The sequence below is a fragment of the Chionomys nivalis genome, chromosome X, assembly GCF_950005125.1.
Source record: "Chionomys nivalis chromosome X, mChiNiv1.1, whole genome shotgun sequence".
In the NCBI taxonomy this organism is placed as follows: domain Eukaryota; kingdom Metazoa; phylum Chordata; class Mammalia; order Rodentia; family Cricetidae; genus Chionomys; species Chionomys nivalis.
Genome location: NC_080112.1, coordinates 45014692 through 45086780, shown reverse-complemented (window position 1 = coordinate 45086780; position 72089 = coordinate 45014692). Strand labels below are relative to the sequence as shown.

Sequence of the window (72089 nt, the reverse complement as noted above, 5' to 3'; positions counted from 1 at the left end):
TTCATGCAATCCCCATCAAGGTCCCATCAAAATTCTTCACAGATCTTGAGAGGACAATAATCAACTTTATATGGAAAAACAAAAAACCCAGCATAGCCTAAACAATCTTATACAATAAAGGAACCTCTGGAGGCATTACCATCCCTGACTTCAAATTCTATTACAGAGCTACAGTAATGAAAACAGCGTGGTATTGGCATAAAAACACAGAAGTCAACCAATGGAATCATATAGAAGACCAGGATTTTAACCCACAAACCTATGAACACCTCATTTTCGATAAAGGAGCTAAAAGTATACAATGGAAGAAAGAGAGCATCTTCAACAAATGGTGCTGGCACAACTGGATGTCAACCTGTAGAAGAATGAAAATAGACCCATATCTATCACCATGCACAACACTCAAGTCCAAATGGATCAAAGACCTCAATATCAATCTGAACACACTGAACCTGATAGAAGAGAAAATGGGAAGTACCCTACAAAATATGGGCAAAGGAGATCGCTTCCTATGTATAACCCCAGCAGCATAGACATTAAGGGCAACATTGAATAAATGGGACCTCCTGAAACTGAGAAGCTTCTGTAAAGCAAAGGACACTGTCACTAAGACAAAAAGGCGGCCTACTGACTGGGAGAAGATCTTCACCAACCCCACAACAGACAAAGGTCTGATCTCCAAAATATATAAAGAACTCAAGAAACTAGACGTTAAAATGATAATTAACCCAATTAAAAAATGGGGCACTGAACTGAACAGAGAATTCTCAACAGAAGAAGTTCAAATGGCCAAAAGACACTTAAGGTCATGCTCAACCTCCTTAGCAATAAGGGAAATGCAAATTAAAATAACTTCGAGATACCATCTTACACCTGTCAGAATGGCTAAAATCAAAAACACCAAGGATAGCCTTTGCTGGAGAGGTTGTGGAGTAAGGGGTACACTCATCCATTGCTGGTGGGAATGCAAACTTGTGCAACCACTTTGGAAATCAGTGTGGTGGTTTCTCAGGAAATTTGGGATCAACCTACCCCTGGACCCAGCAATACCACTCTTGGGAATATACTCAAGAGATGCCCTATCATACTACAAAAGCATTTGTTCAACTATGTTCATAGCAGCATTATTTGTAATAGCCAAAACCTGGAAACAGCCTAGATGTCCTTCAGTGGAAGAATGGATGAAGAAAGTGTGGAATATATACATATTAGAGTACTACTCTGTGGTAAAAAACAATGACTTCTCGAATTTTGCATGCAAATGGATGGAAATAGAAAATACTATCCTGAGTGAGGTAACCCAGACCCAAAAAGAAGATTATAGGATGTACTCACTCATAATTCGTTTCTAGCCATGGATAGGGGCCACTGAGTCTATAATTTGTGATCCTAAAGAAGCTAAATAAGAGGGTGAGCCCAAGGAAAAACATATAGTTATCCTCCTGGCTATGGGAAGTAGACAAGATTGCCGGGCAAAAAATTGGAATCTTGGGAGGGGGGTGGGATGGGGGTGAGGGGAGATGGGGAGAGAAAAGTGTGAAGGAGAGGATGAGGGGGACTTGGGGAAACGGGATGATTGGGGATATAGGAAGGTTGGATAGGGGAGCAGGGAAACTCATATCTTAGTTAAGGGAACCACCTAAGGGTTGGCAAGAGACTTGAACTTGGAGTGGCTACCAGGTTCCCAGGGCAATGTCCCCACTTAGTTCCTTGGGCACCTGAGGATAGGGAACCTGAAATGAACCTATCCTATAGCCATACTGATGAATATCTTGCATATCACCATAGAACCTTCATCTAGCGATGGATGGAGATAGAGACAGAGACCCACACTGGAGCACCGGACTGAGCTCCCAAGGTCCTAATGAGGAGCAGAAGGAGGGAGAACATGAACAAAGAAGTCAGGACCACGAGGGGTGCACCCACCCACTGAGACAGTGGGGCCGATCTATTGGGAGCTCACCAAGGCCAGCTGGACTGTGACTGAAAAAGCATGGGATAAAACCGGACTCTCTGAACATGGCGGACAATGAGAGCTGACGAGAGGCCAAGGGCAATGGCACAGGGTTTTGATCCTACTTCATGTTCTGGCTTTGTGGGAGCCTAGACAGTTTGGATGTTCACCTTCTTAGACCTGGATGGAGGGGGGAGGACCTTGGACTTTGCACAGGGCAGGGAACCCTGACTGCTCTTGGGACTGGAGAGGGAGGAGAAGAGGAGTGGGGGGAGAGGGAGGGGGGTGGGAGGAGGGGGAGGGAAATGGGAGGTGGGGAGGAGGCGGAAAACTTTTTTTCAATAAAAAAAAAGACAATTGAAATGCCACTACAGTGTGATACAGTGTGCCCATTGTTACCCACGCAGGCTAGATCACTGAACATACTATAGTGTTAATCTGTAGTCAACTGCTCATCTCAACTAATTAAACTTAATCCAGAAAACAGAATGATACTGATATTGTTTAAAGTTTTAATTTGTCAAGTTTGGGCATATACTAGAAACAGAAACAACTGAATGTATAGCTACATATTTATGCATTTGGATGGACTTTTAAAATGGACACCATTGCAATATAAGATCTTCAAGCATGACTATTTCTCATGTAGAATTCGGGGTCATATGGCCTGAATGGACTTCATCCAAGAGGACTTAGCTATAAGCCCACCAAAAGGATACCATTAAAACACAATTTCACCTGGAACATTTGAGTTACTGGTTTCAAGGGCAGCAAAGCATCAAAAAAAAAACAGTAGAAGACTCACAGGGATTACCGATTTCTGAGCTTGTGCAAGACTCGTGCCTTGTGTCAAAGAAAATTCCAAGGGCCTTGAACTGATAAGTAACAGAGCCCAGAGCCTGACTCCCACATTCCTCTAAAATGCCTTCTAACACTCACTGCTCCAACAACGTGGGTTGCTTTGGACGTTTTAGTGTTACTGTTTAACATTCTCCTAATGCCAACATTGCTGTTAGAAAAATGAAACTATAATTTTGCTGAGTCAGTCAACTAACTGATTGCCCTCTATTATGTAAAGAACTCAAGCAGCTGGCATGTTCCATGGAAGCTGCACCTGTGGAGGGCCAACACCAGTGAACTCGTTTAGAAAAGAAAAGCAATCAGTGGGGAAATGGGAGGCAGGGAGGAGGCAGAAATTTTTTCAACAAAAAAAAATATAGATAAATAAATATAATAAAATAAAAACGAAAGAAAGAAAGATTAAAAAAAAAGATGCTGGACTATCAGAATCCAGATGGAGGTTCCTGGTTAGCAAAACTGTATTCTTTTTATTCTGTCCATCAGCAGTAAGGTGACAATTGCCAACAGGTCTTGAAACATTGGTGGCCTACGCTATGCCTCCTGTTAGAAGTTAGGGAGGTATAAACTCAAAGTGATCTCAAACCTCTCCTGTACCATTGTTTCAGGGCACATACATGCTGAAGAGGGTTTTGTTGTTTCCCGGACAGTAGGAGTCAGACTTGGTCCAGCACTGTCTAGCTGGCACCTGGCTCCACCCCAGGACTTGCCTTGGGGTCAAGGCCAATTTCTGACCCTTCATTGATTAATATATCTACAGAGATATCAGTACAGTCATCCTTTACTTAGCGAGCTTCTCGGGATCTCGAGAGGAAGCCACTCACTCTGTTTTAGGAAATCTCCACAGCCTAGTTTGTTTGTTTGAGATAGTATCTCATCCTGTAACCCTCTGACTCAAGATGCTTCTTCATCAACCAACCCCCCAAGGGCTTAGGTTGTAGGGACAGGCCACCATGACCAGGTACATAGGCGATTTTACAGCTTTAGCTTGCTAGTTCATAACATGGACTCTTATAGAATGGTCCTCACTCAGTGGATGCATGGTCCACAAGTACAAGGCCATCACAGCCACTAAATGTGGACAGGGACACACACTGGTAACAAAGACTCACATGCCCCAAAGAGATAGGACTCACAGGCTCTCTGGCTGTCAGCAGACTCAAGCCAATCTTCCATCAGAATGTTCCACACAGACTCTAACTACTTTGGTACCCTGTTGTCATTGTGCCTATTTGTTGATACAATTACTTGGATATCTTTCCTTAGGTTTTTACTTGAGATTCTGAAGACTTTTCAGGTAGATAACTTGTATTTTACTTTAAGATAATCCCGGACAAATTGCTACATTGTGCCAGAAAAACAAAAGCATAAACAAATTTGTTTCTAATGTCGTCTGGTCTCCATCCTGAATTCTCAGGAGCCCTTGGTAATAGTAATGTCGTGTGTGAGCATTGTGCTCTGAAATAAGGAAAGAGGCTCCCGCGCTCAACACATCCGTTTGTGAAGATTTAGACGGAGGCTGTGACTTAGTTGTCTATTTCCAATACAACTGCTTGTTGCTCATGGACAGGAGACTTTCCTAAGTAACAGCAAAAGAACATCTTGCCCAAGACATGAACTTTTCAATAAGTTTCTTAATGTACTCTTTATGAAATGCATTAGTTAAAAGAGTTGAATTTGATTTTGCTGTTGACCCAGCGCCAGATACTGCAGGCCCTGTGCAAACAGCAGCCAGATGCTGTGTTCCAGGCTCTGCCTGTGCACTTTTATCTGATGAATAGCATGGAGGGCTAAGACGCATGTGTGGCAGCTGTGGTCATCTGCTCTGCTCTTCCAGAATACAAGCTTCCAGGCAGTTTTGCTGTCTTCAGCGTAGCTCCCCACTTGCAGAGTTCTCGATAAGATACACGTTTTACTTTTTTTCCAAACTTAATGTGAGTTTGAAAGTCTGCACATTGCACTCAGGATTAACTGTTCTGTACAGGACCCTGATGAACCTTGTCTGCTGGAAGACAGGACACCTCCTCTCTCACAGCTGAAAGCAGTGCGCTCTTTTCATTCAAAGACAGTGGCTATCTCCTGGCTTGCTTCTAGACTGCTGGCTCTCTGTCGGAGTGTGCCCAGAAACCTCCCCTGGAGCCTTCACAGGCACAGATTATCCTTGACAAAGAGCAATTTAGGGAGAAAAGGATTCATTTGGTTCACATGCCCACATCACCATCCCATCACTGAGAGAATCCAAGGCAGAAACTTGAGCAAGGCAGGAGGAATCTGAAGGCAGGAATTGAAGCAGAGGCCATGGAGGGGAGCTTATTTACAGGCTTGCTCTTTATGGCTTGCTCGAGTTGCTTTCTTAGACTTCCCAATATCTCCAGTGCCGACGGGGCATTACTCACAGTGGACTGGGCCCACCCACATCAATCATCAATAAAGAAAACACCCCGCAGACTTGCCTATAGACAATCCGATGGGTGTACTTTTCTCTATGGAGGTTCCTTTTCTCTGCTGATTCCAGTTTGGGTCAAGCTGACTACACACTATCCAGTACCAGTGATTTAATAGCAGGAGCACCAGAGAAACCAAGAGAGCCCTGGAGCTAGCCCTCCCCTGGGTGTCATGTGCGTGTAGACTTTAAGGTCCTGCCTTTATGCCTCTTCAAGGCACTTTAGATTGCTCTCTTCAATTTAAATAGCAGCTTCTCCCAGGCTGCCAGGCTTCTGACATACAATAAATCCCCTAAAGGCATAAAGAACCATGCAGGGTATATCAAATCAATATCGGTGTGGATTTTAGGAAGCTTGAATCTACAGTCATGGTGCCCAAAAGACTTGCAGCTTGCTTTTCTTCTGGACGTTCCCATGAGGTGCAAATGTCTTAAACAGAAAGATGAGGAGATGTCACATAGTTTTGAACATATGGGGTGTTTTTCTATTTTGCATGCAGTGAAAATGCTGTGAGACATATATATCTATATATGTGTGTATATAAGCATATATGTACTCTCTCTCTCTCTTTCTCTCTCACACACACAGAGACCCACACACCACTCAAATGCACATATATATTTAAAAAGAGGACATAAGGCAATGTATATGCTTTTTTTTATTCCCTTGGGTTGTATCTCTAAGATTTCCGCTCCATCTAAACAAGGATGGACCTGCTGCGTTGTGATACACGGCCATCATCTGAGTGGCATTCTGCCCAGGGTGTTAGCTAAGGATGTGTGGATTTATATTTTAGTTGTTAACATGTTGTAATAATGAGCGGCGGGGCTGCGTCCCCGGCACCCGGCCGCCCGCATGGCTAGCTTATGCCCCGAAATAATTACACGGAAACTGTATTCTTTTAATCACTGCCTGCCCCATTAGTTCCAGTCTCTTATTGGCTAGCTCTTACATATTGATCTAACCCATTTCTAATATTCTGTGTAGTACCACGAGCTGGCTTCCCAGGAAAGATCTTAACCTGCGTCTGTCTGGAGTAGGAGAATCATGGCGACTCCTGACTCGGCTTCTTTCTCCCAGCCTTCTGTTCTGTTTACTCCACCCACCTAAGGGCTGGCCTATAAATGGGCCAAGGCAGTTTCTTTATTAAATGAAAGTAACGCCTCCATCATTAACACACATGAAGATATAAGATGGAACCATCTTCAAATATTAACAGGACAGTTTCTCCTCCACTTTAGTAGAGAGACTCAGACATCTTAAGCTGTAGTTTATTTAGAAACACTATGCAAGCTTTAATAGAAATGCGCACATACAAACTGAAGATTTGTGTGTGCATGTGTGCTCGTGTGTGTGTTCATACCTGTGCATATGCGTATATGTGTATACATTAATGTAGAGGACATTGGTCAACTGTAGGTGCTATTCCCCAGAATCTACCTGTTTCATTTCTAAAGATAGGCTCTCTCATTGGGAGTCACAAACTGTACTATATCAGCTGATCATTAGGGTTCTGGGATTTGCTCATCCCCAGCTCCACCTTGCTATAACTACAGGCACAGACCACTATGTCCAATGTCTAAGAGTTCTAGAGACTGAACTTGGGCTTCATGCCTGCACTTTAATGACAACTGTTTTTCCACTCCCTGTGTTATGGACTTTTATGCAAATGGGTTGGGAGTTGGTGCAGGCTGCAAAATGACCCCCTTCCTGCAAATTGTGGCATCTTGGGGTCTTCCTCTGTCATCTCATTGAGTTCACATTGACAAGCAAGCAAAAGCAAAGGTCTCTCAGGTGCCTCTCTGGCAGCATAACCATCCAATCAGAGCTCACCTGAGAAGGTGAAAAGAATGATGGATCTGATGAGGGAACTATTGGAGACCGTGGAATGGGGTAAGTCATTAAGAGTGATGATAAGAAGGGGCACTACTCCTTTGTGTTTGGGGAAAATGTTCAGTGAATACCTGCTGGGTCCATTTGATTTCTGATGTCCTTTGAATCTATATGTAATTCACATTCCTTCTCTTTGGTTCCTTCTTCCTGTTTGCTTTTGGTTGCCTATTTGCTTTTGAATGGAAGAAAGAGAGAGAAAGAGTGTAGATTTAGGTGGGTAGAGACGTGGGGAGAATCTGAGAGGAGTTGAGGAAAAGAAATCATGATCAGAATAGATTGCATTAAACATCTATCTTTAAATTTTTTTCTAAAAAAAGGAATAAAAAAAGAGTTACAGCAAGCTAAATCTGAGAGGAAATGGAACCTAGAATTGAAACCAAGGTGGAGATGGGAAGAAAGAGTCCCAGGAAGTAGGCAGATGGTGTGGGAGGTCCTTCTGTCTATGTGTTGCTTTTATTGGTCAATGAATAAAGAACTGGCTTGGCCTATAGCATGGGAGGAGGAAGGCAGAGTTAGAGGAATGCCATAGAGCTGCCACCAGAGATACACGTGCTGAAACTTTGCTGGTAGGCCACAACCTCGTGGTGATGCACAGATTAATAGAAATGGGTTAAATTAATAGGCAAGACCTAGCCAATAAGAAACTAGAGCTAATGGGCCAAGCAGTGATTTAATTAATATAGTATCTGTGTGATTATTTGGGGGCTAAGCTAGCCAGGGGGCGTGGAAGAACAAGCAACTCCTCCTCCTACAGAGATATGCAAGCTAGCATGCGTGGCTATGGTGGTGAGACAGTGTGAGTCTGATCTTGGGTTCAGTATGCTCAGTGTTAGGGCCTGGGCAGCCTACTGTGAGATGTGTGGAGCACACAGCAATTCCTGAGCCCAGAATGCTCTAAATTCTCAGTTCCTATGTATGAGAAGAAATGGCAAAGGAGGTTAGAACCCAGCATCAAGATATAGTGTGGATGAATACAAACAGAAGCTATCATGATGCTGCCCCAGTCCCTCTTCGGCAGCATGCTCGTTGGGCACATGCACTTCTTTACCAGATACATACAAAGCATCCATTTGGTGGGACCCTTAAAGCCAAGTGCTATTAAATATGAACTATTACCCCTGTTCTTTTTTTGGTTGTGTTTTGTTTGTTTGTTTTTCTTTTGTTCTGTTTTTGAGACAGGGTTTCTTTATTTTATTTATTTATTTATTTATTTATTTATTAAAGATTTCTGCCTTCTTTCCGCCACCACCTCCCATTTCCCTCCCCCTCCCCCATCAAGTCCCCCTCCCTCATCATCCCTAAGAGTAATCTGGGTTCCCTGCCCTGTGGGAAGTCCAAGGACCACCTTTGTAGCTTTGGTTCCTGTCCTGGAACTAGCTCTTGTAGACCAGGCTGGCCTCCAACTCACAGAGATCTGCCTGCCTCTGCCTCCTGAGTGCTGGGATTAAAGATGTGTGCCAGCACTGCCTGGCTACTACCCTTGTCTTACAGCAAAATATTTTCAAAAAGGAAAAGCAGAGGTAAATCCCTGTTGATCTCTGTGATCGACAGAGTGATTATCTCATGCACGGCAAGGCAATTTAGCTGGGGCAGACACCCCATAGATCAGCCTGCCTTCAACCTGACCCTGCAGAGACATAACAAAGCTCTCTGTGCTGACATGTACAGGCACAAACATGCCCAGGAAGGCATGGGTTTGCCTAAAACTACATTACACATGGGACACTAAGTGCTGGGATTCCAGTGTTTCCTTTGAAACAATCATATTCTTTCAAATAATAGTTGAAATAGTTCAACAATAATTTAAAAGTTTGGAACAGGTAAATATGTTCTGTCTGGTTTTCCTAAAGTTAAAAACATTTATAAAACAGTAAAAAGAAATAGTCTCATGTGTTAAATAGTTACCCCACCTGACCCCACCTGACTTCTCTGGCTGGTGCTTCTCTTATTGAATATCTAAAAAAAAAAAAAAAAAAGGATGTATTAAATTTTATCGGCACATTTGATCCAGCCACCCCTGCTATCTGTTTGAATCTCTACTAGGCACCAATGGGCTTACAGAGACAAGATGCTGTCCACCAACCCAAGCAAGTTCAAAAGTCTTCATTCCCAGAATACTTAATGAGAATACTTAAAATTCCATCTACTCAGAGAGCAGGAGACTCACAAATGTCTTATCTCCAAATGGAAAACGGAGAAGGGTAGACATATGGTCAGTCCCTTAGATCAATGCCCAGTAGCAAAAGCCCCTTTTGTAGGTGTATCTAAAAGGAGAGAGTGTGTCCTATAGCAGATCCCACAAGCAGCAATGGTCTCAGCCCTCACTGGGCTTTCTGATTCAGCTCGCTGTCACTCAAACAGAAGCAGTACACAGCCGCTCATATGTCCCAGCTCGCTTCCCTGGGTATCCACTCCAGAGATCTGCATGACAATGGTATATTTGTACTGGACTCTCAGCTAATGGAATTAACCACTTGGGAGTCTTTTTCAGTCATTCTTTATGCCTTTTGGAAGTAAAACTGTCATTTAAATTATCATTTGGGTTGACAGATATTGGTGAATGTCTCCAAGGAGACTTGTTCTGCATAGCCCATTTTGGAGAATGTCCCATGTGCCCCCTCATTACAGTTCAGACTAATTCAGAAGATTGAATCCCATCTTTGTGGTGTGAGTGCTGGGAGTTTATCGTGTTTCCTAGAATCTGTCTCTTCATCTGTAGATTTCTTACTATACAAAAATTAAGTGAATTATTACAGGTTGAACTTCTTGCACCCAAGCAGTCCATTTCTGTCCTTTAGTCTTCAAACCTAGGAAACAGGAAAAAATACAACCCGTGTGGATTGGAGAATGCCACGTTAATAGTTGTTCTATATTTACACATATATAGGGAGCTGTGGGCAAGGGCACCTGCAGGGGAGAATGGACACCTCAGAAATGGATTTACAGGAGGTGATGTATGAACTCCCTTGAAGACTGGCTCTTCTTGAGGGACATCAAAGGCCATCTTGTATTCTTGTCTCTAACTCTCTTAGCTGTGCAGGAACTGGCTTTGGACCAAGAAAAATTCCTTACAGCTCACGAAAGAAAGTACAATACTTTAAACCTAAAGGTCCAACCCATATATTTTTCTAAATTTTCAAGAACTTTTATTTTAAATGCTTATTTTCCTGTTGTTTGCATAATATACAACAATTTTGAGGGTGCTAAAAATTTCCTATATACGAAGACATGTATATAGGTGGACAGCCCCAGTACCATGCTCTGAGTGTGCCTTCCTGTTAGACACTTTGAAGTAAAACCAGGTTGTTCTTCTTCAGTGGGCACCACAAATGCAGAACGGCCTGTCTGCCATCCAGCCCTTCATCTTTTTAGGTGCCATATCTGTGAATTCAGGCAACTGCACAGAGTAAATATTTAGGGGAAATTGCATATGGTTTAGATATGTCAGCTTTCCTTACCGTTCATCATTATTTCCTAAACAGTGCAGCACAACAGTGCATCATGAATTCTAAACAACCCAGAGTAGGATTTAGACATCTAAGAGGCGACTCACAGGTTTTGATTTTCTCCCTCATTTTGCACTAATAAGCTTCATCATTGTAATTGGTAAGTTTTCTCTTAAACCCACCTTTGCCCCCAAGAAATAGCAGTAAAACACATTTTTTTTTTCAGGAAAATAAGCTCCTAGAATGCTAAAATTACTACACATTAAACCGTAGGAAAATATATTAAGCAAATACTCAGGAGTGCCTGGCTTACAACCAGAAAGCATGGAAATTAAACCTTTAGGGGTACACACAACGATGCCCTTCGGTTTCTTTGTTTGAGCCTGGCCTGAAAGGGTAGTTCTTCACTCTTGGCTTCTGGGGGCAGAACTTGGCTGTGTCCTGCACACACTTACCCCCCCCCCCCCCCGCAACACAGACACTGCATTGACCTACCTTGCTCAAAAAGGACAAATCGAGGTGACAGATCAGCTAGTGCGATGGGCTCAGAGGCTGGCGAGATTCTGTTACAAGGACCACACAGGCCACACATTTCTTTGGAACAGCTTGTCCTTGTTACCCTTTCCTTCCCACCTGCAAGAACCTGATTTCTGGTTGGAAGCTGGGCAAAACTCAGTTCTAGGGTAGGAGAGGCTGGGAGTCTGGCTTCTTGGGGAAAGTGGCAACCAGTCCTTCCTGCCCTTCCCTGCCTGTTCTGGGACTGTCAGACTTCTATAAACCTTCTCAAATAAACTCACCAGCAAGGCAGAAGGGAGGGGGTGAGCCCGCGTCAGTGTCGCACTGGCTCTGGTCAGCCTGTAGGGGGTGGAAGCGCTCCACTGCGGCCCCGCAGATGCCTGCTTGCAGGGTCAGACCTCACGCTGAATAGTCCTTTATCACGGAACTTTCTAAGGATCCAGCCTTTAAGAAAGGGATCAAATCAGCATGCATTTTGACAGTGTAAGCTGCAGTCTTCAAGTCAAAGCCCTGAGCTGAGCGAGAGCTCAGAGAAGGGGGGAGCCCTTCCTCAACTGTGAAATACTGCCCGAATTCCCCAGCGCTGAATGGGCAGGATCATTCCAGTAGATTCCAAGAGCCGTGGCTCCCCACCACGCATGCACTAGCCGGATGCTTTGTGCAAGTGGCGGAAACATAGCAAGAGGCTGCTTCTGTGGAAAAGAACTGCTTCAAGGCTCGGGAACACTGGGCTGCCCTGTTTATCATCGGGTCTTAGACAGGGACTGGGTTTTGTGAGTCCCTGTTTAAAAAGACAAGTGTGTTCTCCATGGCGAAAACCCTCCAGAAGATCCACAGTTACCTTCCATCCTAACAAGCCAGCTCCAATGCTACAAGGCCATTTGGAGGCCACTCTGGTATCCACGGTGGACTCTTGGGAGCCTGGGAGCTTGCGGGGTCAGAGTTCGGTCCACCTACTGCAAGCGGTCAGTGATGCATGGCTGGCGCCCGCATAAAAAACCACTGGCGTGCGGGACACCTCTGCTCCTTCGGGATCCTCCCTTCAGAGGCCTTTACTCAGCACATTTGAAGAGCGGGTGCTTGGATAAGAGCACTTAAGAAAATGAAGGAAGGCTTTATCTACTCTTGTCTCAAATAACCAGGCAGAGAGGATTATGGTTAGAGAGGAGGGGAAAATAGACGGGAAATCGTTTGTGGTGACAGAAATGGGAACTTAAGCAAAGACCCTTGACGTATGCTTCTATCAGATCCTCAAATTAACTGTGAAAGAAAGAAAGGAAGGAAGGAAGGAAGGAAGGAAGGAAGGAAGGAAGGAAGGAAGAAAGAAAGAAAGAAAGAAAGAAAGAAAGAAAGAAAGAAAGAAAGAAAGAAAGAAAGAAAGAAAGAAAGAAGGAAAATACCACCATTTAAGAGCGGCCTTTCCACACAGGCAGCCTAAGGGAGGGGCACCCAGTCTTAGAGAATGCTGCTGTCTTTGAGGCTGGAACTTGAGGCGAGGGGGAAGAGTTCTCTGGCACTGGAGAAGTATGGTGTGCTGTAAATCCGACTTGGAACGGGGGTTTTCATGAAGTTCATGTAAAAACTGCGAACTTTTATTTTCTCTTCCAGTTGTGTAATTTTGTCAATTGGTTCTCACACACAGAGCTGATACAGAAGAAAAGTATGGATTCTATACTATATACTTCTAAGCCCTCATTGACATAGATAGGGCTCTTTTGCCCGTATGCCCACCCTCATGCTAGCAAAGTGTCCAGAGCACAGGTTGACACTGAGAGCCCATGCCCTACCTGGGAACTTTCTTTATATTTCTCATAATCTAGGGAGCATTGATCCTCTGGGGACTCTGTACATCATACTGACATTCTTCTTTTTTTTTTTTTTTTTTTTGGTTTTTTCTCGAAAACTAAAATAAATGACTACAAACACAATGTTCGAGAATGCTCTTGTACAATCAAAAGACAAGATCTAAGAATTCTATGGGATAGATGGAACTGAGAACAAACTAAAGACATTATAAATTTATTAGATGAGTTTTAACACAACATTTTCTTTTCTTTTCTTTTTTTTTTCGAGACAGGGCTTCTCTGTGGTTTTGGAGCCTGTCCTGGAACTAGCTCTTGTAGACCAGGCTGGTCTCGAACTCACAGAGATCCACCTGCCTCTGCCTCCTGAGGGCTGGGATTAAGGGCGTGCGCCACCACCGCCCGGCTGACATTCTTGTCTCAAACTAATGGTTTGTTTTATTATCTGGGAAGTGTCTCCGTTGAACTGTTATTTTAACCCCACTGTGACCATCGAGCTGCATTCCGTCCACTCAAGTAGTTCTCCCATCCATCAGGGCTGGGCTTGCCTCTGTTTGAAGAAGCCAGCAGACACAAAACCCCAGAGATCATTGGTTCAGGATTGACCCTGGAATGAGAGATACTGTATGCATCTTCCTGCAAACCTTTCCTAATTCAACGTCTTTTCAATTCAGTGTTTAAATGCATTTCTGTCCCTGTTTGAAGCCTTCACTGACAGGGATAACAGGAAAGCTTCTAGAATGGATTCTCTTGGGTACTGAAATGAACTAAACATTGTTATGTCTTTTGATTTGCTTTCCTTCAACAAGGTCACATTTCTTAAACTTCCCCAAACATGGGGGACCAAGCATTCAGATGTCCAGGACTACCAGAGACATTTCTCATTCAAACCATCACAACTGTACAAAACCATTAAACAAATTCAAAACAGAAAGCAAAAGATATAGAAGGAAGAAGAAAGACAATGAGAATCACACAGCTTTGGAAACAGAGTGGGGAGAACAACCCGATCAAAGTGGGCTAACATTGCTAACACCCCCTGCAACTGCTGTTAGTCCTAATGCCCTCACTGAGTAGATACATTGCCTCTGTTTTCATGTTTTTACCAATGAGGAAAGATGTAAGCTTGTTGCCAGCTTATCACAGAAACAAATGGAAACCCTAGACTCTGTTGATAAATCTGTGTGCTTGCTGGAAATGGACAGATGTGACAGTTTGTCCCCGGTACATGACAGGGCTCAGAAAAGGAGCTGAGAGGTTGCCCTGGGTCTGTGTATGCGTCTCCATATGTGCTGGCCAGAGAAGAATGAAAGGAACATATGATGGGGCAGCACAGGAAAGCACTCAGCATTCACACTGCTTAAGCTGCAAGAATAAATGGAAAAAGATAAGGTCATGGACCATCTCTTGCTTATTCCACGTATGCCCAAATAGTGATCTTTGCATTTCCACATGACTTTGCAATAGTATGTGTGTGGGGATGGGGGTGTAGTATGTGGTGGATTTGGTGTGTGTGTGTGGTGTGTTTGGTATGTGTGTGCATGATGTGTGGTATGTGTGGGGTCTGTGTGGTATGTCATATGTGTGTATGTGTGTGATGTGTGGTATGTGTATATATGTGTATGTGTATGGTGTGTGTAGTCTGTATGTGTGTGTATGGTATCTGGTATGTATGTGTGTACAAAATGTGTATGTTTTGTGTGTATGTGTAGTGTGTATGTGTATGTAATGTATGTATGTGTGGTATGTATTTATGTGTGTGGTGTGTATATGTGTTGATGTGTGGAGTGTGTATATGTATGAGTGCTGTGTACATGTGGGGTGCGTGTGTTTGTTTTAGTATATCTGTGATTGGGTGTGTCCTGTATATGTGTATGTTTGTATGTTGATGTGTAGGGCAAGTATGTGAGGTGTGTGTTTTTATGTGTGTATTGTGTATATGTTTGTTGATATGCGAAGTGTATATGTGTGTGAGTGGTGTGTGTGCATGTGTGTGTATGTGTGGTGTGTGTGTATGTGCTTGTTTTAGTGTCTCTGTGTTTGGGTGTGTTGTGTGTATGTGTATGTTTGTATTGCGGTGTATGTGTGTATGTTGATGTGTAGGGCATGTATGTGATGTGTGAGTATGTGGTATGTGTGTGTGTGTGTGTGTGTGTAACAAAACAGTCTGGTGATAATTTGTTTGTACAAATAAAGTTTGCCTGAGGATCAGAGAGCAGAGCTAGGCACTAGCTAACCATAGAGGTCTGAAGGTCTGCATAGACAGACAGGAACTGATATGGCTGGGTGAAGAGAGGAAGGGATAAGGCAGGAGGAGAAGGAGCTCAGTCTCTTTTCAGATGGGAAGTTGAGAGGTAAAGTGACTGTGGTTTGGCTCCTTCGTCTCTCTGATTTCTCAGTATTGTCCCCAATGTCTGACCCCAATGTCTGACTCTGGGCTTTTGTTATTAAGAGCTGTTAATGTGTTAGAACTTGGTCTCCAGCCCTGTCCCACGCTGAGCTCTGTGAGGCCTTGATTTTGCTGTATGACTAACGGAAATGAAAAGGGGGACATAACCACAAACACAAAGGAAATTCAGAGAATCATTAGATCTTACTACAAAGGCCTGTATGCCACAAAACTGGAAAATGTAAAAGAAATGGATACTTTTTTAGATAAATACCATATACCAAAGTTAAACCAGGACCAGGTGAACAATCTAAATAGACCTGTTGCTCGCAAAGAATTAGAAGCGGTTATCAAAAACCTTCCTACCAAAAAAAGCCCAGGACCAGATGGTTTCAATGCAGAATTCTACCAGAACTTCCAAGAAAAGCTAATACCTATACTTCTTAATGTATCTCACAATATAGAAACAGAAGAGTCATTGCCAAATTCCTTTTATGAAGCTACAGTTGCCCTGATACCAAAACCACACAAAGACCCAACCAAGAAAGAGAATTACAGGCCAATCTCACTCATGAACATCGATGCGAAAATCCTCAATAAAATACTGGCAAACCGAATCCAAGAACACATTAGAAAAATTATCCATTATGATCAAGGCTTCATCCCAGAGATGCAGGGCTGGTTCAACATATGAAAATCTATCAATGTAATCCATCATATAAATAAACTGAAAGAAAAAAAAAACCTTATGATCATTTCATTAGATGCTGAAAAAGCATTCGACAAAATTCAAGATCCCTTTATGATAAAGGTCTTGGAGAGATTAGGGATACAAGTGTTGTACCTAAATATAATAAAACCTATTTATAGCAAGCCGACAGCTAACATCAAATTAAATGGAGAGAAACTCAAAGCCATCCCACTAAAATCAGGAACACGACAAGGATGTCCACTCTCTTCATACCTCTTCAATATAGTGCTTGAAGTTTTAGCAAGCTTGAAGTTTGGGCTGTGATCAAACACTGCGACCAAGGCAGCTTACATAAGGGAGAGCTTATTTGAACTTCAAGGTTTAGAAGAAAACTCCATACTGGAGGAGACACGGCTTAGAGATGGCATCTTCCATCCCATGTGGGAGCAGGAAGTAGAGCAAGGATATAGAGTGTTAAAGCCCACCTCCAGCGACATACCTCCTCCAGCCAGGTCCTACCTCCTGAAGGTCCTATAACCTCCCTAAACACTGTCACCAGCCAGGGAACAAGTGTGCAAACATGTGAGCCTCTGGGGAACATTCTGTCCCCAAACTTCTACAGATGGTTAGTGATCTTTAAATAGAAGAAAATGTAAGGAAAGCCAGTTATCAGCATTAATTATGCTGATTAATGTCACCCTAACTTCACACATGGAGAACATTTCTGACATTTAGTAAACTCTCCAAGTGTGCGTTGATGATTTATGAAAGAAATGCCATCTTCCCCGGCAGTGGCCACCCCCAGAGCATGGGCTCCTTGGGCACAGGGCCATGCTAGCTCGTTGTCATCTGGTTGTTAAGTCTAAGGTGCATGGTCTAGTCTTTCCTAGAACACATCTTAAAGCAAACCAGCAGGCATGTAGTTCATACCCTGGACACCACGCCTCGAAGCCCCATTGCAAAGATGGCAAGAGGCTTTTTTCTCCATGTGGGCCCAAGGGGAACAAAGATTAAAGCCTGTGCTGAGCAGCTGAATGCAAATGAGAGGGGCACCACTGTGGTGGGTGCTGCCTCCCCCTGTCTGTGGTTGTTGTAAGAAAGTTGAAACTTACCCAGCAGCTTTGGCACCCTGCCTAGACTCCAGGACCTCCGTGTTTTGCCCAAAGCTTTGAACTGGATGGGAGGCTGATAGTATGTGTTGATGCGAGCTCCCCTTGACCTCCAGAGAAATGTCATAGCAAAGATGATGACGACAGATTAGTACTCACTGCACTCTCGGAAATCTCTGTTCCAAATCTTCCCACTTCACATTTATTTTCATTCTCCCTGCATTTGCTTTTCAAACTAGAGTCTGGGTTCACATTAGTGCATATAAATTATTCTAGTCTTGAATATATATTTACCAGGAGATCAAATCAAACCATGGAATATTTATGGAGCCACTAATATGGGCAGGGCAGCATACTCCCAGGGGTCCCTGGAGGATGTGGGTGGTGCTTGTTCTCCAGCATAGCACTGATGGTTCTGAGGGACATGAAGTCTGAATAACTGCTCTCTACTGAGCTGGCAACACCCATTTTTCTTGATTGAAAACTGAAATTAATTACCTTGAATAAGAACTGACTTTGAGTTAGTGAAGCCAAGTGTGGTACTACATATGTGACAGCACCACCATCCACAACTTAAGGGTTTTGTAACTTGGAAGTGAGATGTCCTTCACAGAACCTGTGGAAATTCAGTTCACAAAAGACGGTTCTATTTTGACAGATGGCGTGAGCTTTGGGATTTGGGACCCCACTAGTGGCAGCCATCATTAAATGCATCCTTGGAAGACTTATTTTATCCCTAGGCACTCTTTACTTGCTATATCTGCTTGCTGGTGACCATGAAGTGATAAGCCTTCGCTATGTGCCCACATGACCACAGTGATGTATGCACACATGGCCACAGTACCACAAGCTCCTATGTCTACAGTGTTATGTGCTCCCGTGTCCACAGTGCCATGTGCTCCCAGCAGCTTTGGCACCCTGCCTAGACTCCAGGACCTCTGTGTTATGTGCTCCCATGTCCACAGTGCCATGTGCTCCCGTGTCCACAGTGCCATGTTCTCCCATGTCCAAAGTGCCATGTTCTCGCGTGTCCACAATGCCATTTTCTCCCGTGTCCACAGTGCCATGTGCTCCTGTGTCCACAGTGCCATGTGCTCCCGTGTCCACAGTGCCATGTTCTCCCTTGTCCACAGTGTCATGATCTCCTATGTCCACAGTGTCATGTGCTCCCGTGTCCACAATGCCATGTTCTCCCGTGTCCACAGTGCCATGTTCTCCTGTGTCCACAGTGCCATGTTCTCCTATGTCCACAGTGCCATGTTCTCCTATGTCCACAGTGCCATGTTCTCCCGTGTCCACAGTGCCATGTTCTCCAGTGTCCACAGTGCCATGTGCTCCCGTGTCCACAGTGCCATGTGCTCCTGTGTCCACAGTGCCATGTGCTCCCGTGTCCACAGTGCCATGTTCTCCCGTGTCCACAGTGCCATGTGCTCCCGTGTCCACAGTGCCATGTCCTCCCTTGTCCACAGTGTCATGATCTCCTATGTCCAAAATGCCATGTTCTCCCATGTCCACAGTGCCATGTTCTCCCGTGTCCACAGTGCCAGGTTCTTCCGTGTCCACAGTGCCAGGTTCTTCCGTGTCCACAGTGCCAGGTTCTTCCGTGTCCACAGTGCCATGTGCTCCCATGTCCACAGTGCCATGTGTGTCTATGTCCACAGTGCTATGTGTGTCTATGTCCACAGTGCTATGTGTGTCTATGTTCACAGTGCCATGCACTCAGAATTCAACTTTTTCCTCAAGACCAAACCAATCCATCCAGCTAACCATGGACTGAAATCTTTGAAACCATGAGTCAAAATAAATCTTGTCTCTCTAAAGTCCTTCGCCTCAGGAGTTTTGTTACCATGATGAAGAACTGGCCCACCCTGAGGAGAAGCAGGTTGCTTTTCACTGCTTGTAAAAGATCCAGCAGCTAGTCAGGAAACAGATCAGGAGCAGAGTAACCAAGCATACAGCAGTTTACCGTGAAAATGTTTTGCAGAACCATGTAAACATGGAGAGCCAGCAGGGGTAACACAGGAAAGCAGCCACAGTGCTCTGCCCACCTGTAAGGGACACAGTCTTTAGTCAGAAAACCACATGGGTGCTCCCCCACCCGGGACATTAGCATTGCCCATGAAGACCGTCTCACTCTCTCAGTTGCACAACCATGGTGTCCTGGTGTACTCTTCCATCCTGGATGTGTTTTAGACTTAAATGTCTTGGTTTTTATTTGATAACTTCATACATAGTCACTGCAGAGTGTTTTCTTCTCCCATCTCCCTCCCACCTTGTCAGGTCCTCTCATCCTCTCCCCATTTCCTCTCAAATTCATGTCCCTTTCTTCTTCCACTGTTGCTGCTCCATATGCATCTGTATGACCATGATTACATGCACACAAACTTTTAGTCCTTCTCTGTGGGATGCCCTGCAGTTAAGGTGTGGAAGTCATGCTAGATGTATCAACTGTGGCTGGGCAGTGCGCAATCACTTATTGCCACAGTTTGACTAGCTGTGGACTTCTTTAGTGGTCTCCATCTGTTAGGAAAAGAAGCTTGTTTTGATGAGGGATGAAGAACACTTTCTGTGTGTGGAAAGTGTTTGGAACACAGATATTCAGGCCGATTCTTCTGTTGATTGCTCTCTTTGCTCACCTGTTCTCCATGCAGCTTGACATGAAGAGTGGAAAGAAGATTTTGTGGGCTGGGAATGTTCCTGAAATATACTGAGGCACTGTTGTGTGTGTGTGTGTGTGTGTGTGTGTGCGTGTGCACACGCATCAGCACATGTGTGTATATGTGTGTGTATTCTCTCATTCAGAGCAAGAAATCCTGGGTGTGCCTAGGATGAGAACCAGAAGCTGGGAAGAAGGACAATTTCCATGCAGATTTGTTTTTTCTTCTGTAGGTCGCCCTGGATTCATGTTTGCATGTTGACTTGGTCTTTGTGAGCATAGCAGAATATGGCTGTGTTTTATCCAATTAGCCCAACCTCTTCCTTGCTCATAAAACTTTATGCAAACTACTGTCTGCAGGCCTGCTACTCCAGCAAAACAATGGCAGGCTTATAATTCTTGAGGATATTTTTTTTTTGGCAAATATCTCATAGCAGTGCTCTCTCTTCTTCTTCTTCTTCTTCTTCTTCTTCTTCTTCTTCTTCTTCTTCTTCTTCTTCTTCTTCTTCTTCTTCTTCTTCTTCTTCTTCTCTCCTTCTCTGCCCTGTTCCCCTTCCTTTGTTTTCACAAGAACTTCAGCCGATGCAAAAGTTAAAGGAAAAAAAATGAAATACAAAACCTGTAGTCTCACCCAAGCAGTGACGATGGCAGTCCCATTAATAACACAGATCATTAAAATTTATAAAAAGCTATTCTTAATATACAATATAAGTACATTTCTCAGGCAGAGCTATGAAATTTATACCCGTTTTATTGTCACCAGAGGACTTTCCTACTGTTCTGCCCCCACTACCGTCTGCCCTCTGCCATAAATCACCGTGTGGTTAATAACCTAGATTACAACAACCAGTTGCATTTACGGAATTAAATATTGACTATGTGAAAATGTTATTACATTTTTACTGATCAGAAGAGCGCAGCACAGCCCTGCAAGACATGTAGCTGGACAGAAATATCTGTGTAATCATTGTGGGAAATATAGTTACAGGGCGCTCATGAACAACTGATAGAGTTTGGAGCAATGAGGAAGGAAGGGAGAGAATGTGGGTTTCTTAATTTTACACCAGGCCAAACACATCAGGAGGAGACCATTATATTGAAGCATTGCACCTTATTTTCAATTTAGGAGTCTCCAGGCTAAATGCACGAAGTAATTACTAAACTGTAGATGGTAGAGCCGGGTGTTGAAATTACAGTTTCCACATGGAGCAAAACAGATTAAAAATATTGGGGGAGTTTAAAAAGGATCAGGCATGGTGTGGCAGTGAGGTGGGGACATTTCAGTTTCTTGTTACAGGAACCCCTGAACATGTCAGAGACATTGGTTACTTACTTGAGAAGCACTCAGAAGAAAACTTTTAGTAACACATGAGAGTCCCCGTGGCCGCAGATATGGATGCTCAGCACATTCCAGTCATACAGCTCACTGTACTGTGAAGGGCTCACACCTAGCCATGGACAGCTCAGCTCTGCCCATAATAAATCACACTTGAACCAAGGTATCCACCATGAGTGTGCACACAGATGTATGCACATGCAAGCATGTGTACTAAACATCATCACTAACAGAGAGCACTTTTATAAACACACACCCCACACACCCCAACATTTAGAATGTGGATAGAGCAGTTAGGTCAGTAAGGTGTTTGCTGGACAAGAATGTGAACATGAGATTCTGCTCTGGAATCCACATGCCTATCATCTGAAACCTGGGGACTCAGAGGCAGGATGTCCAGCTAGGTCTACCTGAATCATCAAGTGTCAGGTGAGAGACTGTCTCAAAGAGTAAGGAGCAGAGTGACGGAGGAACATACCTGCTGTTGATCTGTGGCCTCCACAGGAGCACTCATCCCTGCAGTGAAACAACCTGGCACCCTACACACTCACACGCATGTTCAGAACAGAAACCTGACTGAGACATGCCAGAGCCCCCTTCCATCTTGTTTTGTTTTTCCCCTTAAATTGAGGGAGGATAATTCATCCATTCCAGGCACAATACAGCATTTAACCTTATGTTTGGAATGCTTCTCATACAGAAATATTATTCCTACTCTTTGAATGATTGCTATTTTATTTTATTGAAAACGTCTTATTTGAGTCTTTAGTCGAAGAATCGTTTACTGGTTGTCGCTATGACTCACGCATTTTAATACAGATATAAAATGCCAATGCTTATTGACAGAGTTTTAAGCTTTACAACCTTGAAAGGAAATGCTAGCTCACAGTATTAAATTAAGGCCAGTGTGTTCTGCCTATAGTCAAACGATGGTCATATTATAAATCTAATATTCTAAGTACTCTATGTTTTAATACAGGGGGATTAAGGGCTCTCACAGTTGGCCAGGTGATCCCATCAGCACACAGAAGAAAGAAGGCTCTGTGCAATCTGAGGTTAACACATCACTTGCTCAGCTGTCCACAAATATTGTTCTGACTGTGTGCAATTATTAAGTATTTTCATTTCTATTGGTATTATGTTTCTAATATTTACAAATATTGAAATTGAGTGTATATGTTGAATGGTGCTATTCAAAAGCAACAATATTCTCTCGTTCCAGCCCACCCTCATCCATCTTTAATTAACTATTCTATTTTCCAGTCCTAGGGAGATCCACCCCTCCCCACAGCTGTATACTTTCTAGCTAACGCCTGAGCTTATTCAGATTGTAGATTTTATCTTATTTTATTGTTATGTCTTAGCAGTATATTTTCTAATGAAACACAGAAAAGTTGTGGACTCAAATTGGAGGTGATGTGGAGAGGAATTGGACGAGTAGGGGGAGAAAAAAGCACAATCAGAACATATCATATGAAAAAAAAATATATGTTCATTAAAAGAAAAAATAAAGTTAACCAATAAAGAGGAAAATGTAACAATATTAATGTTACTCTAGCATTTTTTTAAAAATATATAAAGTGAAGAAAAATTCTTATCATAGCAAATTTATTTTGCAATGTTCTTTTTGAAAACAGTTTTTATTTTTATTTTATTTTATTTTATTTGTGACTGTTTGGTCTTTGTATGTCTACCACTTATGTGCTTGATGCCCATAGACATCTGGAAAGGAAATGTCATCTCCAGGAACTGGAACTACAATGACTGAGCCTCTTCTATGTGGCAGCTGGCCACCAAATCCCAGTTCCCTGCTACAGTGGCACCTGCTCTTCTCACCTGGGCCCCCCTTCTGTACACTTACAAAATCACCCCACATTTTTGTTTGTTTGTTTCATTTGTTTTTTGCTGTTTTGTCTTGTTTTCCGTCTCAAAAGTATTTTCTCTCCTGTGTTAGGAGGGATGCAGGAGTCATTGCCAGTGGAAGTGGCAGGTTGGTACAAGGATTGGCCAGTTCTGTACTTGGTATATTCATTTCCAGAATGAGGCTCAAGCATCTTTTGTGCTCAAAGCAAGAAGGCTGCCATGCAATACAAAGGCATCAGTCAGACAGTGGCAGGGTTAGTAGGAGAGGGTTTCCTGGGGCTCAAGACATCAGGAGTTCCTGCTTTTGCCTTCTCTGCGCCCCCCCCACCCAAGAAGTCCCCAAAGGGCTGACTTCTCCACTGCTTTCTAAAGATGTAAATGGATCCCAAACTTTGGATGTCCATATCTGTGATCTGTGTGTTCCCTAAGCCAGCTGCACCTCTTCCTCCTTCTCCAGGGGCCCTAAGGATGTAGCTCTTCCTTAAACAACTTCCAAAAACAAGGGGTACTGTTAGCTTTTGAGTCCCAAATGAAGTTCCCCTCTTAGGACAGAGAGATGGCTAAGGGGGTAAGGGTGCTAGCTGAGCAAGCAGAAAGACAACAAAGGCTCCAGCACCCATGTCGAGAGCCAGACAGTCTGGTGGCTCCAGTGCTCTGGAGAGCAGAGGTGGGAGGATCGCTGGGTGAAGAGGAACAACAGCAGAATTAATGAGTCGGAGGTCCTGAACCAAATGATAAGTTCCGTTAGATTTTTTAACAGCCAGTATAAGGGTATTAAAGGGGGAGGAGGTGCTGCGGAGCAGCCCTTTCCTCAAAAGGTCAGAGAAAATAGGCTTAAGTCCTCTGAGGCTCTGGGAAGAGAGGCGGTACTGAGCTTGAGTAATATACTTGGTAGGGTTTTGTAACTGAATAACAATGGGGGAATGGTATTTAGCTACGGAGGGATTTTGGGTGTCCCACACCAGAGGATCCACTTGGGAGGCTGGAAGAGGAAAAGACGCATTAGTGTCAGAAGGTTGGGGGGCCAGGAGAAAAAGAAGAAGCTGTGTCACTGACGAATCTGGAATAAAGCGAATGGGGGGAGTGAAAGAAATGGAGGCTCCAACCTTAGTTAAAAGGTCCCTCCCCATCAGGGGTACTGGACAAGTTGGCATAACTAAGAATGAATGAGTTAGAAAAATACCTCTAAACACACAATTGAGAGGTGGAGTCTGTTGAGGTAAGTAAGGCTGTCCCCCACCCCGACAATAGGGGAACTTCAAGGAGAGGTTGGCCCCCAGAATTCCCTCAGAACCGAATACGTTGCTCCAGTATCCAAGAGGAATGAGATGAGCCATCCTGACACAGTGAGAAGTACCCGTGGCTCCTGATTGTAGATGACAGTGGCCATTGGGTCATTAAGGGAGGAGCCTGGGCACCTTCAGTCATCCAGGGACAAGCCCAATAGGTCAACTTGGGAATTTTTATGGTCTAATGTCTCCATGCCACCAAGCACAAGAGGACAATCTACAGACCAGTGACCTTCCCTGTGATACCTTGGACAAGGTCCCCTAGGACTTCGATGGGGATTAGGGCATCCTCGGGCCCAATGACCCGTCTTACCACACTTGAAGCACGGCCCTGGTGGTTCACGCACCCTGGGAGGTAGGGGAGCAGCACGAACGGGACGAGATGGGTAGTCTGTCACCTCGGTCGGTTGAGCAGCCACGGCTATCACATGGCAGTGATTGCGAGCTTTGTCGTGTCGTGCATGATACACTTTGAAAGCTGTCTCCAGGACTTCTGCCTGTGGGGTTAAAGGGCCCTTCTCCAAACGCCTGAGCTTGGCCTTGATGTCTGAATAACATTGATTAAACAAGTGAGTCATTAGTAACTGTCTGCCCTCTGGGAATTTGGGTCCAAGTTCGTGAACTGCAAAAGGGCTATCGTAAGGCGTTCCAAAAATGCAGAAGGATTTTCCTTCATATCCTGGATAATCTCTGAAAGTTTAGAATAATTTACAGGCTTGAGGGCAGCCTTACGGAGGCCTGTGAGGAGACAAGTTAAAAATCGGTCCCTGGCCAAAACCCCACCCGAACTCTTATAGTCCCAGTGTGGTTCTTGGTCTGGGACCGCCTCTGCCCCCGGAGGGTGGGAGGCTAGAGTTTGGTGAACTTCGTCCGCATGTTGTCTGGTCTGTTCCCAGACCCGCCTGCGCTCCTCAGTAAGTAAGTTATTAGACAGGATCATAAAAATGTCGTGAAAAGTAAGGTTGTAGGACTGGGTAATACATTGAAATTCTTTTATAGAAGTGGTAGGATTAGATGTATAGGACCCAAGTAATTTGGCTATATGGGAAAGTTCCGACAGGGAAACCGGAACATGAACCCTAACCAATCCATCTGCACCAGCCACCTCCCGCAGCAGCAGGATGGCAGCAGGCTTGGCTTGGCTAGGATTAGGCTCTGTGGCGGCACGTGAACGCGTGAGCGGAGGAGTGAAGGAAGGTGCCAGGGCAAGATGTCCTGCACGAGAGGAAGGGGAACTCGGCGGGGCTTTGGAAGACCGAGGAGGCAGAGTAGGGTGGGAGAGAGATGGGGAGGATGAACCTGAAGAGTCTTCTGATGACCTGTGTGACCTACGATGAGGAGAGAGGGGTGGGAGGAGGCGGAGCCTGAGGAGCCGGATGGAGACCTGCTGGCAGAAGAAGAGTGTTTAAGTGAGACTCTTTTAGATCTGGAATAGGATTTGGGTGGGGTCTCCGGGGAACTAGAAGGAGAAAGGTGAGGTGAGGTTCTCTTATGCCTGGACCTGGAAGATTTATGTGGGACTTCCGGAGACCTACAACTGGAAGGTTTACGTGAGGTGTCATAGTGAGAAAGCTCAGGTGAGGGCTTTGTATGCCTGGGAGAAACTTTGGAAGAAGAAGGCTTAGGTGAGGTGTCACTTGACCGGGCAGAGCAGGAGGAGGTGGCTCTCCGAGACCAGGGGGTGGAGGTTCATCTGCGGGGTCCATGGCAGGAGCAGAGGGTTCCTGGAGGGATGGCATTGCTAAGAACATGTGGGCAGGTGAACAGTGAGTGGCAGCAGCGGGGTCAGTTTTAAGGGCCATGTAAAAGAACACCATTATATACATCATTTCTTTCCACTTAGCTGAACGGTGACAATAGTTAGCTAGCTCCCGTAGAATATTGGGGTTGAAGGAGCCATGAGGAGGCCATTTGAAATTTCCGTGTAACAAATATTTTGGCCATGTTTTTGAGCAGAGACGGATGAGTGTAGAAAACTTAATGGAAGGAATTAGGGCATGAGGCTGAAGAGCTTCCAAAAGCTGTCCTAGGGGAAAGGGTGGGGGAACTATTTTTGAAGGCTTAGTGCCCATGGCTAGAACCATGGTAACACCTGCAAAAGGAGCTCAAAAGATGCCACAAACACCTGCAAGCCCTGGACACAGGCATCTGAGTGACCAGGGGGCAGTGTTATAGCCTGACTGAATCGACTCTAACCTCCAATGGGAGACGAAATCCTGGGCCGGAGGGAAACAGTCAGGCCGGGAGACCGCCCGTTGCAGCCAATGTGCTCACACCGTAGTGAGCCCATACGTAAAGAGGACAGAAAAAGAGCAGAAAGAAGAGGAGAAAAGAGAACCAGAAGATCCAAAGTTCTGGGAGCGGATAAAAACAGGTCTAGCCGAGGGTGGAAGGCCGGGGGAGGGGGGGTGGGGACACACCAGAGAAAGCACGGGTTCAGCCGGACAATCTCCGGGTGAGAGGGGCAGTTCAGCTAGCAGAAAGGGAAAACTCACAATCGAGCTGGTGGTGGTCGTGGGGCAGCAGATGGACTACATGGGTCTTGCTATGGAGCGGTCCTCGGTCCTAACCATGCCCCGGAGCAAGGATGGAGCTCCAGGCAAGGCCGAAGCTCTGGCCCTGAGTGGAGATCCGGGGCAGGCGGGTCTCCCGAGTCATTTGGCACCAATGTTCTTCTCTTCTGTCATCTTGTTCTGTTCTTCGTCTTCTTAGTCTTCTCAGCCGTGAAAGGGAGATGCAAGACACAACAAAACTCACGTGGCAAGAGGTTTATTGCGGCGTGCAGGAGAGAAGGGGAAAAGAGAGCGAAAGCTTTTTATTTTTTTTATTTTTTTTAATTTATTTATTTATTAAAGATTTCTACCTTCTCCCCACTACCACCTCCCATTTCCCTCCCCCTCCCCCATCATCCCTAAGAGCAGTCAGGGTTCCCTGCCCTGTGGGAAGTCCAAGGACTACCCACCTTCATCCAGGTCTAGTAAGGTGAGCATCCAAACTGCCTAGGCTCCCACAAAGCCAGTACGTGCAGTAGGATCAAAAACCCATTGCCATTGTTCTTGAGTTCTCAGTAGTCCTCATTGTCCATTATGTTCAGCGAGTCCGGTTTTATCCCATGCTTTTTCAGACCCAGGCCAGCTGGCCTTGGTGAGTTCCTGATAGAACATCCCCATTGTCTCAGTGTTTGGGTGCACCCCTCGCGGTCTTGAGTTCCTTGCTCGTGCTCTCTCTCCTTCTGCTCCTCATTTAGACCTTGAGATTTCAGTCCGGTGCTCCAATGTGGGTCTCTGTCTCTGTCTCCTTTCATCGCCTAAATGTTTTTCTTTGGCTTCACCTTCTTAATTAGCTTCTCTAGGATCACACATAATAGGCTCAACGTCCCCTACAGCTTTTTAAAGGGTCCCCCACGGGCGTGTGTCAAGTGCCACGTTCTGTACCTGCGCAGCCTTTGCGTGGAATGCTAGGGGCTCCTGGGAAATGTAGTTTCCCAGGCGAGCTACGCTCAGGGGCCTTCTGGGGAATAACAGTAATAACATGGGAAATACTGATTTTCCTCATTTTATTATCATGTCATTGACTGTGGGGCCCAGTTCAAGACTTTTACAACAAAATTGAAGACTTGAGATTTTCTGTAAAGTTTTGTCTGGCAATGTGTTTGTTTGTTGCTGGTTTGTTTGCTTTTTGGTAGCAGAAATTTTATCTGTTTGCAGGATGCAGTGTGTCTTCTCTGCATGCTGTAAAAGTTACCAGGATGTAGTGTTGGGATTGATGGTCCAACCTTTTATTGCAGCTTGGATAATCCACCTGGGAGACAGAGGCAGATAGATCTCTGTGAGTTTGAGGCTAGCCTGGTCTACATAGAGAGACTCTGTCTCAAAAAAAAAAAAAAAAGAGTTACCAGTGTGTGATTGAAAACAAATGTTTTCAAAGTTTTAAACTCGGTTTCGCTTTCTACAGTGCATTTTCTTATGTGGAGAAACTCTGCTCTTCTTTCTCGTTGCTGCACTTTTCTGAGAAAAAAGTCACCAGCAAAAAAGAAGGGCAAAGGTTTATCGCACTCCTCTTACCGTGGCTGGTGTGAAGCAGTCGGCACTGTGGGTTTTAAAACTAGTAGCTTTTTTTCCCATGTGAACAGTGAGCGAGCTGAGGCAGCCAGGTGCAGCTTGATTTGTTTAGAGACCTGCAGAAGGAGCAGCATGTGTTTTGTTTTGTTTTTCCCTTTAATTACTCAAAGCCACAGAGACGGGTTTCAAAGATGATGTGATACAGCCAAGGAAGAAATACTTAAAAAGACAAACATCGCATTCAAGCGAGCTCCATCTACATTGTGAGTCCCAATACAGGGGTTGGGAACCAAATTTGGTTTTTTTTCTTTTTTTTTTCTTGGTTTTTCGAGACAGGGTTTCTCTATGGTTTTGGAGCCTGTCCTGGAACTAGCTCTGTAGACCTGTCTCTACCTCCCAAGTGCTGGGATTAAAGGCGTGCGCCACCACCACCTGGCTGGGAACCAAACGTGGTTCCTCTGCAAGAGCAGCAAATTCTGTAAACACTGATACATCTCTCCAGCCTTTTTAAAGGTATTATTAGTGCCTTTTACATGCAGCTACAATGCTGGAAATGAAAACAGCTGATAACTTTAAAAGTTTACATTTCAGTGGGAGAACCAAGCAAGTGAATGGTTCTGGTACCTGCCGCAAATGGTGTGCTAATTAGGTAACTGGGGACTGGAGGCAGAGAACAGTGCTGTTGGAGCCCCTGATGGAGCAAGTGTGGGGGGAGGGGCCTGGTTACCACAGAGTTCACAGTTCATGAGATGGATTGTTAGCTGTCCCTTTTCAGCAACAGACTGCCGTAGAATATTGGCCCAAATACAAGGCCCTCATACTTTGCAAGATATGCTGTTTCTGCTCAAGTTGGATAATTCCTAGTGGGGTTAATATGCGACCCTTCATTTGTCCTTGGTTTTTTCAAGCGGTAGACTTTGTCAGTTCTCCACAAGAGCAATATTCATGGGCAAGCGGTATCTAACCAGGACTTTTGGGAGATTTCCAGAAGACCTCGAGTGAGCTAGGCTTAGAGGCGTATGTTGTATGGTATTGTGTTTGTGTTCTGACAGTAAAGCTTTTGTGGAGATCAGAGAGCAGAGCTAGCCACTAGTGAACCATAGAAGCTGGGCAGTGGTGGCACACACCTTTAATCCCAGCTCTTGGGAGGTGGAGACAGGAAGGGATAAGGTGGGGTGGAGACAGGATCTGAGCCCCTTTTGAACTAAGGAATGAGAGGGGAAGGAAGCAGCTGCTCCTGGTTCTCTGATCTTCCGGGTTTCCCCCCAATAGTTGATAATTAATAAAAAAATAACAATTCTTTATTATTAAGAATAAGATTAATTAGATTAACACTTCAGGCATATGCCTATAAACTCAACACTCAGGAAGCAGACACAGAAGGTGTTATTATTTTTTATGCGGGGTTGTTGTTCAGGAAGGAGAGACGAGACACGCGGAGTCCCACGTGGGTAAACTTTAATGGGGGAGGGTAACATACAAGGAGCGGGAGTGAAGAGACGGAAGGGAAAAGAGAGGGGGGGCGGGTTGGAACGCCCGTTCTTAAAGGGCTCTGGGCATTCTGGGGGGAAATGTCCTGCGCATGCGTGGTTTTCCATTGTACCACTGGGGTTCGTAGTCCACTGAGGCTGTATTTTCTGCGCATGCGTAGCCTTGTCTCCAAAAGAACAGCATTTCACCCTTTTGGTTTTATTAAAAAAAATTGAGGGGGGTTGAGGGTCTTAACGGGTAGGGAATAGGGGCGTAGCCCGGTCTCTCATGACTGTTTCCTGCTGACTTTGGGCGTCGAGGGGTCCGGGGAGCATCCGATTGTCCTGATGATGTCCTATCTATGGTTTGTCCGCTGGCATCAAGTGGCTGATTGAAAAAATCGCATCTGTCTGGAGATTGCATCTGTCTGGCTCTTGAGTACCTGGGTCACCGTTAGGATGCTGGAAAACAAAGTCGCATTAGTAGAGAGAAAAAAGTTAGAGGGGAAATTTGGGGTGGAGGGGGTTGGGGGGGCTTTAGGAGGCCAGGGGTTAAGAATAAAAAAGTAAATGATACTTATTCCATTAATTGAATGATACTTATTCCGTTCCGCTTGTGTCTGCATTGTCCAGGTGGGTCAGGCTGGTGTCTTGGAGCTTAAAGAAAATGTCTTAAAAGAAATAGATTTTAATCATATATTCCTTAACATGTTAGGGGTCACTGCTGCAGTCAGTGACGAACCTGTTATGTCAGGAACTTTGTTAAGAATTTGCTTATCACCTGAACCTCTTGACTCCGTGTTTGATGATGATTTCTGTAGAGACAACTGGATGGTTATTTAGGAATTTAGAGAAGGGAGGGTGTATTAGCACAGGAGGATTAAATGAAAAATGAGACCATTGTTTTCCTTAGGCTGGAGTAGAGGGGGTTGGACCTGTTGTCCTTCGGAACTTGAGGGAACACGGTCCCGTCTGAGTTACCGTGTAAGGATTGTCTTGAGCTGTGGGGATGAACAGTTTCAGATGTGACAGGTGAATCCAGTGAGGAATTCCTTCGAGCTTGGCAGCCAGTCGAGGTGAAGTTCTTGTGACATCTTAACGAGGGCATCCTTTAAAGAGCAGTTAGTCCGTTCTACCTTACCTGAAGACTGGGGGTGGTATGGTATATGAAAATTCCAGGGGATTCCAAGTGCCCTAGACAGATTCTGAGAAATCTGGGAAGTAAACTCTGGGCCGTTATCTGACTGAAGAGAAGTTGGAAGCCCAAACCGCAGAACAATTTCTCGGAGGAGGATATCAGAAACTGTCTGGGCTCTCTTGTTAGAGGTGGGGAAAGCTTCAACCCACCCAGACATTGTATCCACCAACACCAGGAGATATTTAATTTTTTTAACTGTGGGCATATGAGTAAAATCCAGAGCCCCTGGCTTGGTGAGGAGGGACAGTGAGAGCAGATCAGAGGCCAGAGCCTGGCCAAAGAGGTATGGCCTGTCCCGGAATCCCTGAGGGAGGACGGTCCAGGTTAGTTGTGTGGAGAAATTAGTATCAGGATATGTCCAGGTGAAGGCAAAGATGTTTTGAGATTGGGGGCTGAGGGGAATGGAGAAAAAGGCATCCTTGAGGTCTAAAACTGAGAAGTGGGAGGTTCCTGAAGGAATGTTAGACAGAAGGGTGAGGGGATTAGTGGGTGGGATTTTTTTTAACTGAATAACGATGGGGGAATGGTGTTTAGCGATGGCGGGATTTTGGGTGTCCCACGCGAGAGGGTCCACTTGGGAGACTGGAAGAGGAAAGGGCGTGTTAGTATCAGGAGATTGTGGGGCCAGGAGAAGAAGCAGCTGCGTCACCAACGAATCTGGATTAAGGCATGAGGCTGCAGAGCTTCCAATAGCTGTCCAAGGGGAGAAGACGGGGGAATTGGTTTTGAAGGCTTAGTGCCCATGGCTAGAACTGTGAAAATATCCGCAGAAGGCATCCGAAGATGCTCCGAACACAGTTGCTCTGGACACAGGCGTCCGAGTACCCAGAGGACCGTGTTATGAGCTAGCTGACCCGGTCCTAGTTTTCGACGGGAGACAGGGGTCTCAGCTAGGAGGGGACAGTTAAGCCTGAAGGCTGCCCGTTGCAGCCGAAGCCGTACGTACAGAGGACAGAGAAAGAACAGAAAGGAGAGGAAGAACCAAAAGCACCAAACTTTTGGGCGCGGATAAAAACAAATCTAGCCTAGGGCGGAAGGCCCGGGGGGGGTTAGCAACCGCACCCAGGACACGCCAGAGGAAGCCGGGAGCTCGGCCGGCCTCCTCCAGGTGAGAGGGGATGGTTAGCCAGCCCAGGTAAACTCACGAATTAGCCGCTGATGGTTGGAGAGGGCCGTGTCGAGATGGCTGGAGCACGTGGAGTGGTTGCAGGTCGTCCGGTTCTGACCTTGTCCCGGGGGAGGCCCCGAGCTCCAGGAGGTGCCAAAACCCAGAGTCAAGGCCTCAGGTGAGGGCCCCGGGGCGAGAAGGTCCCCGAGCAGACGGCACCAAAATGTTATTATTTTTTATGCGTGGTTGTTGTTCAGGAAGGAGAGACGAGACACACGGAGTTGGGGAAGGAGAGACGAGACACCACGCGGGGTCCCACGTGGGTAAACTTTAATGGGGGAGGGTAACATACAAGGAGCGGGAGTGAAGAGACGGAAGGGAAAAGAGGGGGGGCGGGTTGGAACGCCCGTTCTTAAAGGGCTCTGGGCATTCTGGGGGGAAATGTCCTGCGCATGCGTGGTTTTCCATTGTACCACTGGGGTTCGTAGTCCACTGAGGCTGTATTTTCTGCGCATGCGTGGCCTTGTCTCCAAAAGAACAGCAGAAGGGTCTAGAGTTTCAGCCCAGCCTGGGCTAAACATACAGCAAGATCCTGTCTCCTAACAGTTCACTTTTAAAATATTTACTACTTGGCTCATGCTGGACATCAAGGGGTTATCAATTGTCACACAATGTCTGATATCAGATGTGTAGGGAACCCCAAATAATAATGATGTAATTGCTGACAAAATGAAAAAAAAATATTTACTACTAAAATAAGTATGGACAATAATTATACAGTGTTTTGAATCAACATGAGGCAGAAAATATTAAACAAAAGAACAACATTTGTTATGGTTGGAGAGATGGCTTAGTGATTAAGAGCATTGGCTGTCCTTCCAGAGGACCCAGGTTCAATTCCAAGTACCCACATAGTAGCTCACCACCATCTGTAGTTCCAGCTCCAGGGGTTCTGAGGCTTTCTTCTGGGCTCCAAAAGTACCAGTCACACAAGTGGTACAGACATAATTGAAGAGACCTAACTTGACGCCAGTGCAGCCGTGAAAGGCTGTAGACTAGCTACACTAGGGCTAAGTCTTACCCTAACAATAACCAGGAAAAGCTACAAACTGTACCATGTGGGGACCAATCAGAATTGAGATAAACTAGTACTAGGTGCTCCAAAATGTTAGAAATAGCTTACCTAACTTGTACATAGGTTGCCACTGACTGACAGACTGACTATCTACAAGGAAACCAAGCAGAAATTTCAGGGAGCAGGAAACCATGCTGGCCTCTGGTTTTCTGTGATTATGTCATTTACAGTCTTTTAGCTTTTTGAACATGTTTTGGTCTTTCCTTCCTCCTCATCTTAAAACTACAATGTTCTTCAAGACTTGATCCTAAGTCCCCTGATGCTTTCTTGCTATTACACTGTGAATCCCAGAAAGATCCATATCTGTGGGCTGACAGACACTTTTTGTAAAATCTCCCACATGGTACAATTGAAAAGGCTGTTAAAGTCTTGAATGGTAATGTTTTTAGACATTTTTATTATTTATAAAAGAAAATTATGTACCTGTAATGATGTTTTTCTGCCAGTGATGGCAAAAGAAATGCACCTGAGTCCACGTGGTCTAAGCCAGAGCCGGTCTGAAACAATTAACTCAAAACAAAAATTATTGTACTGCCTGATAAGGGAAGGGGTTGGCAGCTTTTGCTTCAAAACCGCAGGTGCTTCCGTTAATTCAGGCAGTGAGGCTTTGGAAGGCAAGCAGGGAGCGGTTAACTACTCTGTGGGGGTCGCTGCTCTGTGACTGTATCCTGGCCTGGAGTGGGGGAAGGGAAAGCGAGCAGGGAGCGCGCTGAAAGCTAGCAGGCTATGCTCGCCCAATCGCACTTCCTGAGCTCCGGTAACTAACTTGCTCGCAAAGGCTGGGAAAGATGGAGCTTGCGCCCCCCCTGTGCTGGGGCAGGGGCAAGATAGCCTGACGTTGGACACCAAATGTGACGGCGTAAATGAATGCAGACAGATTATAAAAATATATACAGTTTTAATAAGGAAATAGACTTACGGGACCACAGGTTCCCACGGAGAACAGGAAAAGCAGAGAAAAGGGACTGCTGGGATCACGCCGGCAGATTTATCAGTAAGCATTAGCCCGAGGCAAACATGCCCCCAATGAGTGGGGCTATATCCCTACATTACGCCTCTCATATAAATCTCTTTGTGCTACTTACTTCCAGGTAAGCACTTTTCAAACAAACAAACAAACAAACACAGCCTAAGCTTCCCTCTAAAATGTAACTGCACACATGCTCCTTGAATTTGACATACTTGGGATGTTTGGATTACTTTGCTTCCTTCCTTCCTCTACCCTATATGCAAGGGAGAAAATATCATATGCAGTTTCATTTTCTTTCTTTAAAAAAAGAATATTCAAACTCTCTCTGTGGCCTCCGACTGCTGCTGCTTCCAGTGCACATCTGCTGTTCACTGCAACTTCTGTGTGCCTAAGAAGCTGCACTTGCCACACTCAGATGCCCCATCTTTTAAAAGCCCTCACACACTGCTATGCCAGGTGCTTCAAACACCCGCTCAGTCACACACACCATTTGAGTATTCTTTCCGCTTTGTCAATGGAACATAAATATTTAAGTCGGAATGTCAAAGTTATAGTCTGGTTCCCTGTCCAATTCCTAAACTATGTTTCTAACAATTCACCTCTTTAGTCCAAAAAAATCTATGTGAACAAATACCTACTCCTTCAAAATCTACTTTTCCCTGTACATAATCTCTAGGGCATGGCCTTCTCACTGAGGAGGGAGGTGACTATCTTTGTGATCCACAGCGACCCCTCCAGGCTTACCTTCCTCCCATCGTCAGTACTGCATGTCCAGCCTCTGTTTGCACACTCTATGTCTTCTCCCTGAGGTCCAGTGCACTGCGCACTGGTTTCCCCAGATCCAGCATCACCCATTTCACATCTTCCCTTAATGCTGCCACTTGAATCACCTTACATGCCAACCTTAGCATGCAGTTTTCCTAATTCTTCAGTGACTTCTTGCGGGGATGGGAATCCATCTTAATATACAAAGGTATCATAATGTGGAATTCCTCTCTGCTATACCAATACCTCCATGCCATTATCATCACACATAAAATGTAATTTTCTCAACCAAGACTGTAAATTCATAGATGACACAGATGTTGCCACATAAAAGCCTCACAACCAGTTTCTAGGTGCTTTAATAAATGATCGCTCAGTAAACTTATAGATCATATGATTAATAAACAAATATTATCATAGTATGACATCTAAATGGATCAGTGGATAAAGTGCTTGCCACACAAACATGAACCTAAGCTCACATTCCCAGTACGCGGGTGAAAGCAGGTTCTAACAAAAATCCAGAAGCTGCGGGCTGTCTGGCCTCCAGGACATCTGCAGCAGAACTCCAGAGAGAAGGTGAGAGGAATGGCTAGCCCCCAGTTTCCACATTGCCTCTAGGTTCAACACAACACTGCAAACCCACCCTGGGTTTTACCATAGAACCTCTATCGGACAGATGGACCTCCCCAATTCTGCACATCAGACTGGAGGTCTGACCCTCAAGTGCTCCACCAGCAGTTGTTGGTACATCTAACTCACCTCTAGGAGTTGTAGCATTTTACCAGAACTGAAACAGCTATGCTTTCAGTTTTCATCTTGTGTGTGTGAGAGAGAAGGAGGGGGAGGGAGAGGGAGGGAGAGGCAGAGGGAGAGAGAGAGTGTTTTGTGTTCATAGTAGAAACGTCAGTTAAACATGTATATAAGGGACATGGATGTAGTATAGGACACGTTTTGGGGCCAAATTTTAAGCATGGGCCAGGGAGTCTACCCATGCTCAGAGGTGATACTTAAGCTTGATGCGGTAATGTGGCTGACTCTGGTTAACCAAGGACAGACAGCTTTGGGAGTCCAGTTGATTGGATTTTCTCAAAGAATACATTGCTCATCATATCCTTAAGTTTTAAATGACTGAAATCATATAGTCTTCTGAATGAAGAAACCCATTCACATTTTGGTTCTAAAAGACATTAACATTGAATATGTTTTTATCAAGATTTGCCATTTTATCTCTTTCTAGGACTGTCTCTGTGAGTTCAAGGCCAGCCTGGTCTACATAGAGCTAAGACAGGCTCCCAAAGCTACAAAGAAACCCTGTCTTGAGAAACAACAGAGGGGGAAGGAAAAGTTTAGAACTGTTTTATTATCAATTAAGGAACAAAAATGTGATAATTTTAAATGTACATGGTCAAATTGTAAGCCCTTTCCTCCTCTCATAGTCTATCCTGGGTCTTCTGGACAACATTACTCATAATCTCACCTGGGATGAGGTGTCAAGGACCTAGAGTTGACTCTAGGATGTAAGAGAGATGGTAGTAGGAAATGGTAGTAGAAGCTCATGGGAAAAACACCTCAGGGACGTATATACATTGTAGCCCATGTGCCATAGGGCTTCTCAGCACCTCTGAATCAACTGTTATGATACCCAGCTAACTCTGACATCTTACTGTCAACAACACACATTTGATGGCAGCAATCAGGAGGCTTTGGATTGCTCCTCTTTTCTGCATTTGAGCAACATTTATGGGGAACTAAATAAAGAACTAAATAAAGAAGAGGTATCAACTTCTTTTTCTCATTTTGTGAATGGCATGCTGGAATTTCATGGTACCCTATGTTTGACTCTACAGCTACAGGTGAGGACTTGCTTCTTCCTTGCTGATCCCCTTTACCCCTTTATCCATCCTCCTATCCACTGTACTAGTTAATTCTACAAGTGTGACCTGTGAAGAGGGTTCAGGTTAGGTCCTGTCACTAGACAGAAGGGAAGACACTGAAGAGACAATAGACCCAAGACTTTTGTTCCCTGACAGCAGCAGTAATGGGGAACATGCAAAAGTATCACTTGTGATCACGTGTGGTAGTGGTATGGCCTCCCTTGCTTAGAACACTCTGACACTACAAGAACTCACCTTCATACGGTCATACTTGTCATCTACGTCCTGCAGCCAAGAGATGAACTGTCGGGCATGGATCCCGCACAGACTTGTTCTCATCACCCTGTAGAACCAAACAGATGTTCACAAAAGCTCTTGGGGGCTAAGGGTGAAACCGTTGATGGTTCCGTCCTTTATCCATCAGCGAACACATGGGTATCCTCATCTTAGCAGTACGTTTCAACCATTTGCTCTTGCCCTGGAGGAAAAGTACTCCCAGGCACTGGTGGCCACAGACTCAGTCTTTGCCCCACTGAGTGATGAGGCAGTCAACATTTACAGGGTAGGGCTGAGTGGAACCAGTTTCCTATGCAGGAGTCTAGTGTATTCAGAGGGACAGATCAAGGCCTTATATAAACTGTGTCCTCCATTATTTAGGATTACAGGATCATATAAAGCTAGCAATGGCATATTTAATTTATTCTTTTTTAGAAGCTAAAAGCAATTTTCCCACTTTGAAAAGAATAGCTGAAAAGCCTGAGGGTGTGCTCTGTAGACTGGGATCAGCGTCCTTACTGGCTTTCCTTCTGTGTGCAGCATGAGCTGTAAGTAGACCCTCACTTCATTTTCATCACACGATCTTGTTTGTATGTGTTGTTAACATGTGCAAAATACTTTCCCCCCAAGTATGTTAATGAACTGAAAAAAGATCTTAATCCAATTCCACTCCATCATGCTGAGCATGGCAAGAGGCTTCTACAGTACTCTTGTAAGGTCTCAACAGCCAGCTGCATGCTGAGCAGGGAGTAACTCTGATGTAAGACTGTGCACAGTACAAAGAGAACAGTGACAAAAAAAATAATCCCGGATACCCACAGCCTGGCAGAATGGGGTTAGGGTGCTTATCTACAGGAGACTTAAGATCTGAAATGGTGCAGAGCAAGAAGAGGTCACAGAGAAGAACTAAACAACATGTGCTATCTGCTGGATCTGAGCCACAAACATATATATATATACACACACACACACACACACACACACACACACACATACACTCCCACAAAATATAAACATGAAAGATAAAGGTTGCTAGGAGTTTCCTTAAGGAAATAGTAGGACTGTGCTCAGGGACAGGTTAGGACAGGAACGCATTACAATGCTGCTTTGGTGGGTAGTGTAGGTAGATGGGCTATAGCCTAAGTGCTTCCAGGCCCCGTGGCTCCAACTACCCCAGATAAAACCAACTAAGAAGCTTGGTTAGGCCTCTGGTCTGTAAGCAGAATGCTGCAGCTTGCTTGCTGGCAGCGACCTTGAAACGCCATAGAGTTGTGGCTAGGTCTTGTTGCTGAAGTTATCATTGACCCATCATGGCCACTAACACAACAGCTTTGGTCCCCCTTTAGCTGTAGATGGGGCAGCTTGGGGGTGGTGGTGTGGTGTTGAAAGCTGGCACCTACACCAGCTAGTGTACTGACCTGGATTTCTAGAGGCATATTATAAACCTCAGAGTCTAGCAGCATTGTGCACGCACTGAATGGTACTGCCTGGTTGGCAATGGTCCTGGCTGCACGGCAGTGAACCCGAAGAATCTCTTGCTCGCAGGACACAATCAGCTTCTCCTGAGGAAGGAGAGGAACAGGTGAATGTAAAGTCATTGCCACCAGGCGCCTTGCCCAAGGTTTCACTTACCCTTTCTATGCTGTGCTGTAGGCGCAGCTTACCCCACACAGCCTCTTGCTGCTTGAACAGCTCCTTCAGGGGCTCCGCCAGGTAGGGAGGGGGTGCTATCTACAGATATAAGGAGAGAGAGGGGGTAAGCTACAAAGAACATACTTAAAATTCAAACATGCTCCAGCTAGGCACCCAAACCCAAAAACCTGCTGAGAGGTACCAGATGCTTACCTAAAAGCAACACCCAGGAGTTGCTTGTGAACTCTGCCCTATAAACAGTGACAGAAAAGGCAGGGCAGAGAGCACCTAAGGGCTGTGTTCCTTGTGTAAGGAAAAAGTCAGGTGTACCCAAGCCAAAGGAGCACAGTGGGAATATGGAGTGAATAGGGCTCAGCAGGCTGCATGCAACTGAGGTGCAAATAGATCCTGGACACCTGCCCGGGTGGGGGGCAGCGCACTAGACAACCACACTAAAACAGTGAGTAGAAGCCACCCTCATTCCTATGGTCCCGTGAAGAGGCTCTGGGATGTTGACAACATACCTTAAGCCTTCCAGGCCTCATGCTCATCTAGACACACCCCTATGTAGACAAGCCAAAGTAGGGAGCAGCAAGTGAGCAAGCTACAAAGTCAGCTAGGTGGAGAAGCTTGTAGGGAAGTAGTGAGATGAAAAAGGGTTTCCCTTTGGCTTTTATGAAGATCTTGAAGTTAATAAAGTGGCATGTGTCTGTGTAAAAATAGGCCAGTTCTGAGGTGCTGAGGAGCTCAGATGAAGCTATTTGCATGATCATGTGGGATGTGCTACAAGAGGCAGGGCCAGAACACAGATGGCTCTGTCAGACGGACCACAGGTCATGGATGTCTTAGAATGGCAATGAAGAATAAAGGAAGGGAGGTGTCAGGGTGCCAGTCAGACCCAAGAATTGTGACAGGTGAGAGGTGAGAACAGAAAGGGAGATAAACCAGCTGAGACCATTCACTGTGAAAGGGGTGTAGAAAGGAATCAGGAAAGGAAAGGAACCACTGAGGACAGGGTCTCGATCTGCACACCCTCTGTACAGCTGGGCTAGTGAGATAGATAGAGGCACTGACCCTCACAAGTGACAACCAAGAATGCCAGTGCCTCTCTTGACAAAGGTGCCAACACAGCCCCAAAGGTCTCTCTCAATTCATCAGTACCCTCTTGCCCTACTTACTGTCTGGTTCTGTGCACACACAGATCCCACAGCACTCACCACAGGGATGTGCAGCTTGCTGAGTGGTTTGCCATCCAAGAGGTAGGACCCCATGTAGGTGACATACTCAGCATAGCATTGGGGTGCCTGCGGAGTTATGCAGCAGAGGATCTTGCGTTTCTCTTCAATCTTCTTTCGTATTTGAAGGTACTCAAAGTATGGGTTGGACCTGTCGCTGTGGTAGGGCTCAATGTCATCTGTGGTGGGGCCATCAGGTGCACAGCAGGGAGCAGAAGCCTCTTCGGCCTCAGTCTCTTCATCAACACTTCCCAGGGATGTTGTTCAGGAGGACTGGGTGCCGGCACCAAGTTGGAGACCTCTGTTTCCACTGCAGCTTCTAGAACTATATCCAGCTTTGGTTCCTCCGAGGACTCAGGCTCAGTGGGGCATGGAGAGCGCTCTACTGGAGGAACAGCTTCTGCCTCAAGATCTGAAGTATCTTTGGCCTGGAGAGGGCACTCTGGCAGTGAGAAAGGCCCCAGGTCGAGGTCATCCTCAGGGCTGGTAAAGGCTTCGTGCCATGGCACTGGTTCTACCTGGCTGAGGGCAGATATACTATGATTGCTGTCTAGTAAGCTGCTCTCTAAGGGTCCCAGAGCCTCTACCTGAGCCACAGTAGTTACACATGTAGGCTCGGGGGTTGTGTCCAGGGGTGCATCTGGGAGTGATCTACAGTTGCTAAAGAAGGACTCCATCCTGGCGGGAGCAGCGTAAGGAGCAGTCCCTTCTGCAGCAGAGATGGCCACTGGGACTGCTCCTGTCCCACCATCTTTGACTTCCTCTAAGCCTGACTCAGGGGCTGGCAGAGGGTAAGTGACTGGAGAGACGGGATATGTGGGCTCTGCAGCACTGAAGGACCCTGGGTTGGTGGAATGGAGGGACTCCCGAGCGTAGAAATGTTTTGGGGATTCTGCAAACCTCTGTGGAGACTTTAGCAGAAGTTCAGAGCCCATAGGCCAGCTGACAGGGTTTTCAGAGGCACTAGCAATAAGGGTGGAAGAAAGGGCTTGTTCTGCAGCAGTGTGTGTCCACTCAACAGGTTCCTCGGTAATCACCGTGTTGAAGGGACCCTCATCCAGGGGCTCCAGATAGCTGGGCTCTCGGGGAAGGATGGCAGCTGTGGCCTGCTGGTCCTCTGTGGCATCCAGAGGTAGGCTTAGATCTGAGGGCAGGGACCCTTCCATGGCTGGGGTCAACAGTTCACCTCTTGGGGAAGGGGAAGACTTTGCTGGTAGGCTGGAGAAGACGCTGTCTGGGGGTGGTGTGGCACTGACCACAGCTGTTGGTGGACAGTGCAGAGTGTCCACCTTGGGTGAGGGGATACCATAGTCTGGGGAGTAGTACCCAGGGGACAGACAGGCAAACTTCTCTGCAGAAACAGGTTTTCTTCCATTAAGTGCTGTACTGGGGAATCAAAACTAGAGGCTGCAGGAACACTCTGTTGCCTGAACAGCTTGTCCCCAACACTGAATTCCTCTTCTGGGGTCCTTCTGATATCCATGGAGATTGAGCGATACAGGTTTGTGGAGACAGGCCTTGTAGGTGTCTGGCCTGGGTTTTCTGAAACCACACTGGAAGCCACAGAGAACCTGTCAAAAAAGGGTGGAGAGCAGGCACTGGTGGATGTGGTGGAGACAGGCATGGAATGCTGGGAGTCAGTGCAGTCAAACACCAGGTCAGGGTAATCATCAGCACTGCAGGATGGGGTCCTGGGCATGTGCATCACCTCCTCATAGCTGGGGCATGACACCACTGAGGTGGGGGTAGGCACCCCAGTGGGTCGGCCCTGCTCAGTCTGGGGTGAAGCAGGCAGAACCTCATTCTTTGGACTCTGTACCTGGTCCATTGTGTGGCTTGTTTTCACCATAGGCATCATGGGAGCCAATTCCTTGAGCTTTTTGTCTTTAAAAGGAGGATCTAGGCCCACAGATTTCTTGGAAGGAAGGTCCAGGCTCTTTTTGCGCCCGTCATCAGTGGGTTTCTTCTCTTTGAGCTTGGGGTCTCCAGACCCATGCTGCATCTTCTCCATCTGTTTCATGTGTTGCTTGTGTCGCTTGTGCCGCTCCTCAATCTCAAGATCTTTCTGGGATAGCATCCTTTCAAAACTTGTCATCATGAGATCGCCATCTCCCAGGAGCTTCTCGCGGGGCCTGATGTCTTTCTTGCTTGAGTCTCTAGATGGCAGGAGCTTGTCATTCCCATTGCCCTTTTCTCGCTCTGTGTTCTCCTTGAATTTCTCCTTCAGCTTGGTCTCGCTGAGCTTCAGGCTTTCGTCCCTAGACTTCTCCTTAAAGGAGTTGGGAGGGTTGTCCTTATCTTTAGCTGCAGGCTTTGGCTCATCCTTGTGATGTCTCAAGAACCCATCTACATGCTTGTCCCAGTGTTTCTCCTTCTCCTCCCTCCACTTTTCTCTGTGCTTCTCTCTCTTCTTCTTCTCTTTTAGCATGCTGATGGCACTTGACCCATACGGCTTTAGTTCCTTTTCTATTTTCTTTGCAGGTTCTCTTTCAGTATCAGTTCTGTCTTTCTTTTCTGAAGAAAACAATTCAATAACTTTATCTAGTTCCTCTTCAATGTCAGCTTTTGTGTTGTAAGAAATACCGTAAGTTTCTGTATCTAAGAAGTCTTTTTCATATTGGTTGGAGTCCTTCCTGATGCCACTGCTACTGTCCTTGTAGTCTTCACTCTTTTCTTTCTTCTCTGCCTTTTCCTTCTTGGCTCTCTCACGCTCATGACTTTTCTTAGAAGATGATGAGGAATGCCTGTGCCTCTCCTTCTCCCTCAACTTCTCTGAGAGGCAGGTACTCTCCCTGGCCTTGTCCTCTGGTGGTGGCTCAGAAAAGGATACCTCCAGAAGCGTGCTTAGGCTGGGTTCCTGGCCGTGGTCAGCAAAACTGTCAGAGGAGACTTCACTGATCTTGTCATTGGAGTCTTCTCATGCAGAGCCTCTTCCTCCAGCTTCTCTAGTAGGCTCTTCTCCACTTCAGGGCCTCGTGAAGATTTTCTTTCTCTGGAGTGCTCCTTCTCTGGCTTCTCTTTGTGCTTACTCTTGGCCTTGTCTTCAGCAAAGTGCTTCTTTTCAATCTTTTCAGGGAGCTTCTGATTGTTTTTCTTGTCTTGGGCAGAGTCGACAGAAACTCTGTCTTTCCTGTCCTTGTATTTTTCTGCACACTCTTTATCTTTCTTTTCTTTGTGTTTCTCAAAGATTTTTTCCTTCTTGTCCTTGCCCCCTTCCGCAACTCCTCTGTCTTTCTTCTTTTCCTTGAGCTCTTTGTCTCTTGGCTTCTCTGTGTGCTGCCTGTCAGAAGAGGCACTTCCTGTGCCTATCTGAGGGATGTTCTCTTCCATCTTCCTTCTCCTGGAGGCTGTCCACTCTCTGTGTGTCGCTGGCCTCTCCAACTTTGAAGCTGCTGGTCATGTAATCATCTTTCTTGTCTTCACTTTCATCTGTGAATATGTCTGCGATGTACCAGCTCTTCTCCTTCCCCTTTTTATCGTCCTTTTTTTTCTGAGAAGTCTTCTGAGATGATGCTAGGGAACATTCTCTCCTTCTCTCTCATTTGGTCAAGGGAAGCTTTCCTGTCTTTGCTGTGTATTTCTTTATGCTTTTCCTTGCTATCTTTCTTCTCTTTAAAACATTTTTCAAACTCTTTGTCTTTCTGACACTTTTCGAGGACAGACTTCTTGCTCCTGTCTCTCTCACTGAACTTGTCTTTGTACTTTTCTGTTCTGCCCTTGTCCTTCCCCTCTTCTTCTCAGAATTCTTGTCTAGATAGTCCCTGTCTTTCTTTCGGAAGAAAGAGTCTCTGAAGTCTCGCTTTTCTCGGATTTTGTTGTCACGCTTCTTTTCCTTATTCTCTTCTTTGACTGTTTCCAGGATAAGTTTGGCCACTGAGTCAGTCTTGATGTCCCTATAGTCTGTCACTGGAGAGTCCCATCTGTACTCTCCTTTGAAATCAAAAGAGGAATCTGACAGGTCAGAAAACCACCTCTCTTGTTGGTCATCAGAAAGGCTGAATTTGGTGTCCTCATGCTCCAGATACTGACTTTTGTTACAATATTCATCAAAATTAGCATCTTCTCTGTACACCTTTTCCTTTTTTAGTTTTTCTTTGTCCTCTTTGAAGGCCTTGTCCTTCTCCATGGAAACCTGTCCTCTTTCATGTCCTTCTTCTTCTCTAACTTGGAAGGTCGGTCTTTGGACCTTTTCTTCCTTTCCTCTTTGTACAGTCTCAGTTTTTCCTCCTTGGGAGACTTTTCCTTTGTAGACTTCTCCCTTTCTGCCTTACTGGAACGCTCTTTTTCTTCCTAGAATAATCTGTTGATGTCTTTGTTCATATCCTTGATTCTCTTTAGTGTCTTTTCATCCTTAAAGAGCCACTTTTTATCCTCTGACTTCATCTTAGCAAGTTTATCTTCTTTCTTAAAATGGTCTCTGTCGTGCTTCAATACTTTCAACTTATTTTCAGTGGAAATGTCGTTATCTAAGAGGATGGCCTTATCTGGCTTTTGTTTGGAGTCCTCATACTCGTACGTAAAGCTTTTCAATTTACGTTCTTGGCTGACCTCAGACCAGGCTGGGGAAGAAGTGGCTTTCCAGTTGTCAGTGCACCAGTGCTTAGTGTGCTGGTCCGTGTGGCCAGAGCTATGTTTCTGGGCCGCAGCACTACCATGAGACAAGGTGGAGGAGGCAGACAGTGAGCTAAGTAGGGAAGGGTCCTTCAGCACCAGAGGGGACCCCTTGAGGCAGCCTGCACTTCCCACAGAGTCCCCATCATCCTCATCACTCTCTGAGGACTCACTTTCTGACTCAGAGGAACAAAATTTGTCATTCCTCTTTCCAAACTGAACTTCCTTTCTTTTTGTTTCTTTCTTTTGCTTCTTTTTCAATTTGTATTTTTTCTTTTTGCTGCCTAGAATTAGAAGATTCTCGTGCCTTACTACTAGGTAGTGAGACACCGTTGAAAGTAGCCAATTCCCCAACGATGGTGAATCTCCTGTTAGGCAGAGGCATATACACTTCCAGTGAGGAGAGCTCCAACGGTGTCTCGCCTTTCCTGTTGCTTTGTTGAGGGTTTCCGCCATACTGTAACAACAACTTCACCACCTACAAAACATTAATAATGGTATTAGCAGACTATTTGAAAAGTAGTTACTCTGCCATGCCTGTAGAAAGCTATAGTCCCTTCTAAACCCTGCTGGGGTGCTGTATGCAGAGCCATGTGGTAGGGTCTCTAGGTACCTAGCAGAGCTGTCCTCTTTTATGAGGGTCCCCTCCAAAAGTGGTTCACTTCCTCCACGTTTTCTTCATCTCTCCTCCTCGATGTGCTACCTCTTCCCCCAAATCTTCTTATACAACTCCCGTCCCACCAAGAGAGAGCTGGTCAGCAGTGCAGGTCCGAAGGGTAGGTACATGGAGGGGTTATCTTTGGAGGACAGGGGTGTGGAAAATAGAGGAAACAAAGACCACATTTCTGTGAGCTGATTTCTTTATTTTCATTTACATTGGAAAGTAAGATAACTCCTCCTTGCTTGATTTTACATGCATAAAGATGGTTACATGGGTGACAGAAACATTCAAGGTGACATTTCAACTGCTCTATTCAACCATTTATAATCAGCAACCTGTGTTTATATGGCTGAGAGAGAAACTCACTCAACTCCAGTGCAAACATCCAGTTTCAGTCTACCCTCAACTGTAGTTCAGGCTTTAATACATACTCTTGTCGCTCACAGTGTTTCACTTCAAGGTAATGTTTTGTATTGGATCATCAGCATGGAGAGCTTTTAGCATATTTAAGTTTTCTACTGCTGCTGTTACAAACCACCAAAATTGTCTTACAGTCTGGAAGGAATTGGTTTCACTTGCTTGGCTTACATCAAGGTACAGATAAAGCTGTCTCCTTCCTTGTGTTGATTGTTGTCAGAATTTGGATCTTGTGGTGCTGGGACCAAGGATCTACTTCTCTGCTGTTAGAGATCAGTATCCTCCCATGAATTTCCGCTAAGACCAGCAATGTTTCTACTAGGCCTGTTATTTTTATGTGTCTTTCATCTCCCTGTTCCAGCCAGGAAGATTCGCTTTCAAAAGCTGCCTTTTGGACCACTCCATCCATATGTTCTTGACTAAGAGGTCCCTATTGTATTCACCTCACGGTGTTCCCATAGCCTTTTTGTTCCCATAATTATAAAAATGTAAAACTCACGGAAGTATGGAGATTTAGATAATGGCCCTTGCCCCCCAGTTTTATCACCTGCTAGCTCACAATCAGCTTTACTCAAACTGCCTACCTGTCAGGGCATTGTTTTTTTACAAGTCTCAGACATAAACTTTTCCAGTACATTTTTATAAAAGGGCTTAAAACCTGCAAGCAAATCAACCATCATGCCATTATCTCACCTAAGTATTCAATATATATGTAAATTAGCGTCAGTTTTTCTGGGCTGTCTCATTAATCTTTTCATTCAGAAGCCCTAACCCACAATGATTCATCACTGTGTACCACTGGGTTCTTGGGGAATCTGGATCTATAGGGTTTTGATACCTCTCAAAATAGCCAGGCTGGCACTGCTAACTTGGGCAGATCTTTTCCTCTTCATCCGTCTTATTGTCCTGTCCCCTCGGAGGGAGTCTGGTAATGACGTCACTACTGCAACCTAAGACTAAGATATGTCTACCACATCTTAGGTGTTTCCTGCAGCAAATCTACAGGAAGCCCTGACTGTAAGAGATGAAGTCCTGACCTACCACAGTAATCTAATTTTGACTATAATCCCATGTGCTGACTTTACGTCTCAAATATTACCCTACCCAAGACTTTGTATTGACCTTCTGGATGGGATCAATATCAGTGGTAACAGGGATGCAGCAGCAGCTCATAAAGCTATCCAGCCAGATCAACAGAGCCAACACTGTACATTTAATATAGTGCTATTAGTCATCAGAATTGAGAGGTAATCCAGGAACTGACGTAGGGCAGAATGAACAGCTAGGCCTTAGGGCTGAAAGGGGGATTGGGAGCAACAGGGGACAACAATGGCAACATAAAACTCACTTCCCAGTATCAGAAAATGTGAAGACTAGCTAAGACAGAGAAACATGAAGCTGCAGAATGGTCCAGAAGTTAAGGACAGAGCAGCCACTGCAGGGCCGCAGGGAGATGCCAACCTTGTAGTGCCCGTTGTTGGCGGCATCGTGCAAAGGCGTGTCGTCATCCAGCCCCTTAGTGTTCACCTCTGCACCAGCGGCGAACAGCTGCTTGGCGATGTCATAATAGCCCCAGTTACAGGCCTCATGCAGTGCAGTCCAGCCTGAAAACAGAAATTTAGGGTATTTGTTATGTAATCCCTGAAAACTTGGTTCCTACATAAATTGTAGTGAATGACAACAGGTGGGGGGTAGAAGGAAGCAGGGGTTGCTACTATTTCCTAAGGAGTGGCTCTCTTGGAAAGCAGGTTACACCCAGAGAAGACATCAGTTTTTTTTTTCTTGTGGTGCATTGCACAGTGAATATCTAACCTGTTAACTGCAGATTTATATGTAACAGCACTGGCTGCCAGAGCAATCACTCAGGAGGACCCCTCTGGCTGGGTGGTATAAGGACATTACAGGCAGCTCCCACTTTTCTCAAGGGAAACTATTTTAAAATAGTTACTAGGCAATGGAGAAATCTTCTTACATTACAGACTCCCACTTTTCTTTGAGAATTTCATATACTGTATTCTGATCATATTCCTGAGGCCTAATACTTTCAGCTATCATTGCACCATGAACACAGTGTTGCATCATGGTGTGGGGTATCAAAAATCACACAGTTAACAATTAAAGTCTAGGCCTATAGCACATCTAGGGAGGTATCCCCACTTATGTCCATTCCAACCTCTTTAGGAAACAGCATGAGTGCTCAATCTACAGCAGAGTGGCTTCTGCTAGAACAAAGCAGGTACCTTTTAAACACCAGAGCAAGACCCTCTAGGAATCTGCTGTGTGGCAGACCCATAGAAGGGAAATATGTAAAGCCACCCTTTGCTTGCTTAAAAATAACAAAACCAATCAAGGGCCCGAAATACTTTTCCAGAGACCCAGCAGCAAATCACACTGTGTGGACATGAGGCCCACCCTCCAGGCAGGACTTACCTGCAAAGTCCTTGACATTGACATCTGCGCCTTCACTGATGAGCTCCTTGATGCGCCGGGCATCGCCCCTGACGGCTGCTCGATGCAGACGTGTCTCTCTTCGTTCGTTTCTCTTATTTACCTTATCTTTGGTTTTTGAGGCAGAGTTGGGGGTCCCCTTCTGACACAGTGTAGACTGGGAGGGGTGGTTTGGTGTTGTGTCTACTGCAGGCCAAGGAAGAAACAAGTAGGACATTATAGAAGGCAGCTTTATTTCATGGGAACCTCAAGAACCCAACCATTTTCATGAGGGAAAGAAAACCCACACAGGATCCATTGCCAAGTACAGCCACTACCTCCATGTCCAAAAAACTACTCTAGTGCCTGGGGCTCACTCACCTGGGCTATTTGCAGACTCCTCAGCAGTCGTCTGCAAGAGCAGAGCCACCTGCTGACGCTCAGAGAGAGGGTATCCAGCTCGAATCCCAGACAGCCCCATGCCGAATAGTAGCCTGGACTTTCGGGAAACAGGCTCCTTCTTGATCCGCTTCCGCTCAGGACCCTGCTTCTCTGTGTGGCAGGTGAGGGAGAAAGGGAGGGGAGACTTCATTCCCAATCCTCAGAGCCCTCCTCCAAACAAACAGTGCAGATATACAATGGCAGACACAGTTTAATATATGTAAATAAATCAAGGCCAACTTGTCAGTACTGTACCTTTCTTCTTGCTTCTAGGAACCTCCATCTCACGCCATGGTGCTTCGAGGACCGTAACAAACTCTCTGAATGTGGCTGACAATGGGGGCTGACTAAGAAGCCAATTATAATGGCACTGGGATTTGTTTCTACTGCATGTACTGGCTTTTTGGGATCCTAGTCTGTTTGGATGCTCACCTTACTAGACCTGGATTTAGGGGGGAGGGCCTGGGACTTTCCACAGGGCAGGGTACCCTGTCCTCTCTTAGGACTGGAGAGGGAGGGAGGAGGGCAAGTGGGGGAGTGGGAGGGAAATGAGAGGAGGGGAGGAAGTGGAAATTTTGAATGGTATTATTTATAAAGCAATAAAATATATTCAGAGAGCTGTGTCTTTCCAGATGTTAGAATTGTGTGGACTGGGTTTCAGAAATACTATCTCTTTTTTGCCTTTCCTTGGCTACTAAGGATTTATGAAATATGACCATATTTGTCCTGAAAACTTCTTTGAGAATCAAGGAGGATGTAAGACTATATCCCAGTTCCCAAACAGCAAGATTAAGTCTGGTCATGGGGCCTGGTGCCTTATCAAAGATGTCTGTAGGCCAGATCGAGCACATTAACTCCATCTTGTCCTTACACCCTAACCCCATCACAGTCACAGTCAGGGATGGGTTACTGATTTCTTTTCACATCTCAACTTGAGTTCTTAAGTCCAGCACTTTAGAAGCCAAACACACATTAATTAATATTAATAATGACTTGGAAGAATTGTAGACCCCCAGAAGAAGAGTGTATAAATGGACGTATTTGCACACATACTTTTGTGTCGAAAAAGAGATAATAGTGTGTTGAACACGTTCTCGTCGGCTCTGTGAAGGGCTATTATGGTGCCTGCTTTTTCCTTCTGACTCCCAGAAATACAATAGGCCAAGCACATTTCACACCAGGCAGCTCCCCACCCAAATTTCCAGAACATCAAAGTTAATAGATCATTTTAAAACAAAACAGAAAACAGAACACACAGGTCTAATTTCTGAGTGCTTGGGACTATAAATGAAGTCTACTTATCTTCTTTCCCTGTGGTTGGATTACGGAATCAAAATCACAGTGAAATACTATTTCCCATTTCTGAGATTGCACAGATAAAAATGACTATAGACAAGAATGAGAAGAATAAAATCCTTATTTTTTTTTCCTATCAAGGTAGCAAAAGGTGTAGATATTTTGGGAAAGTTTTTCCATTCTTTAAAAGTATTTTCATTTTCATTTATATGTGCATTTTGTATACTCATCTGTGTACACACAGAGTCCAGAAGTCAACCATAAGTGTTATCTCTCAGCTACTAAGCCCCAAGTTTTCAGATGAGGTCTCACACTTGCCTGGAGCTCCAGAGGTCCTTTGGTGTCTCCTCTTTGAGATCACAGGGACAGGGTGCCACAAGTGATCTTTTACATGGATCTTGGGAATAAATTAAGGTCCTTCCTCATGCTCTCCATATAAATAGGTTTTTTTTAATAAACTGAGCTATCTATCTTACCAGGTCCCATTCCTTAAAATTGTAAATGTCTTACCATGTGCTCTAACAACTTCTTTCCTAGGAATATTCCCAAGAGAATTAAAAACATACTCACACACAAACTTGTACCTGTGTACTTATTACATCATTCTTTGAAATAATCAAAAGGTTGGCGGTACCCTAATTCCTATGCACATCGTTGAATGGATAAGCAGAATGTGCTACATGCATATAATGGAGCAGGTCATGAAAATAAATGAGGTATTAATATTAGTTATGAGTGACCCTTGGAAACATGGTGAGACAAGTCAAACCCAACACATATATTATATGAAAACATTGCTTAAAATGTCCAAAATTGATAAAACTGTAGGAACAGAACAAGGCTGAGGAGGAAGAATGGTTAGATAGTGAGTGCTAGTGGATATGGGTTTCTTCATGTGGTGATGATTGAAGTACCCTGAGACAGGTTAGTGGTCATTGCTCTGAATGAACTAAAACTCATCAAAATTTACACATTGAAAGACCCCAGCTTAGCTGCTGTAATGCCATTTTGCAAGGCTTTCACACAAACAAATGTAAGTTCAAGGTAAAGTCGGTACTCCTAGGCTGCCAAACAGGATACATCAGGCCTAGGAGGGGAATGAAAAGTTCTGGGAAAAACTGCATGTGCCCTAAATAGGGCCAAGTCAGCTATTATCAGATCTTCATGTCCCTGAGGAACTTGTCCCCAGATGAACCCATCACCTCATTCAAACTGACCAATGGGATTCCTGTAACCATATTTCTGCTTCTGTATGCCTGCTCCGCCCGCCCATTTCCATATAAAAGATCCCCTGCGCAGCCTGAGGGCGCACAAGTCCTCCTAAAGACTTTGCTGCCGGCAGGTACCTGTGTACACCCAATAAACCAATAAACCAATAAACCAGCCAGTGGTCTCGGACTGTTCCTTGGGTTCAGGCGTCTCCTCCTGAGGGAAGGTCCTCCCCGAGGGTCTTTCAGGTCTATGTCTTGCCCATTCTATTTCCTAAATAGTTGAGATATTTGGATGTGATATATTTATATAGTACCACAATTGAAATAATAAATAACGTCACAAACCTCTTCCTTGGCTCTCCTAATATTATATATCTAATTTGGTACCATTACAATCATAAGGACCTAAACAAATAAAGAGGATGTATTGAAAAACTCAAACTGTACATCAGGAAGAATAGGTTGAGAAGAGAGCAAAATTTCTGATATTCTTGATGGTATAGCTCTGAAAAAATTAGCTAAGACACTGTATCAATCTAGTGTGTTTTTTATTAATTAATTTATTTATTTATTTATTTTAGTAGATGGCATCTTAAGCAATGTTACTTCTTTGTTTTGTCTGTGGAGCCCCATGGTGTCGTGAAACTTGCTATGCAGATTAGGTTTCTCATGAGTAGACACATCTCTATGGCCCTGGTAAGTTAGGCTTGAAAACCATGCATCAGTCTTGGATTTAATTTTAAAGAGAAGCGAAAACTACCTCTTAAATTATTGGACTAAAATTAAAATATCAAATATTTATAATATTTACATTAAAGTGTTTTCTTGGATGTTTTACTTTAGTTGTTAATTTTAAATGGTGTAAACAACTTTTCCTGTCAATTCTCCAGTATTTTTTTCCTGCTCTGTAGCTACATGGTTTTTTTTCACAGGCATCTATCTATCTATCTATCTATCTATCTATCTATCTATCTATCTATCTATGTAATCTATCTATCTATCATCTATCTATCATCTATCTATCTATCATCTATCTATCTATCATCTATCTATCTATCATCTATCTATCATCTATCTATCATCTATCATCTATCAATCATCTATCTATCATCTATCTATCTATCATCTATCTATCATCTATCTATCTATCATCTATCTACCTACGTACCTACCTATCTATGTATCTATCTATCTATCATCTATCTATCTATCATCTATCTATCTATCTATCATCTATCTATCTACCTACATACCTACCTATCTATGTATCTATCTATCTATCATCTATCTATCTATCATCTATTTATCATCTATCTATCTATCATCTATCTATCTACATACGTACCTACCTATCTTTTTATCTGTCTATCTATCTATTTATCTACCTATCTACCTATCTATCTATCTATCTATCTATCTATCTATCTATCTATTGGTTTTTCGAGACAGGGTTTCTCTGTGGTTTTGGTTCCTGTCCTGGAACTAGCTCTTGTAGACCAGGCTGGCCTCGAACTCATAGAGATCCACCTGCCTCTGCCTCCCGAGTGCTGGGATTACGGGCGTGTGCCACCACCGCCCAGCTCTTCATAAGCTTTCTTAGATTCAGAAACTTTATCAAGGATCACCGAAGACCCATTAGCCAATCTTGCCTTATTCCAATACTCAAGTGAGTTTTTTTTAAAAAAATAAATTAAGCTAAGTGAATTTCCTTTGGAATTTAAGCATTAATTCTAGTACCCGGGACCTAAATACATTTTATACCGTTGAGTAGTTTTGATTCAAATAGGTTCCTTGGAGGTGGAAATATTTATTAAGTCCGATGGAAAGTTTGTACCGTGTTATTTTATTGATTTTCCTAGAATTAGTGTAGAAAGGCATTCAGAGTGTGACATCCAGGTAGCAGGCCCACATTCTATTCCCGTTTTTTTCAGGCTGGGTCCTTAGCCGCCTTCTTCTCGCCATTTTTCTGCCCCGCCCACGAGATTCTGCGCATTCTGTGACGTAACTACGTTGACCACAGTCTCCGGTGAAGAAGATGGCGGGCGGAGAAGCTGGTGTGACTCTCGGTCAGCCGCACCTTTCTCGTCAGGAACTCGCCACCTTGGTGAGTTTTTGCTTCTTAAACAAAGTCTGTATAGTGGAGAAAAGCGTTGGGATTAGGTCGTCCTGACATTCTTAGAGCTCCAAGTCAGAAAATTTCACTCCTGGACCTGATCGTGGGGACTGTGATTAATGACGTTTTCCATCAGAAATTTCTTTACACTTTAAAAAAAAGTGAGGTACAGACAGGGAGATAGGAAAACCATTGAAATGTTTTTTGCAGGATGTGACCAAGTTGACTCCCCTTTCACACGAAGTCATCAGCAGACAGGCCACCATTAACATAGGTAAGAGTTTTCACTTCTTGATTCAGGAGCTTTATTTATTTATTTTATTTACTTATTTATGTACTATTTATATTTATTTTTATTTATATATCTATTTCATTTGTTATTTATTGCTTACATTTATTTATTATGCTCATTTCTTTACTTATTTATTATTTTTATTTATTATATTCATTATTTTATTTATTTATGTATTTATTTATTTATTTCTCTTTGAAACAACATTTCTCTATACCTTTCAAGCCTTTATTTATTATTTATTTAATAAATATAAAGTCAACAGTTTTCACTAGTCTCTTAAACTATTTGGAGTAATTATATGCATATTATTTTTTTTTATTTTTGTAGGTACAATTGGTCATGTTGCTCATGGAAAATCGACAGTTGTCAAAGCCATTTCTGGTGTTCACACTGTCAGGTTCAAAAATGAACTAGAAAGGAATATCACCATAAAACTTGGATATGCAAATGCCAAGGTACCTAATACACTTGGGAAGTGGTTGCTGTCCTAACTGTTGATGACAGCAGTAGACAAATTCAAAATTTTCTCTGAAACTTTCAGATTTATAAGCTGGACGACTCCAGTTGTCTCCGCCCAGAATGTTACAGATCTTGTGGAAGTAGCACACCTGATGAGTTTCCTTCAGACATTCCAGGAACCAAAGGGAATTTCAGACTAGTCAGGTGATTATCTCACTGCTTATTGAAATATTTACAGTTTTCAAATAATTTATGACGTAAATTGATGGTTATTTTTTTTGTTAAGGTGTGAATAAAAATTTGGGATGACATCTTTTTTTTAAAGACATATAACACAGTTTGTTCAGTAGCCTTAATTATTTTAAGATAAAATAATTAAAATAAAAGTATGAGTTATTTGAAGACTGATGATTATTTTTCTATTATTATATTTATTACTATTGTTATATTTATTATCATTATTATCATTATCATTATTATTATTTCCCCATTAGACACGTCTCCTTTGTCGACTGTCCCGGCCATGATATTCTGATGGCAACCATGCTGAACGGTGCAGCCGTGATGGACGCCGCTCTCCTGTTGATAGGTAAAATCAGAAACAGTTGTGATCCCATCCGTGTGAAGTCTGAGAATTCTTTAAAAGAGACCCTAAAGCCATGAGGGACCTGAGAGACTCTAAATTATTATTGTTGTTGTTGTTTTTATTTATTATACTTATTATTATTTATAAGAGACCCTAAAGCTTTGAGGGACCCTCAATCACAAACTTCTGATTTTATTAAGAAATCCTTCATGCATGTTTCACATGTTAAAATGTGTTTTTAAAAATTGATTTAGCGGGTAACGAGCCATGTCCTCAACCGCAAACATCTGAGCACCTGGCCGCCATTGAAATCATGAAGCTGAAACACATTCTGATCCTGCAAAATAAAATTGATCTGATAAAGGAAAGTCAGGCTAAGGAGCAGTATGAGCAGATCCTGGCGTTTGTACAAGGTGAGAGGCTTTGATATGTAATTGATATGTAAGCATGTTCGAGTCACCATAGTAGACGTGTCATCTCATGCTTTTAAGGAACAGTTATTTAAGATGAAAATACCATGAAGATGATCATTTCTGTTTGTTAGCTGAGGTGTCTGGGGGTATTTAAGGAGCTTTTTTAGTGTGTTTGTTGTATGTAGAACATAATTTTGCATTTTGCCCCTCAGGTACGGTAGCGGAAGGAGCTCCTATTATTCCAATTTCTGCTCAGTTAAAATACAACATTGAAGTCGTGTGTGAGTATATAGTAAAGAAAATTCCGGTGCCTCTCAGAGACTTCACCTCAGAACCCCGACTTATCGGTGAGGAATTCGCCTTTCCACCCCTAATCGTGATTATTTTTTACTAATATGTTTATTTCATGTTTTTCAATGTTTATTTCGTGTTTTTAACAGATTTCTTCCTTAATGTGTTTATTTAATGTTTTTAATGGTTTATCTCATGTTTTTAACCGGTTTATTGCATGTTTGCTCGGCATCCACGCTGTTTTCCCCCCTAGTCATCCGGTCTTTTGATGTGAACAAACCTGGCTGTGAAGTTGATGACCTCAAAGGGGGCGTCGCTGGTGGTAGCATTTTAAAAGGAGTATTAAAGGTAAATCATGTTTTAACTTTTTAGTGTGACCCCCATCCGCCCTAAAAATAAGTTAAAATCAATGGTTTTGTTCTCGTTTAAAAGTAAGTTTTATTGAATTGTTTGATGCGGTTTTGCCAAATATTTTTTAAAAAATATTTATGTATGTGTGTTTGCACATGTATATGTATGTACACCATATGTGTGCTTGGTTAAAATCTATGGTTTTGTTCTCGGTTAAAAGTAAATTTTATTTAATTGTTGTCTGGAGTTTTTCTAAATATTTTATTATATTTACATGTTACATGTGACTCCCATGTGGAGTCTGTTATGGGTAATTACTTAAATTGAATGGTTTTAAAAAATATTTTTTACACTGTCCAAAATTGTCCTTGTAAGCAGGAGGGATAATATTTTAGTTTTAATCATGTTTTTCAGACATTTTTACAGGTTAAAGTCATGTGTAGCCACCAGATATCATTAATTCATTCATACATGTTCTAGGTGGGCCAGGAAGTAGAAGTGAGACCAGGAATCATTTCCAAGGACATGGAAGGGAAACTCATGTGTAAACCAATCTTCTCCAAGATTGTGTCACTGTTCGCAGAACACAACGATCTTCAGTATGCGGCTCCGGGCGGTCTCATCGGTGCGGATTTTACTCTGATGCAGAAATGTGTTTTCCTTGATTTCTGTTCCTTTCCAGGGGAGACGTGTTATTCCAAAGATGGTCGTGTGTGTTTAATTGTATGACAATCTAATTTGGTAATGGGCATATATGTATAATATAGATATATAGTATTATGTCTTATTATATTAGTATATATTATATACGTTATATATTATTATATGTTACATATATTATTGAGTTATAATTATTTTACATATTATATATCATATGTCATTATATTATTATGTATTATATTATATGCTATTATATATTATATATCTTATATATTATGTATGATTATATATATTCAGTTAAACTTTGACTTTTACAATATAAAATGCGTGTTTATGAACATATGAAGAATACATTCCAGTTTTATGAATAGGGTGACTTTTAACCCATTATGTGTACATGTATTTATATGATATGTTATGCGTACATATATGTCTGTGTGGTATAAGCAAATTTTGTAGAAAATGAGTTTGAAATCTGCAGTGAGTCCCAGAGAAACAGTTGTAGAGGTCTCTGGATGTACTTACTTAGTTTTATTTACATGACAAAAACCTAGTTCTTAGCATGTACGATTTATGCTACTCTGTTTAAAATTAACCCTTCAATTTCTTATTAATTTTAAAGAAATAAAATATAAAATAAAAATTATATATGTCTACCCACATTTTTATCAGGAGTCGGAACAAAAATCGACCCGACGTTGTGCCGCACAGACCGCATGGTGGGGCAGGTCCTCGGTGCTGTTGGCACTCTACCTGAAATATTCACAGAATTAGAAATTTCCTACTTCCTGCTGAGACGGCTCCTGGGCGTGCGCACAGAGGGAGACAAAAAAGCCGCCAAGGTGAGTTCTTTAATAATGGCTTCACAGCTATGAAATATTGTGTGGTATCACAGCCCCTTTTATTTAAAATAGAATCACAAAAGGGATAAATAATAAACAAATATTTCCTATAAGGTCACGGCAAAGAAAAGTGATGGTGCTTTAAATTTTAAAAAACAGTGGTATTGCCGTGTCCATGTATGTTGTATGTGCGGCCAGGATTAACTATATCTCTGGTTTATTTTAGAAAGTTTTAGTTCCTTTTCTCTTAACTATGTTTCCTCCCTCAGGTTCAGAAGCTGTCCAAGAGTGAAGTGCTCATGGTGAACATAGGATCCTTGTCCACAGGAGGCAGAGTCAGCGCCATCAAGGCCGACTTAGGGAAAATCGTCCTCACCAATCCTGTGTGCACAGAAGTGGGAGAAAAAATTGCTCTGAGCCGACGCGTGGAGAAACACTGGCGGTGAGTGTGTCAGTTTTGTCACGGCCAATTGAGGAAATACGATGTGTGTATATACACATACATGTATATATACATGCGCACATATATACACATATAAATGTATACATATATGATGTGTGTATGCATATGTAGACATATATACATGTACGCATATGTGCACATATAAATATATACATATATGGTGTACATGAGTACATATATACATATAAATATGTACATATATATACATATACTAAGAGCATGTCTGAACTGGACATCAGGCATAGTGAACATGTGAACCGAATTTAAAAATAAACGATTTCTTCTATTTTATTTTTTCAGCCTGATAGGCTGGGGCCAGATCAGAAGAGGAGTGACCATCAAGCCGACCATAGACGACAAATAAAATGACACGTTTGGATGAAACGAGGATATGTTGATGTTTCTTAACACGCTTAGAGATGTTTTCATGTTAAAAGTAGGCAATATAAAACCTAGATGCGTGTTTATGCTGTGGTGTACATACTTTAATTTACCAAATTCCATAAAGTAGAACATATCCATCTGCCAGATCTCTTTCCTCTGAGTACCCTTTGGGTTACTCCCTGCGGGCAATGATGTTTGATTATAGAATGAACAAGTATGACATCTCTTTATAATCTCCTTACCTTGTTGTCATGTAATAGAAAACTTTTTCTTTAAACCTTTGCTATTAACATGATTTTTAAAATGAAATTCAGAGGCCTGCTACATGCTTCCATTCAATAATTGATCAATTTCTGCATTACCTTGTGCTAGAGGACCTGGTAGACCTGTATGGGACTAGGTGTGTGTTATGTATATAAAACAAAGCCTATTCCTTATTATGTCTTGCACCTGGATAAATAATGAAGTCAGTTTTGCATCATCTTGTATAAATTCAGCAGTTTAAATGTGCAAGATATCTCTTTGTGCATATTGTGAATCAGTAACTAATTGAGAGGTTTTTTAAAATCCCTTACTACCATAAGAATAGCATATAATTCTGCCTTCTGGACAGAATTATAAGGGTTTTCTTCCACCTTACTTAATTCTTCTGATTTGTAACCTACCTTCCTTGATTTATTTTATTCAATATAAAATGTATGGGCTCCAGTTATTGGTTCATGTACAATTTGGGGAAGATTCTAAGAAGTTCTCTTTATAAGGTTAAGTCTATCACTTTGGAGCTAATTGCTATTAATTTCTCCCAAAAAATTAGGACAAGCCCTTTGCCAGGGTTCATTGTTTTCCCATAACTTTTTTTTATTTCTCCAGCAGTAAAAGGCACTATAATCTCTGCTAATTGATGAAATCTCAATTTACCTTTTATAATTAAAACAGAAACCTTTTCTACATAAATTTTTAATTTTATTTGGTTTATGTGATAGAAAAGAGCCATTCTAAGATAATATCCTCCCTCTGCATTAAAATTCTTGTAGGAGAATTTCAGAAGGCAATATGATGAGAATACAATTCAGATTTGGATTCATCCTATCCACATGTGCTTCCTGTTATCTCTCCTCAACAATCGTTGATTCCTTTTCTGATTCAGCTGTTAATTCTCTGGGACTATTCAAGTCTTTATCACCATCTAAGATTTTGTTTAAATGAATTATTAGATTAGGTGTTATCCCAACAGCCAGTTGTAGATTGGAACTGTCTCCTAATAATCTTTGAATGTCATTAAGAGTCTGCAACTGGTCTCTCCTAATTTGTGCCTATTGTGTTCTAATTTTCTGTAAACCTATTCTGTAACCTAGGTAATTAAAAGTATTTCCTCTTTGAATCTTTTCAGGAGCATTTGTAATCTCCAATTAGGCAAGATTTTCTTTACTTCTTCAAAAATCCTTTCTAAAGTATTTGTATTTGAATCAGATAACAAAATGTCATCCATACAATGGTAGATTATAGATTTAGGAAATTGCTTATGTATATTATTTCCAATGGCTGGCTGACAAAGTATTGGAACAGGGTGAGGCTACTGAGCATTCCCCATGGGAGGACAGTCCGTTGATATCTTCTAGTAGCCTGGGAATTGCTATAAGTAGGAACTGTGAAGGAAAATTTTTCTCTATCCTTTTCTTGTAAAGGTACAGTGAAGAAACAACCCTTTAAATCAGTAAGAGGCCATGCCTTTGGTAACAGAGAAGGCGAGGAACTTCAGATTGTAGAGGGACCATAGGTTGAATGATCTTGTTGATAGCTCTAAGATCTGTCACCATTCTCCATTTTCCAGTTATCTTTTTAACAACAAAAACAGGAGAATTCCAAGGGCTGGTAGATTCTTCTATATGTTGAACATCTAGTTTCTCTTGTACCAGCTGTTCTAAAGCCTTCAACTTTTCCTCAGCTAGAGGCCACTGTTTAGCCCATATTGCTTTATTAAACATTTTAAAGGTAGGGCTGTTGGTACCTCTGAAGGTTTATCAACTGTTTTGTGTTCTTGATCAGCCCGAATGACTGGTGGTATCTGTCCTCTATAATATCTTCTAATATTTTCACTAGAAATATAAGTTTTGGGGGCTGCAGGAATGTTAATTTGGGTATCCCATTGTTGCAATAAGTCATTACCCCACAATTTCCCTGCGATATTAGTTACACATGGCCTTATTCTTCCTATTTTCCCTTCTTGCCCTATGCATTCAACCCATCTTGGGCTTTGTTTTACCCAAGATAGGGTTCCAATTCCCAGGAACTGAACATCTACCTCTTGAAGAGGCCAATTTTGATGTCAAGATTCTGGAATAATGGTACTTATACCCACACCCGAGTCTAGCAAGTCTTCAATAAAAATGCCATTTATACACACTCTTAACTTTGGTCTTTGATCATTTATAGAAGCCTGTCAGAATATCTGTTTCCTATGCCCTACTGGAGTTTTTGACTCATCCTCCACATTTACTCTATCATTCAGACCAGTATTTTTTTTAAGAGTAGGCATTAGATTTTTAAAATTTTCCTGGTGAGACATGTTCTCCACAGTAACTGGGAATGAGTGGACCACATTCATCATGGGGGCCTGTGAGAGGTCCCCCATGGTGTTTCTTGATGATATTGGGTTGCCTTTCCTATCTTTCTTTTATCTACATTTATTGGTCCAGTGTCAGTCTTTGCCACACCTTCTACATATACCTGAAGGCTGAGTCCTCCTATTTTTGTCATTCATAAAGGAGACATTCCTAGGAATTCCTTGTCTACAATCCCTTCTTAGATGTCCTATACTACCACAATTAAAACATTTGGTATTTTGATGTCTTCTCTTACCATTGGAAATTGCTTCTCCTACCCAAGCTTCAGGACCATAGTCAAGTGTCTTAACATTCATTGTATGCCAGACCCATTCATCCATGGGTGCTGATCTGATCTTTAAAGGCCCAAGGATCATTTGCATTCTAAGTTGACATTGTTATAAGCCAAAGCTTCAGTTATCATAGTCTAGCTTCTGGGTCAGTTACCCCTATTTGTAGAGCCCTAGTTAGTCTCTGCAAAAAGTCACCAAAAGGTTCTCTTTGACCCTGTCTAGCCCTAAGATATAATTCAACTCTTTCCTAGTTCTTGAATCCTGTCTCAAGTTTTTAAAGATGCTGTGCTACATAGGGACAAGGTGTGGTCATCATAAAGAGTTTGATCCTGAGGATCAGAGTAAAGTCCTTTGCCTAGAATTTGATCTAGGGAAATCTCAATTCCTTTTGCTTTTTCTTATTGTTCTGGGACCTATGAGGGAGAAAGCAGGAATCAGAAATCTCTGTGGGTCCAGGCATGATTCTGGGATCCCAGAAGAAGTAGGTATGAACTATGACCTCTGTGGGTCTGGGCATTGGTCTGGGACATCAAAGGGAATAGGCAGGAACCAGAAACCTCTGTGGGTTCGAGTGTGTCAACGTCTAGTACGTTGGGGTCCCTGGGTAAGGGTCTCACGCAAATCAGGACATAGGGGATGCAGAGTATGAACAACTGAACAACAAGCTTTATTTTGTATGACATTTTATACAGACTAAAAAGCATTACCTAAACTCTAAAACCCACCCTTACTCACGTACATGATCATGAGAAACTCTTGCCTTACCTTGCAAGAAATAATACCTCAATTAATAACAGTAATAAGGAACTCTGAAGTTCCTCATCCCCCACCCTATACTCCCTGGGCTCCCTGCAGGGGCTCTACACCCTGCATACTGCCTCTCTCTTCTTGTCCCACCCAGCTTGCATCCAGAACCCTTCTTCCTTCTGCCCCCTTTCCTCTTTGGGCACATAACACCATCCAGCTCAGTTTGTCTGGTGCTGGGGGCAAATCCTCAGGGCAAGTAGGCAGGCGAGACTTCCTTTGTTTCTCCAGCCTGCCTGCACCAAGCAAGGTAAGGCCTTTGTTTACAAACTACCCAACCTGCACGGAGATCTGATCTAGGCACCAGGAGAGACAGCAGCAGGGTGAGTTTGTGACCGGTGGCAGTGGAAGCAGCCCTGGACAGGGAACTCTGAAGTTCCTCATCCCCCACCCTATACTCCCTGGGCTCCCTGCAGGGGCTCTACACCCTGCATACTGCCTCTCTCTTCTTGTCCCACCCAGTCTGCATCCAGAACCCTTCTTCCTTCTGCCCCCTTTCCTCTTTGGGCACATAACACCGTCCAGCTCAGTCTGTCTGGCGCTGGGGGCAAATCCTCAGGGCAAGTAGGCAGGCGAGACTTCCTTTGTTTCTCCAGCCTGCCTGCACCAAGCAAGGTAAGGCCTTTGTTTACAAACTACCCAACCTGCACGGAGATCTGATCTAGGCACCAGGAGAGACAGCAGCAGGGTGAGTTTGTGACCTGACTGGAGGCGGCGGAAGCAGCCCTGGACAGGGAACTCTGAAGTTCCTCATCCCCCACCCTATACTCCCTGGGCTCCCTGCAGGGGTTCTACACCCTGCATACTGCCTCTCTCTTCTTGTCCCACCCAGTCTGCATCCAGAACCCTTCTTCCTTCTGCCCCCTTTCCTCTTTGGGCACATAACACCGTCCAGCTCAGTCTGTCTGGCGCTGGGGGCAAATCCTCAGGGCAAGTAGGCAGGCGAGACTTCCTTTGTTTCTCCAGCCTGCCTGCACCAAGCAAGGTAAGGCCTTTGTTTACGAACTACCCAACCTGCACGGAGATCTGATCTTGGCACCAGGAGAGCCATCAGTGGGAGAGCTAATCTGGGTACCAGGAGAGCCGTCTTTGGGCACGGACATCTGATATTGGTACCAGAAGAGACATCACTGGAGCACCAGGAGAGCTATCACTGCAGGGTGCCATCACTGGGAAAGTACATCAGTAGGCAAGGAGACCTGATCCGGTAAAAGAAGATCCATAGGGGAGCATTCGGAGAAAGAGATGGGCAGGCGCCAATGCAAGAATTCACCCAACAATCTGAAAAACTATATGAAACCACCAGAACCCAGCGACCTCACAACAGGAGGACATGAACACCTTAATCATGAAGAAGTAGATAAAATTGACTTTATGAAAGTGATTGACGCCCTTAAACAGCATGTAAAAAATGCCCTTATAGAAATGGATGAGAAGTATAACAGAAAGTTTGAAGAATTGAGTAAATCAGTGAATGATACCCTAGGAAACCAAGGAAAAACAATCAAACAGATAATGGAAACAGTTCAAGACTTAAAAACTGAAATGGAGGCAAAGAAGAAAACACAAACAGAAGGCCAGCTGGACAGGGAAAATCTAGGTAAACGAACAGAGACTACAGAAGCAAGCATAACCAACAGAATACAAGAGATAGAAGAAAGAATCTCAGATTCTGAAGATACCATAGAGAAAATAAACACGCTGATCAAAGAAAACAGCAAGGCCAACAAATTCTCATCACAAAACATTCAGGAAATATGAGACACAATAAAAAGACCAAACCTAAGAATAATAGGAATAGAAGAAGGAGAAGAAGAAGCGCAGCTCAACGGTCCAGAAAATATATTTAATAAAATTATAGAAGAAAACTTTCCCAACCTAAAGAAAGATATACCTATGAAGGTTCAAGAAGCATACAGAACACCGAATAGGCTGGATCAAAAAAAAAAAAAACATCCTCTCGCCATATAATAATCAAAACACAAAGCATACAGAATAAAGAAAGAATACTAAGAGCAGCAAAGGAAAAAGGCCAAGTTACTTATAAAGGTAAACCTATCAGACTTACACCTGACTTCTCTATGGAAACCATGAAAGCCAGAAGGTCCTGGATAGATGTACTGCAGAAACTAAGAGAACATGGATGCAAGCCCAAAATACTATACCCAGCCAAGCTTTCGTTCACTATAAATGGAGAAAACAAAATTTTCCAGGATAAAAACAAATTTAAACAATACGTAGCCACAAATCCAGCCTTACAGAAAGTAATAGAAAAAAAATCACTAATCAAGGAGTCCAACAATGACCACAGTAACTCAGACATCTAGAGACCCTTTACCAGCACATCTCAAAGAAGGGAAACACACAAAATCTACTACTAAAAAAAATGACCGGAGTTAACAACCGTTGGTCATTAATATCACTTAATGTCAATGGACTCAACTCACCTATAAAAAGGCACAGACTAAGAGATTGGACATGAAAACAGGATCCAACATTCTGCTGTTTACAAGAAACACACCTCAACCACAAAGACAGGCACCTACTCAGAGTAAAGGGCTGGGATAAGGCTTATCAAGTAAATGGACCTAGGAAACAAGCAGGTGTGGCCATACTAATTTCTAACAAAGTTGACTTCAAACTTAAATCAATCAGAAGAGATGGAGAGGGACATTTTCTACTCATAACAGGAACAATTCATCAGGATGAAATCTCAATCCTGAATATCTATGCCCCTAATATAAAAGCACCCATGTACGTAAAAGAAACATTGTTAAAACTCAAGGCAGCCATCAAACCGCACACATTAATAGTAGAAGACTTTAATACTCCTCTCTCACCAATGGACAGGTCAATTAGACAGAAACCTAACAGAGAAATAAGAGAATTAATGGAGGTAATGAATCAAATGGACTTAACAGACATCTATAGAATATTCCACCCAAATAGGAAAGAATATACCTTCTTCTCTGCAGCTCATGGAACCTTCTCAAAAATCGACCACATACTCGGTAACAAAGCAAACATTCACAGTTACAAAAAAATATTAATAACCACCTGTATCTTATCAGATCACCATGGATTAAAGCTAGAATTCAGCAACAATGCTACCCCCCAGAAAGCCTACAAACTCATGGAAAATGAATAGTCAACTACTGAACCATATCTGGATTAAGGAAGAAATAAAGAAAGAAATTAAAGTCTTCCTTGAGGACAATGAAAATAAAGAAACAACATACTCAAACCTATGGGACACTATGAAAGCAGTCCTGAGAGGAAAGTTCATAGCACTAACTGCCCACTTAAAGAAAACAGAGAAAGCACACATTGGAGACTTAACAGCCCACCTGAAAGCTCTAAAAAAAAAGAAGCAGACTCACCTAGAAGGGGTAGGAGACTGGAAATAATCAAACTGAGGGCTGAAATCAACACAATAGAGACACAAAAAACAATTGAAAGAATCAATAAATCCAAAAGCTGGTTCCTGGAGAAAATCAACAAGATTGATAAACCCCTATCCAAACTAATCAAACGGCAGAGAGAGAATTTGCAAATTAATAAGATCAGAAATGAAAAGGGAGACATAACCACAGACACAGAGGAAATTCAGAGAATCATTAGATCTTACTACAAAAGCCTGTATGCCACAAAACTGGAAAATGTAAAAGAAATGGACACTTTTTTAGATAAATACCATATACCAAAGTTAAACCAGGACCAGGTGAACAACCTAAATAGACCTGTTAGTCGTGAAGAATTAGAAGCGGTTATCAAAAACCTCCCTTCCAAAAAAAGTCCAGGACCAGATGGTTTCAATGCGGAATTCTACCAGAACTTCCAAGAAGACCTAATACCTATACTCCTTAATGTATTTCACAATATAGAAACAGAAGAGTCATTGCCAAATTCCTTTTATGAAGCTACACTAACTCTGATACCAAAACCACACAAAGACCCAAAAAAGAAAGAAAATTACAGGCCAATCTCACTCATGAACATCGACGCAAAAATCCTCAACAAAATTCTGGCAAACCGAATCCAAGAACACATTAGAAAAATTATCCATTATGATCAAGTAGGCTTCATACCAGAGATGCAGGGCTGGTTTAACATACGCAAATCTATCAATGTAATCCATCATATAAATAAACTGAAAGAAAAAAAACATATGATCGTTTCATTAGACGCTGAAAAAGCATTTGACAAAATTCAACATCCCTTTATGATAAAAGTCTTGGAGAGATTAGGGATACAAGGGTCATACCTAAATTTAATTAAAGCTATATACAGCAAGCCGACAGCTAATATCAAATTAAATGGAGAGAAACTTAAAGCCATCCCACTAAAATCAGGAACACGCCAAGGCTGTCCACTCTCTCCATACCTCTTCAATATAGTTCTCGAAGTTTTAGCAATAGCAATAAGACAACATAAGGGGATAAAGCGGATTCAAATTGGAAAGGAAGAAGTTAAACTTGCATTATTTGCAGATGATATGATAGTGTACATGAGCGACCCCAAAAACTCCACCAAAGAACTCCTACAGCTGATAAACGCCTTTAGTAATGTGGCAGGATACAAGATCAACTCCAAAAAATCAGTCACCCTCTTATACACAAAGGATAAGGAAGCAGAGATGGAAATCAGAGAAGCATCACCCTTCACGATAGCCACAAATAGCATAAAATATCTTGGGGTAACCCTAACCAAGGAAGTAAAGGATCTATTTGACAAGAACTTTAAGTCAATGAAGAAAGAAATTGAGGAGGATACCAGAAAATGGAAGGATCTCCCTTGCTCTTGGATAGGGAGGATCAACATAGTAAAAATGGCAATTCTACCAAGGGCAATTTATAGATTCAATGCAATCCCCATTAAAATCCCATCAAAATTCTTCACAGATCTTGAGAGGACAATAATCAACTTTATATGGAGAAACAAAAAACCCAGGATAGCCAAAACAATCTTATATAATAAAGGATCGTCTGGAGGCATTACCATCCCTGACCTCAAACTCTATTACAGAGCCTCAGTATTGAAAACAGCTTGGTATTGGCATAAAAACAGAGAAGTCGATCAATGGAACCGAGTAGAAGACCCTGATTTTAACCCACAAACTTATGAACACCTAATTTTTGATAAAGGAGCTAAAAGTATTCAATGGAAAAAAGAGAGCATCTTCAACAAATGGTGCTGGCAGAACTGGTTGTCAACGTGTAGAAGAATGAAAATAGATCCATATCTATCACCATGCACAAAACTCAAGTCCAAATGGATTAAAGACCTCAATATTAGTCTGAACACACTGAACCTGATAGAAGAAAAAGTTGGAAGTACTCTACAACATATGGGTACAGGAGATCACTTCCTACGTTTATCCCCAGCAGCACAGACATTAAGGACAACATTGAATTAATGGGACCTACTGAAACTGAGTAGCTTCTGTAAAGCAAAGGACACTGTCACTAAGACAAAAAGGCAACCCACTGACTGGGAGAAGATCTTCACCAACCCTGCAACAGACAAAGGTCTGATCACCAAAATATATAAAGAACTCAAGAAACTAAACTTTATAATGCTAATGAACCCAATAAAAAATGGGGCACTGATCTGAACAGAGAATTCTCAACAGAAGAAATTCAAATGGCCAAAAGACACCTAAGGTCATGCTCAACCTCCTTAGCGACAAGGGAAATGCAAATTAAAACAACTTTGAGATACCATCTTACACCTGTCAGAATGGCTAAAATCAAAAACACCAATGATAGCCTTTGCTGGAGAGGTTGTGGAGAAAGAGGCACACTCATTCATTGCTGGTGGGAATGCAAACTTGTGCAACCACTTTGGAAATCAGTGTGGCGATTTCTCAGGAAATTTGGGATCAACCTACCCCAAGATCCAGTAATACCACTATTGCGAATATACCCAAGAGATGCCACATCAAATGACAAAAGTATCTGTTCAACTATGTTCATAGCAGCATTGTTTGTAATAGCCAAAACCTGGAAACAACCTAGATGCCCTTCAATGGAGGAATGGATGAAGAAAGTGTGGAATATATACATATTAGAGTACTACTCAGCAGTAAAAAACAATGACTTCTCGAATTTTGCGTGCAAATGGATGGAAATAGAAAACACTATCCTGAGTGAGGTATCCCAGACCCAAAAAGAGGAACATGGGATGTACTCACTCATAATCGGTTTCTAGCCATAAATAAAAGACATTAAGCATATAATGTGTGATCCTATAGAAGTTAAATAAGAAAGTGAACCCAAAGAAAATCATATAGTCATCCGCATGGAGAGGGGGAAGTTGACAAGATTGCAGGGCAAAAACTGGGAACTTGCGGGTGAGGTGGCATGGGGCAAAGGGGAAATGGGATGAGAAATATGAGAAGGGGAGGATGGGAGGAGCTCGGAGGATTGGGATGGTTGGGATATAGGAAGGATGGATACGGGAGCAGCGAAGTATATATCCTATCTAAGGGAGCCATCTTAGGGTTGGCAAGAGACTTGACTCTTGAGGGGTTCGCAGGTGTCCAGGAATATGTCCCCAGCTGGTACCTTGGGCAACTAAGGAGAGGGAACCTGAAATGACCCTATCCTATACTGATGAATATCTTGCATATCACCTTAGAACCTTCATCTGGCGATGGATCGAAGTAGAGACAGAGTCTCAATTTGGAGCAACGGTCTGAGCTCTTAAGGTCCAAATGAGGAGCAGAAGTAGGGAGAACATGAGCAAAAAATCAGGACCACGAGGGATGCACCCACCCACTGTGACAGTGGAACTGATTTATTGGGAGCCCACCAAGGCCAGCTGGTCTGGGACTGAATAAGCATGGGTTGATTCCGGACTCTCTGAGCATGGCGGTCAATGAAGACTGATGAGAAGCCAAGGACAATGGCACTAGGTTTCAATCCTAATACATGAACTGGCTTTGTGGGAGCTTAGCCTGTTTGGACGCTCACCTTTCTGGACGTAGATAGAAGGACCTTGGTCTTCCCTCAGGGCAGGGAATTTGGACTGCTCTTCAGTATCGAGAGGGAGGGGGAATGGAGGGGGGGAAGGAGAAGAGGAGTGGGGATAGGGGAAGGGAATTGGGGGGAGGGGGCAATATTTGAGAGGAGGGGAGGGAAATGGAAAATGGGGAGCAGGTGGAAATTTTAATTAAAAAAGAATAAAAAAAATAAAATAAAAACAAAGATGTAAAAAAAAAAAGCAATTAGTTTAATGGATGGGGGAAAAATCCCCCAACAATGACTAATCATAGCAGAATGACCTGAAACACTCATGCAAATTAGTAGAATTAATTATACATGAGTGACTTAATTATATAAATCATTTTTTTAAACATTGAAGTTTCTATAGTTAGTCATTCATAAAAAGTAATAGAAGGTGCTTTCCTAGCATGCAAGGTTAGGTATACAATAAGGAATAATGAAGAAAGTCTACAATCTGTTGGCATAGTACCATCCCAAAATAGGGTTTAATGAATAAAAGCAAAATATATCCCATAATTTTTCACTCATATATAATAGTTTAACAAAGAAGCATTTATCCAGGAAATCACTATTTTGTATAATTACTATTTTTCAACTCCTTATTTTATCTACAGGAATTCTTGTTAGAATTGTAATTTGTATTTTCTTCCCAGGTTGAGGTGGCTGGACACATTGGTACATTTGTGACAGCTGGGAATGTGTTTATTGCAAAGACAAATAATTGTCCTATTACCTGATTCTGTTCCTTAGCAACCCATGCCATACTTATAATTGATAAGATCAAGGTACAGTTTTGTGATATATGGCATTAGTGTGTTTGTTTTCTACATTAAATAATCTTTAGCTCTGGAAAAAAAATCAGTCGCCCTCTTATACACAAAGGATATGGAAGCAGAGAGGGAAATAAGAGAATCATCACCTTTCACGATAGCCACAAAAAGCATAAAATATCTTGGGGTAACTCTAACCAAGGAAGTGAAAGATCTATTTGACAAGAACTTTAAGGCATTGAAGAAAGAAATTGAAGAGGATACCAGAAAATGGAAGGATCTCCCTTGCTCCTGGATTGGGAGGATCAACATAGTAAAAATGGCAATTCTACCAAGGGCAATTTATAGATTCAATGCAATCCCCATTAAAATCCCATCAAAATTCTTCACAGATCTTGAGAGGACAATAATCAACTTTATATGGAGAAACAAAAAACCCAGGATAGCCAAAACAATCTTATATAATAAAGGAACTTCTGGAGGCATTACCATCCCTGACTTCAAACTCTATTACAGAGCTACAGTAATGAAAACAGCGTGGTACTGGCATAAAAACAGAGCAGTCGACCAATGGAATCGTATAGAAGACCCGGATTTTAACCCACAAACCTATGAACAACTAATTTTCGATAAAGGAGCTAAAAGTATACAATGGAAGAAAGAAAGCATCTTCAACAAATGGTGCTGGCACAATTGGATGTCAACCTGTAGAAGAATGAAAATAGACCCATATCTATCACCATGCACAAAACTCAAGTCCAAATGGATCAAAGACCTCAATATCAATCTGAACACACTGAACCTGATAGAAGAGAAAATGGCAAGTACCCTACAACATATGGGCACAGGAGATCGCTTCCTATGTATAACCCCAGCAGCACAGACATTAAGGGCAACATTGAATAAATGGGACCTCCTGAAACTGAGAAGCTTCTGTAAAGCAAAGGACACTGTCATTAAGACAAAAAGGCAGCCTACTGACTGGGAAAAGATCTTCACCAACCCCGCTACAGACAAAGGTCTGATCTCCAAAATATATAAAGAACTCAAGAAACTAGACTTTAAAAGGATAATTAACCCAATTAAAAAATGGGGCACTGAACTGAACAGAGAATTCTCATCAGAAGAAGTTAAAATGGCCAAAAGATACTTAAGGTCATGCTCAACCTCCTTAGCGATCAGAGAAATGCAAATCAAAACAACTTTGAGATATCATCTTACACCTGTCAGAATGGCTAAAATCAAAAACACCAAGGATAGCCTTTGCTGGAGAGGTTGTGGAGAAAGGGGTACCCTCATCCATTGCTGGTGGGACTGCAAACTTGTGCAACCACTTTGGAAATCAGTGTGGCGGTTTCTCAGAAAAATTGGGATCAACCTACCCCTGGACCCAGCAATAGCACTCTTGGGAATATACCCAAGAGATGCCCTAGCATATGACAAAAGCATTTGTCCAACTATGTTCATAGCAGCATTATTTGTAATAGCCAAAACCTGGAAGCAACCTAGATGCCCTTCAATAGAAGAATGGATGAAGAAAGTGTGGAATATATATACATTAGAGTACTACTCTGCGGTAAAAAACAATGACTTCTCGAATTTTGCATGCAAATGGATGGAAATAGAAAATACGATCCTGAGTGAGGTAACCCAGACCCAAAAAGAAGATCATGGGATGTACTCACTCATAATTGGTTTCTAGCCATGGATAGGGGCCACTGAGTCTATAATTTGTGATCCTAAAGAAGCTAAACAAGAGGGTAAACCCAAGGAAAAACATATAGATATCCTCCCAGCTATGGGAAATAAACAAGATTGATGGGCAAAAAATAGGAATCTTGGGGGGTGGGGTGGGATGGGGATGAGGGGAGATGGGGAGAGAAAAGTGTGAAGGAGAGGATGAGGGGAACTGGGGGAATCGGGGTGATTGGGGGTAAAGGAAGGTTGGATGGGGGAGCAGGGAAACTCATACCTTAGTTAAGGGAGCCACCTAAGGGTTGGCAAGAGACTTGAACCTGGAATGGCTACCAGAAGCCCAGGGCAATGTCCCCAGTTAGTTCATTGGGGCACCTGATGATAGGGAACCTGAAATGAACCTATCCTATAATCATACTGATGAATATCTTGCATATCGCCATAGAACCTTCATCTAGCGATGGATGGAGATAGAGACAGAGACCCACACTGGAGCACCGGACTGAGCTCCCAAGGTTATAATGAGGAGCAGAAGGAGAGAGAACATGAACAAGGAAGACAGGACCATGAGGGGTGCACCCAACCACTGAGACAGGGGGGCCTATCTACTGGGAGCTCACCAAGGCCAGCTGGACTGCTACTGAAAAAAACATGGGATAAAACCGGACTCTCTGAATGTATTGGACAATGAGAGCTGACGAGAGGCCAAGGAGAATGGCATAGGAACTTTCATCTGGCGATGGATCGAGAGAGAGACAGAGACCCAATTTGGATCAACCGTCTGAGCTCTTAAGGTCCAAATGAGGAGCAGAAGGAGGGAGAACATGAGCAAGGAAATCAGGACCACGAGGCGTGCACCCACCCACTGTGACAGTGGAACTGATCTATTGGGAGCTCTCCAAGGCCAGCTGGACTGGGACTGAATAAGCATGGGTTGAAACTGGACTCTCTGAACAAGGTGGACAATGAAGGCTGATGAGAAGCCAAGGACAATGGCACTAGGTTTCGATGCTAATACATGAAC

The 72089-nt window shown here is 43.3% G+C and overlaps 2 protein-coding genes across 2 annotated transcripts; one reads left to right on the top strand and one right to left on the bottom strand.

Moving 5' to 3' along the window:
• Positions 1 to 23517: 23517 nt before the first annotated feature.
• LOC130868352 (ankyrin repeat domain-containing protein 11-like) lies at positions 23518 to 48680 on the bottom strand. The gene is given in 23 exon segments (XM_057760605.1): positions 23518 to 23939; positions 24560 to 24793; positions 24979 to 25630; positions 25797 to 26338; positions 26443 to 26719; positions 37085 to 37145; positions 37147 to 37172; positions 38524 to 38667; positions 38738 to 38836; positions 39955 to 40226; positions 40229 to 41338; positions 41341 to 41774; positions 41776 to 41821; positions 41824 to 42891; positions 42894 to 43266; positions 43268 to 43459; positions 43461 to 43697; positions 43700 to 44103; positions 44106 to 44759; positions 44896 to 45061; positions 47123 to 47265; positions 48092 to 48295; positions 48470 to 48680. Coding segments are annotated over 23 exon segments (7971 nt in total).
• Positions 48681 to 53071: 4391 nt separating this feature from the next.
• LOC130867713 (eukaryotic translation initiation factor 2 subunit 3, Y-linked-like) lies at positions 53072 to 57873 on the top strand. Its single transcript, XM_057759836.1, has 12 exons — positions 53072 to 53140; positions 53360 to 53423; positions 53772 to 53899; positions 53986 to 54107; positions 54398 to 54492; positions 54744 to 54902; positions 55115 to 55249; positions 55447 to 55541; positions 56025 to 56169; positions 56877 to 57046; positions 57316 to 57488; positions 57810 to 57873. The coding sequence occupies exons 1-12, from the start codon at positions 53072 to 53074 to the stop codon at positions 57871 to 57873; spliced, it is 1419 nt and encodes a 472-aa protein (XP_057615819.1).
• The last annotated feature ends 14216 nt before the right edge of the window (positions 57874 to 72089 follow it).

Bases quoted from the DNA above. Each gene is read 5' to 3' on its own strand.
- LOC130867713 (XM_057759836.1), top strand. From the start codon at position 53,072: ATGGCGGGCGGAGAAGCTGGTGTGACTCTCGGTCAGCCGCACCTTTCT. The intron at 53,900-53,985 runs GTACCTAATACA...TGAAACTTTCAG, and splicing joins TTGGATATGCAAATGCCAAG to ATTTATAAGCTGGACGACTC. The intron at 56,170-56,876 runs GTGCGGATTTTA...CATTTTTATCAG, and splicing joins GGCTCCGGGCGGTCTCATCG to GAGTCGGAACAAAAATCGAC.